The sequence below is a fragment of the Ovis aries genome, chromosome 12 (assembly GCF_016772045.2).
Source record: "Ovis aries strain OAR_USU_Benz2616 breed Rambouillet chromosome 12, ARS-UI_Ramb_v3.0, whole genome shotgun sequence".
Lineage (NCBI taxonomy): Eukaryota > Metazoa > Chordata > Mammalia > Artiodactyla > Bovidae > Ovis > Ovis aries.
In genome coordinates, this window is record NC_056065.1 from 3484525 (window position 1) to 3539798 (window position 55274).

The following is a 55274-nucleotide window of genomic DNA, read 5'->3' on the forward strand; positions in this document are numbered from 1 at the left end:
TGGGATTAGGCTGTGTGCTCCCCCGAACTGGGGATTCAGAAAGCTTTGCTGCGTATTGACAGGATTGGCCCGTTCGGGAGACATCTCATGAGTGCTGAAGTACTAGCGCATGAACCAGTGCAGGTTCGACTTCCCTGATAGCCACAGAAATCACAAATTTGGCTCTGGCAACTGGTCTTGAGTTGGAGGATCCCCTGGACCAGGTGTTTCACCCTATTTCTGTTCTTCAGCTGTATCATGGGAGTTTACTCATTCCCAGGAGTGGAAAACCAGACCCCAGAGAGGAGCTGGGAGACTCAAGGAGAAGTCAGCTTTCTGTTTCTTTCCCCCCAGGGACTGGGCAAAGCAAGGCCACCTCTTTCTGGAGGTGACTTGTTTGTTTCTCTGTAAAACCACCTGAACACATGCATTTGTACACATTTCAAAACCACTTTATTAGCAAAATGAACAAAAGGAGAATGGCATTTAAATTAAATAAATTACACAAATATCTCAAGAGTCCTGGTTCCTGGGAACCACATCAGTATCACTAAGAACATTCAGAAGTTTTGAAATTGTGGATGTTTTCTCTACCTTCCCGCCTTCCCTGCCTCAGTCATGTTCGGTAAGTGGTCTGTGTGAGCTTGTGTTCTCGCTAAGGCATTCCAGCAGTAAGTTCTCTTCCGGTTGTCTCTCTCCACCCCGGGTGTTTCCCACCTTACCTCCGCCGTTGACTCTGGTAGTACTTACACTCTTGAACGTGATGCTGGACCCCTCCCCGAGCCCCTACTCGAGGCCCCTGTGCGCCAGCAATCCCCTTCAGGTCTGGGGCTGGCCTGGGGGTTTGTGGTCACTTCAGCAAGTCCTCAAGGGTTCTAGACACTTGGTTCCCAAAGCACTTGTGACTTGGGATGTCCTGGGAGTCTGTGATCTTTCCCCCACCTCTTGGGCCTGAGCTGGACTTTGCAGGAGGTGGAGCAGGGGAGGTTGAGTTTTCATTGGCTACGGTTCTTGTCCTCCCGAAATTTGGCACTTCGGGTGCTGGGCACGGTGAATTCCAGATAACACTGTCCTCTGCCTTCCAAGTTTTGAGTTCCACTGGCAGCCAGATGGCATAATGAATTCACAGAGGAGCAGTGCTTGTAGGCCAAGAATCTGCTGGCTCTTCACCAGCAACCCCCCCTTTAACTCTGTGAAGACTTGCTAGCTGACCAGCTCACGCTAAACAGACACACAGTGCAGCTCAGGCTGAGAGTAGGAACTCCGGCATTTTTCCAGGCTGGGCCAGCCCAACCCTTCAGGCAGGGATCACTCACGAAGGAGCTCGGGAGATGCAGCGCGGAGAGGCCAGAGTGTTTTCTGTGCACTTCCGTGGAAAGTTTCCCCAAACACCTGCACATGGAACCTATTTATTTTCAAGTCAATTGTGGGTTTCTTCTACATTTTTCTATAAATTTGGAGCACTTAACCCCTCTTCTCATCTTTCCTAGAAGGAGATGGCCTCAGATCCTGAATTTGTTACGGGATGCCTGTGGAGGAAGACTCAGTCTGCGTCAGCCCTTCTCCGCGCCGGGCACCCAGCTGGGATATGCCCTTGGAGGCATCTTCCCTCACCTGCCTGCACCGCTCAGGCCCGAGCTGATGAGGGAGAGTTAAAGCCATTGGCTCTTTGCCAGAGAAGAGGACAAGGCAGACTTCTCCAGTGGGGGAGGTCGGGGGGCTTTCAGGGCTCGGGCCCCACCAGCTGGCCCTGGACTGATGGAGCGTCCCTTCAACTCCATGTCTCCAGTACAGGGACCGCCCAGAGCTTTTGTGCGGAATAACTGGTATCTGTTGCTAGGCTGCCAGAGCATTCTGCCAGCGACCCTCTCTTCCTCCTGGATTTCTACCTGGTCTCAAGTAGAGGGGAGCAGCCCTCGAGGGCAGTGGGGCTGATAATGTTTCAGGAGGCTGCCCCTGGGAAGGTAGTTCTGGTGGCCGCTCCCCAGGCTAGAGTCTGATGTGCCAAAGAGCAGTGGGGGTCTCAGCAGCCTTGAGAGGAGGAGGAATGGGGCACAGTCGCCAAGACGGAGATTCCTGGGTGGTTGGAGCCCATGGGCCCAGGGGTACAGAGCTGCCGCGGATGGACCTGGGGCAGCGGGAGGGGATGAGCCACAGAGTCATGGGCTGGTTTGTCCCTGTGTCCTGTGACAGCGTGACACCACCTGACGCCGAGGTGTGCGGGTCTCAGGGCACTCTTGGAGCTTGCACGCTACATCAGCTCGAGCTTTCCCTCCGTTCCCGAGTCACTCTTGAAGCCTGGCAGTCAAGGGTCCCCTCAGCGGCCACAGGCAGGGTGTGGGCGGGTGCAGAGCAGCCAGCAGGAGGCGTGCTCGTTGTGAGTTGGGGCCCCGCGGGTCAGCAGGAGGGCGGAGAGGTGTCTCTTCCTGTTGCTGAGATCGGCTAGCTCTAGAGGTGCCTGGGGGGGCGCAAGAGTGAGAGACGAGGAGGACGGAGAGGCACCGGGGTTCCAGTGGAGGTGTTCTCCTCGACGCTCCACTCCCTGGGGTCCCAGGCTCGTCCTTCAGGGGCGCCCGAGGTGCTCTGGAGGCGGCCTGGGCCTTCACAGGGCAGTCAGGGTCTCTGCGTGAAACATGCTTCCGAACATCTCCTGCAGCGGCCACAGGAAGGGGGTGGGGGAGAGAGATGAGATCCGAGCAGTCACAACTGCCAGGTGACCCTACGACACGCTGGCCAGTAAGAGGCGTTATGAGGAAGTGAGGGTGAGTGTGTGCATGTGTGTGTGTCAACAGTAGAGGGGCAGGGTCAGCCCAAGAGGTGAACTGGGAAAGAGGTGACGGGAGAGGAAGCTTGAAATCTAGCTTTGAATCACCCCTGCTGTGCTGTGTGGCCGTCACAGGTCCCTCCCTCCGTTTTTGCTCTCCTTTCTTCATTAGGTCAGGTGAGGATTGAGATCAGACAAGCTCTAAAGTTGTTTCTTGTTCCGACAAGCTATTTTGTCCTAGCCAGGTGTTTGCAAAGTGCTGGAGATTCTGCGGGAGCCCAGAAATCAGTGTGCCAAGTCTTTGCGGCCTGGCTCTATTCCCTGATGCCTGCTGCATGCCACCAGCCCTCCCGGCGATGGGCTCAGAGGACCGTCAGAACTCACGCCCAAAGAGAAAGGGAAGAGGCACAGAGTGAGCTGTTCTTTCTAATAGACCCAGAGCTGGATTTCTCTAAAGCTTTGGTTTCTTTGATTCAGGGCATTGGGGTGGGGCTACTTCTCATGTCGGGACCATACAGTTCTATATGAAGTACGAGCCACATCCGCATGGCTCGGAAGGGCTGCCCACCTGCAGTAGTATTTGTACCCCTGGAATTCATCTGATTGGATATGCGCCCACCCTGGGACAGTGTCAGGCTGGTAGTAGGCACACCATCAATACCGGTTGAATTAACAAAAGAACAAAAGCGTCCCTCACTAATCTTGTTAGGTAGATGGGACAGGTATTCCTCGTATTTCCCTTATTTTACAGTGATAAACACTGGGGGCCTGGTGGTGTCACGTGGCTTGCCCAAGATCGTGTGGCCAGTGCGTGGGAGAGTTAAGAATAGATGTTGTTTCTCTAGGACTTGATCCAGTGACTCTCCTGTCCCCCATGATGCCTTTCAGGGAGTGAGAAGAATTAAGATCTGCTATTAACAGAAAGGCGAGAAAGAAACATTATTGCCTTCAAGGTGACTGCTCTGGCTTCTGGTGGGAGAGCCCAGCCAACACTTTGGGTGGGAGAGGCTCACCTTCCTTCCCCTTCTGACCCCCGCTAGTCAGCTTACCTGCTCTAAATCCCAGTAGCTGGGGCTGTCCTCCTCCGGCTCGTACAGAGAAAGCTCAGGGTCCACGGGCGCCTGGGTGGGGGAAACCAGTGCGGAGTGAGCTGCAGCGACCGAATGGTGGTCTGGCACAAATGGCGGGGTGGGGGAGGGCGTCATGTGTTCTGATGCGTAACTTGGCCTCTTGTCCTTTCCCTCCCCTCCCTCATTTGCCTCTCAAAATACAGCACAGCCGCAGTTTCCCTCTTCCCTGTAGACAGATGTGCATCAGAGTCGGCTCCCTTGGCGGGCACTTCAGAAGCAGGAAAGCTTTACCTAGCTTACCCAGCTGCCCTACCTGGGGAATCCATCTCCTTTCTCTGTAAAAGTAGGATGATCAACTCACTTTGCTGACTCTCTGCCTTACCACGCTGTTGAAAACAGTGTCTGTGTGTATAATTTACAGATATGAATAGAGTCTGTAATATGAAAATATACAATTGGTATCATATACATCTTTAAGAATTTAAACTGTAAAAACTGGGCATTATTTGTGCAGTTATGATGATGAGGGTTTCCCCAGAATCTCCCTCTCTTTGCTCTGCTGGCAAAGAGCATGAGGCCAAGAAGGCCACTGCTCTCACGGTTTGCCTGTGTGTGTGGTGGGCGGGCACCGGGCCCTGTGTTTCCCTGGACAGGCTTTCTGCACCCAGAACAGATGGCTCCAGCTTCATGAGTCTCAAAAAGCAAAGAGTAAATGGTTGCTCTAGGGCCAGAAAAGCCTTTCTTATGATCCCCGGAGGGTAGAAGGGGTTTGCATCATGGACTAGGGCACAGAGGCTTGGCAGGCCGAGGGCCGAAGATGAGCTGGCAGGGCAGCTTGGAAGATGGAGCTGTCTGGGGAGGCCTGGGCAGGGACCCCGACTGGATGGGCTTTTTCTGCCTCCCCAGCTTTCTGGAGTGTTATTTGTAGACACTGTTATTGGTAGCTCATTGGCATACCACTGACTGAGCTAGTAAATTAAATGTCAAGAAAATGAGACAAAACTCTGATCCACACTCTTCATCCATCACCAGCCTGAAATCTCTAAGCTCGGTTAAATTAAAACAGGCAGGCTTACTCCCCTTCCTTCTCCAAAACGTCTTGTAGAAAGAGGGAAGGAACAGGATGGTTGAGCCATGTCAGGATACAGGGCATAACCTACTGTGCTTTGGGTGTTTGATCTCAAAACTGATACTAATAAAGAATTTGTAATGTACAAAGCTTTTTCAAGTGACACAAAAGATATAATTATCAGTTAATCCTAAAACCAAAACAAAAGATCCTGTGAGAGAGATAATGTTATCTTAAGGCACCCATTCCACACATAAGAAAACAGAGATTAAGGAAAGTTAATTGATTGTCTGTTATTTTAATGCCCTGGGGCCTAGGATTCCCCAGGCGCAGAGAGCTTACCCCTTGGAAGTCGTGTCCTGGGGCCACTTCCCTGGCCTGTGCCTGGGCAAAGAGGACCGCATCATGTATGCTGGGAAAGATGTGACTGCGTTCTAGACACCCGCCTTCAAAGAGGCCTCCATGGCTGATGTCATCGTACACCTGGGCTGCAAGGAGGAAAAGGTCACCTTCAAAAGCTGACGCCACTGTGGCCTGGAGCTGGGGGTGGGGGAGATGGAGAGAGAGCGGCCTGGGGGTCGTGCCCTTGCTGCGTCACAGGGCCTGGGCCTTGGCCTTGCAGTATCAGTTCTGGACAGCAGAGGGCAACATGAGCTTGAGGATGCTGAACCTTCAACCCTGGGCAGAAGGAAATAGCTTGATTCAGGGTGTCGGTACTTGGCCGTGAGGGAAAGCCGAAATCACGGGCCAGTTCTGTCTCTTGAGGGTCCGTTCTTCCTCCTGTTCACCCAGACCTTTCCTGCAGAGTCCGGTGTGTGGCAGAGCCCTTACTCTGCCGTAGTCCTGGGGATGATTTCCTGAGGCGTGTCCAGTGAGGGTGGGCAGGGAGCCTCTGAGTCCAGCTCCAGAGCACACACAGAGCAGTGCACAGCTCACACGCACAGAGCAGAGCCAGTGCAGACTCTCCCCAGGCGGAGCTTGCACAGAGTCTGTGCCACGCTCAGGCTGGCACCCAGGCTGACTGGTCCTGCTGGAAGGAGCTGACCCTCCGAGGCAGTGGGGTGTGCAAACGTGGGCCTTTCCCTCTCTCCTGCGCGTCTGGGGAGTTATGGCATATCTGTGCTTTCTGCCTGTTTATGGGCTTTTGGATTTGGAGAAGATTCCCCGGTTCATCTAGTCAACCTCTTCATGTTACACAGGTGGCAATCGATCCCCAGGCAGATGAAGTGACATGGCAAATTGAAAGGGAAAGTCACTCAGTCATGTCTGACTCTTTGCAATTCTCCAGGCCAGAATACTGGAGTGGATGGTCTTTCTCTTCTCCAGGGGATCTTCCCAACCCAGGGATCGAGCCCAGTCCTCCCGCATTGCAGGCAGATTCTTTACCAGCTGAGCCACAAGGGAAGCCCAAGAATACTGGAGTGGGTAGGCTATCCGTTCTCCAGGAGATCTGCCTGACCCGGGAATCGAACGGGGTTCTCCTGCATTGCAGGCAGATTCTCCACCAACTGAGCTAAACATGGCAAATTGCTGCTGCTGCTCCTGCTAAGTCGCTTCAGTCGTGTCCGACTCTGTGCGACCCCAGAGACGGCAGCCCACCAGGCTCCCGCGTCCCTGGGATTCTCCAGGCAAGAACACTGGAGTGGGTGGCCATTTCCTTCTCCAATGCACGAAAGTGAAAAGTGAAAGTGAAGTCGCTCAGTCATGTCTGACTCCTAGCGACCCCATGGACTGCAGCCTACCAGGTTCCTCCATCCATGGGATTTGCCAGGCAGGAGTACTGGAGTGGGTTGCCATTGCCTTCTCCAAACATGGCAAATTAGTGGTGGGCAAATCAGAATCTTAGTTGCCTCTCCTTAACTTTACAGTCCCCTCCTCCAACACTTTTATTGGGACCCCTAGTGATAAAGAACCTGCTTGCCAGTGCTGTAGGCGTGGGTTTGATTCCTGGGCTGGGAAGATACCTTGGAGGAGGCCATGGTGACCCGCTCCAGTGTTCTTGCCTAGAGAGAATCCCATGGTCAGAGGAGCCCGGCAGACTACAGTCCATTAGGTCACACAGTCAGACATGACTGAAGCGACTTAGCACAGCACAGCGTATAGGATGTTACGTAACCCAGCTGCAGTCCCTTCTGACTGGTGCCTGAGTTCTTGTGAGCAGGCAGTAGTTTAGGGGAACAGGTGCTGTTCTAGTTGCTACCCCCTCACTATTCGGCCTCCCACCTGCCTAGTCCCACCCTAGCCCCTCGTCAGCCTTCTGGTCCCCGAAACATCCTTCTTCTCTTACCATGAATGTTCGCCAAGAAGACCTTCACCCCGATCTTCTCATAGGTGGAGCTCAGCTGAAGGGGCCGGGAGCGAGTTGGGTAGGGAGACAGAAGGAAAGGAATGTTCTGAGTGGGCCTCCAGAGTGATTCACAAAACGCAGTTGAGAGGGAAGCCAAACAAATAAGCAATCAAGAGAGCTCTGGCAGCCCAAGATAAAAATAGCAGCAAAGCACACCACTCCTCCCTGGAGTGTTGGCTGGCCACTCCTCTGCAAAGTGGGGCAGACTTGGGGCTTTGCCAACAAGGCAGCCACTTGGTGTCCCGGTGGCCCCTTCTTGTGGGGCCAGATCTTTTCTTTCGATAGCTTAGAATCCCAGACCCCACCTCGTGCCTGCCTTCGAGGCTTAGGCAGAAGCCGCAGGAGAGGACCATGGCCTGGAAAGGCTAATGCCTCAGCCACCTGGATCCTAGTAGACCCAGCCTGCGGGAGCAGGCCGAGCCCTTGTCTGGGGATGGAGCCGGCTGTGCGCCGGTTGACGAGGCCATCAGCCTGCGTGTTCTCTCTCTTCCTCGGTTCCACTGTGCTGCCTCTCTGGGCCAGTCTGAGATGACTCTGCCATCAGAAGTGGCTGCTGAAAAGCTATCAGACGGATGCATTTATTCAAGCGGCCCTGTGAGCTGTCTGTCTGGCCTGAAGGTGAGGGCCGCTGATATTATTTCTTCTTCTTCCCTCTGTTGGCCAGACCCGGCTGATGCTAGAGTGTCTGGGTGAGTGTGGGAAGGAGCAGTAGATCATGAACCTGGGCCAAAACGAGCTCTACTCAGAGGACCCTGGGCCAGGTTCCCGCATCTGCTAGAGAGGGGTGCTAGGACGGGGTGGACCAGTGGGGCCCAGACACGCATTGTTCTGTGCTGTCTGGGCCTGCTCTGCAGGCAGCGTCCTGTCCTGGTGGAATCTGGGAAAAGGGATTTTAGGAGATGGTAGGCTCCCTGGTGAGCTTCCTCACTCAGTCGTTTGAGATGAAGGCTCCAGGGAAAGGGAGTGTGGGAGGGTAGGGGTGAGGGAGTCGGGGTGGGGTTGGGCTGGGGCTCCCTCCTCCTTGGGGCTCCCTCACCTTGGCCAGGGCTTTGATGCCCATCAGGTCCACAAAGCTGACCCCACTCATGTCGAGGATGAGGGTGTGGAAGGTGACAAAGGGTGGGACGCTGGCCAGCATGTCATTGGGCTTAGCAGAGGCTGGGGGCTCGCAGCGGGCAGCGGTGGAGTCGTCAGGGCTGAAGGTGATGTAGGACACGCTGGCGCCGTTAGCAGGCGTCTGGTTGTTGTTGGGGTCGGTCGGGGAGCCGTTCTCAAAGTCCTGCTGCAGCTCCTGCAGGGAGACAGTCTGGAGGGGGAGTGGGAGGGCGCAGTTAGGGTCATCAGGCTCAATCAGATTTCACTGTGGCTGAAGGTGGGGCAAGATGCATGCAGGTGGAGGTGAATAACCGGACTTTGTGGTGGGGAATCCAAGCTACTGTATTCCCTGAGGACTGGCACCTCCCAAAGCCTCCTCCTTCAGCAGGTCTGCACTTTTGGTCTCCATAACGCAGGCAAAGTTAGAGGACCCTTCTAAGAGAGGCACTGAAGCTTCAGCCCACTCTGTTCTGGGAGGAAGCCCTTTTGGAAACAACGGAGACTCTTTTTGCATTTAGCTGTGTTTACCTTTTTCTCTGCAGAATTCCCACATCCACACCCACCTTGCTAGTGCTAGGTTGGCTGGGGACCCCAGGAAATTCACTGCAACTCTCGATCTGGGGTTGCTCATAAGTCCATGGACATATTCCATCTTAGCCAGAAAATGAGGAGGGGGCCATGGGAGTTAAGTGGTTACCCCGGGAGCTGATGGCTCTTCATCCAAGGAGAAGATGCCCACCAGACAGCGTCCACCAGGCAGTGGCCACAGAGGCTTGCTGTCCTTGCCTCCGAGGGTGCTGGGAGGTGGGGCACCAGGTGGCAAGGTCAGAGAGGGCAAGGGAGAGGGTGTGGGCTGTTTCTAGTCTCAGTTCACCTTGGTTTTCATGAACAGAGACTTCCTCTGTTGGGTGGGCATTGTTCTCCCCTTCTCCTGCTTCTTGAGGTGCTTTTGCTTGGCCAGCAACACTTTCTGGGGGTCCACACCTGTCTGGAGGAAGAGGGCCGAGAGCAGTCTTCACCTTTGCCCTCTCTGGAGGTGGCCGGATCTTGGCTCCCAGCTCCCTTTCTTGTCTCTGCCAGGCATACTCTGTCCACCCCTCTGGTCACCAGGGGACTGAGCCTTACCTTGGCAATGACTTTTTGCCTGAAGATCTCTGAGTTGGCGAAGTAGAGAGGAGAGCAGTAAGTGATGATCTTTACACCTTGGATTTCTTGGACCTGTGGCAGGGAGAGTCAGCTCAGTCAGCAGCAATATCTTTTATCGGTTTTTCACAAAACCCTTTTATGTGGGGTGATGTAGGGAGAAAGAGGGCGGTCATAAGCTTGGATTACCCACCCTATTGTAGGTCTTGGGATTCACGTAAATGTCAGTGTCCATGACTTGGGCCAAAGCATAGCCATTACGGCTGGATGAAGAAGGGAAAGACAAACACAAGAGAATGTTATTAGCAGACAGGCCTGGAGGGACGCTTGGGCTGGGGGCTGGGCAGAGGTAGGGGAGGAGAGGGTCCCGTCCTGATCCTGGGCTTTTTCTGTTTGTCTTTCTGCGCTGGAGACACACGCCTGGTGGCCTGTGGCTGGGCTATAATTAGAGAGATGGCAGGCAGCTCCCTGACATAGCTGCCAGGCGGGGGCTCAGTGGGCAGGAAGGTGGAGAACACAAGCGGAAGCGGCCCCAAAGTCACCGCTTCTTGGTTCTGAGTTCTCAAGAGGAGAAGTCAGGTCGCTGACATTCAGGACCCTTCCTGCCCTGGACTGGACCCCCTGTCTGCTTCACTTAACATTTTATGGGAGAGACTTAGCTGTCCTCTGGCCCACGGCTCCCTCGGGGTGGGATCCCATCTGATCTGGGGTCTGGCACACTTTTGGAAGGACACCGAGTCTCACCCGCCTGCCCGACCCCGCTTCCTCGGCCCCTAGCCCTCTACAACCGTGATGGGTTCCCCTGGCTTTTCAGGACATGGGAGTCAGACAGCCCCGCCTGTGCCAGCAGTCCTAGCTGGGCTGGGCTCTCCTCGGGCCTGGCAGCCCCTCCAGAGCCAGATCCCTCGGGCAGCGGGGCCCAGGAGCTGTGCCAGGCCACCCACGGCAGTCCCTGAAGACCGGCTGGGGCCTGAAGGCCATGCCCTGAGGGAGGGGCCATTACTTACAACTGGGTCTGGAAGACCACAACCAGGGCGGAGAAGGTGACCCCCACCGCCACACCGTAGGGCAGGCTCAGGAAGAAGGCAGAGAGGAAGCTCACCACCCAGACGCACTGTGAGGAGAGAGACGTCAGAGTAGGCCTAGGGGTACTTCCCCGCTTCTGGGGTCAGCCGAGGCCCTTCTCTGCTAGCCCAACCTCAGACCACCCTTCCCTCTTCATGACAGTTTTTCAGCATTTCACGTAGGCAAGCTTCGGTGATACCCGCCCACTTCCAGAGGACTGAGGGTGGCTCCCTGGTCCTGTCTGGCTGTTAGTAGTCAACCCCCGAGCCCACTGGGAGCTGGCGTGGCACAGTCAAAGACTGTGAGTCTTGGGACAGATACGCCTGGGCTCCAAGTTTCATTGTCCTACTTGTGAATATTCACTTACTAGCTATGTGAATCCTGGAGAAGGTCACTGCAGCCCACTCCAGGATTCTTGCCTGGAGAATCCCATGGACAGAGGAGCCTGGTGGGCTACAGTCCATGGTGTTGCAAAGAGTCAGACAGGACGGAAGCGAGTTAGCGCGCGCACACAGCTATGTGAATAATAATACCAGCTTCATGAAAGGACTGAAGGATTAATGAAGATAGGGTCCTGCCAAGCCTAGTGATGGGTGCAATAACGTGAGTTCCATTCCTCCATCTGATGGAAAGTGTGCACTCGACCGGCCCTCAGCTTCCTGACCTGATGGCCTGGGGCTGGGTTGTTTGTGCAAGCCAGGAGGGTGGGGGATGGCGAGAGGGAGGGTGCAGGGCAGAGGGAGGGAGGGTAAGATGTGAACCCAAAGCACGATGTGAATACCAGGACTATTGCTGTTGTGGGGTGATGGTTGGGATACGGCAAAGCAGACCTTTGGGGTGGTTGCTGGGGCCTCATCTTTCTCCCCATCCTCGTCCTTCACTTGAGGGGGACTCCAGATGGACCACTCACTTCTCAGACTTTAAGGATTTCCTTCCTTACCATGTAAGTGTGCCTCCTCCCCCAGAGACAGTACAGCTCAGAGGCTTGGAGGCTGAGACTCCAAGTACAGACTCCAGAGGCTCCAGCCTCTGCCGCTAACCAGTTTTGCGGCCTTTGATGGGTTACTTAACCTCTCTGAGGCTTGGTGTCCTCATCTTGAAAGGAGGCTAGGAAATCCTCTCTCACAGCTTACGCTGGGCTCAAGTGTGGTAAGCAGTGTGGTCCGTACACAGTAGCCTCATTTCTACTGCCCAGTGGGAGATGTGTTGGGAATGTGACTATCAAAGCAATAAGTCATGTTTGCTAAGTGTTCACAGTTACATGCTGCTTTCCAATTCTGATCTCATTTAATCCTCAGAACCAGTGTATGGTGCAGCCGTGAATATCACCCCCATTGCGCACAGATGGGGAGATAGAATTCCACAGAAGTCTTAGCTTGCCCAAGATCCTGGTCCACTGGCTTTGTGTTCTAGGTTTTTTGTTTTTTAAAATGACTTCATTTTGCTTTTTGGAACTATAAAAATAATAATAGCTAAGTTTTATTGAACACAAGATACAGTTCAGACAATGTGTTCCTTACTTGCTTTATCTCGTTTCATAAGCATCCCTGGGGGTCGGGGTCGGGGGTTGGAGGGTATAAAATACCTGTGACCACAGATGAGGAAGCCGAGACTCAGAGAGGTTAAGGGTCTTGCCATTGGTCACAGAGTCAGTGAACAGTTGAGTTAGGATTTGAACATAAGCTGTCTTACTCCAAAAGCTGAGCTGTTAACACTCGGTTATGCTAATTAGGGCTTCCCAGGTGGCCCAGTGGTAAAGAATCTGCCTGCCAATGCAGGAGACACAGGAGATGCCGGTTCAATCCCTGAGTCGGGAAGATCCCGTGGAGGAGGAAATGGCAACCCACTCCGGTATTCTTGCCTGGAGAATCCCATGGACAGAGGAGCCTGTTAAGCTACGGTCCATAGGGCCACAAAGAGTCTGATACAGCTTAGCGACTGCGTGCACGCTAAGCAGGGAGCCACTGATAGGATGCCAGGCCTGGGGGCTGCAGTGCCTGGGGTACCAGGCATGACAGGCACCCGGGGCCGCCTGCTACTCACACAGTCCAGCTTGCTCTTCTTCCACAGGTAGTAGGGGTCGGCGAGCTGCTTGAGCGAATTCTTGAGGTTGACAGCAATCAGGGCTCCTAGCACAGACTGGGGAAGGAGAACACTGTTCGCCGTCACCTGCTGTGTGGCCCCTTCTCCCTGCCCTTCCTACGGACACCTGGCGCTGGAGCCTGGCAGGACGGAGTTGCAGTTCTAGAACGGGCAGAGCCCCCAGATCTTTGCACTCAACCTTAGGGCTGGAAAGCGCAGGTGCTGGAGCCAGAGGGCCCTTGGGCCTGAATTTTGCCATCCCCCCCTTCCTTCATCCCCAGCCTGTGTCTAGGGCCCTCTGAGCCAGGGGCCCACAGATGCTGTAAACACTGACTCGGGTGTGGACCCTGAGGTCAGAAGGCTGGAGTTTGAGGCCAGCCCTGCGCTTCTGAGCCTTGTCGCTGCTTCTTAGCCTCACTTTCCCTCACCTGTCAAATGGCGAGAGTAAAACCTACGTTAACTACTTCGCAGGTTGTGGCTAGGACAGAGGGTAACAGTGATGGTACTTTGCAGCCTGTGAGGCATCACACAGCTCCTAAGGCCTGCTCTTCCTGGAGTATCTCGCTGGCTTCTGCTCTCATGCTGTGCTCTTACCTTGGGGAGAGCGTAGAGATAGGATCCCAGGACCAGCATGGTGATCATCACCACCAGGGACACGCACAGGCTTGACACCTATCCAGAGAAAGAGATGGAAACAGGGCGCAGGTGTGAAATTCTTGCTCTTGATTTTTTTCCCCAATAAATGCCTTTGGCGGAGTGGAGCCAGAGGAGGGCAGAGGGAGGCTGGAGACCAGCTGACCTGGCTTCTCTGGGGCAGCCGTGCTGCCCTGCCCAATCCCTTTCCCACTGCCCTGACCCAGTGCTCACCTGGGATTTTCCTCCAGCTCCGTCCACGGCCAGAGTGACAGAGAGAGCACAGCAAATGACGTGGATCTTGAAGAAGGAGCCAAAGAAGTTGCTGCAACCCAGGGCGATCATCTCCTATGGGCACAGGGCAGGATTGGAAGCTGGGGGGTGGGGCACATGGTATAGACCAAACATGGTCGTTCAAGCTAGCTGGATCTGGGACTTGAGCGTGACCCAGCTGCTCTAAAGCCGTACACTCCCAACCAAGTAGAAGTCAGCCAAAGAGGCCTGACATCCCTCGTCAGGCCTCTGTGGGCCCTGGCCCGTCCTGCTCAGCCCTGCTGGGGGTGGCCGGACCTACCTGGTTAGCATCCACATCATAGCCGTGCTTGTTGGCCAGGGTCCGGCCCATAGCCAGGTTGATGACATAGCCCACGATGGCCAGGGAGAAGGCCGTGCCAAGCATGTCCTTCCACTGCGAAACCACAGGCGACACGGGAGCAGGGAAACTGTCAAGGAGCCAGAAAGAGGGCAGGGCCCAAGGGTGTGAGGAGGGCACCTCGAGTCCTTCAGCACCCACAGGGGGCCAGGGCCTCTGTGCGAACCACCACTGCCAAACTGGATGCTCAGTGTCACGCTGCAGGGCAGCCACCACCACTCCCCTTGAAACCGCAAAAATTCGAGGCGTAGAGAACACAGCTTGTCTGAGGTCACCATGCTAGTAAGTGGTAGGGCCTCATTCGTTCACGTCCAGAATTTGGACTCCTTACTCTCCCTGGTCCCAGAGCCACAGCCCCCAGCGCTCTGAGGCCTTTTCTCCATTGTCTGCTCCCGCTCTGCCGTATGAACACTGGTCCTCTCCTCCTAGGGCCCAGCACAGTCCCTGGCACAGAGTAGATAGCTGGTGAATTCTGTTGATCCTAATAGCTTTTTTCCCATGTGGATAAGAGAGCCCGTGCATTAAAGCGAGGCAAAGAACCAGAGGAGGGCTGATCAGAGAGGCTTCACCTGTCAGATGAAACTTTTGGGGGGAGTTAAGGGGGCTTCTCAGGTGGTGCTAGTGGCAAAGAGCCAGCCCGCCAATGCAGGAGACGTAAGAGATGAGGGTTCGATCCCTGGGTTGGGAAGATCCCCTGGAGGAGGCCATGGCAACCCAGTCCACTGTTCTTGCCTGGAGGATCCCATGGACAGAGGAGCCTGGTGGGCTACAGTCCGTGGGGTCGCAGAGAGCTGGACACGACTAAAGTGATTTAGCATGCACACATGTGGCTGTTAAGACCCACTGTTCGTGAAACAGCTAGCATCGTGCGGCTCTTCATAATAAGTGATAGTAACAATTCATAGCTGGTCAGTGTCATAGACTTTATAACACACTTTATAGAGTTCATCTCATTTCTGACTCTGAACCTAGGTGGGGAGGAGAGTGGGAGTGGGGCCAGGCTTCCCAGCCCCCTGGACTCACCCAGGTTGGATCTCTCCCACGATCTGCATGTGGTACTTTTTGGGCATCTTGTAGCTCCCGGAGATAGCTGTTGCCACCACTACCTGCAAAACCCAGAACAGAGAACAAGGATTGGCTCTAAATTGGGGCCAGGGTAAGGGTCCCTCTCAAGTCTCCCTTTTGTCTGGGGACCCCAAATCCCACTCCCCTGACTCCTTGAGAGGGAACGACCTGAGGATCGGGAAGAGTGGCAGCCGCACACGGGGGTGGAGTGGATTCTCCCCAGACCTTCTGTCCTACCAGCTCACAGAGGGCAAGCGGGTGGGGGAGGGATGGGGAGAGGGGCTCTCCTGGTTCCAGCTGGAGCTAGATTCCTTTCCAACAGCCTCTTGCTTGGGCCCCAACACCCCAGCCCTGGGCACGGCCCTTACCACAATCATCTCTGTTGGGATGGGGAAGCGGATCTTGTGCATGTAGCGGGCGTTGAGCTCCTTTACCAGCACCAGGACCACACCGCTGATGAGAGCGAAGATGAGCGAGGCGATGTTGGTGTGAGCGAGGTTTTTGCAAATGTCAATGAAGGTCTGGGGGAGAGAGCATCACGCCCGTGGGCTCCCACCCTTTCCTCCTGTACCGCCACCACCCAGCATCTGAGCTAGCGAGAGGTGTCGTCAGTGCTCTGAGAGGCACAGCAAAGCAGAATCTGGACCCTACTCATGGTCCCGCTTCCCACCCCGGTCTCCATGCTGGGACGGGAAGGCTGATTCCCTTCCTTTTCCTCTAGGGAGAGTTCAAGCCAATGGAGGAGGGATGGAGATTAGACATAAGGAAAGACTTTCCAGGTAGGGAGGGGTTGAGGCATTGGAATGGGGAACTGATGGAGAGTGCACCTCTTCTTTTCTGCAGGAATTAACCACAGAGATTTAACCATACTTCGGCTTCCTGATACGAAGCGCTGACTCATTGAAAAAGATCCTGATGCGGGGAAAGATTGAAGGCAGGAGGGGAAAGGGGCGACAGAGGATGAGATGATTGGATGACATCACGGACTCAGTGGACATGAGTTTGAGCAAGCTCCGGGAGTTGGTGATGGACAGGGAGGCCTGGCGTGCTGCAGTCCATGGGGTTGCAAAGAGTCAGACGCGACTGAGCAACTGAACAACAACCACAGAGAACCTCAGCCAGCCTTCAAGGTCATGTGTTTGATCCTCCCTCCCCAAATGGGAACCTCTTGAAATCCACTCTAAACAATGGGTCAGACAGCCTTTGCTTGAGAACATGTCATGGTGAGGTGCTCACAACTTCTTAAGACAGTGAGCTCGGCTCACGTGTCTGCTCAAGACCCTCTCGCAGGGGTGCACTCATGGACTCACAAAGACGATGGACCCCGGGCCTGCGTAGGAGGGGACGGTCAGTCCGAAGATGTACTTGAGCACGGAGATCAGGATCTGCAGCCCAGCGGCCGTCATGAAGCCCCGGATGAAGGACTCAGAGAGGTAGATGGCCACAAAGCCAAACTGCATGAAGCCCAGGCCCATCTGAGAGGAGAGGGGTGGTGGGGTCAGGCTGCGGCAGGCCAGCCGCTCTCACACCTGCCTGGCCCAAGCCCAGGACTGGAGCCCACGCAGCCCCGAGATAGTGGTAGCTCTAGGAAAACGAGTCCCTTGTGACCTTGTCCTGCCTTGTGCTGACAGAGAAAGTTAGTCCCTCGGGGCACAGGCCTCTGACACTTGACCTCATTGGCTCCAGTTTCCTCCACTGTGGAATGAAGCTAGTACTCACCAGTGTTTGCCCTCTCAGCAATTGACACCCCCGTCTGCCCAACTGGCCAACCCAGAACTTGGAAGTCATCCCCCCTCACCCTTCGTTTCTAATATCCCAAGCCCTGTTTATCCTGGCAAAGCATTCTTCCAGTCTGGTCTAGGCCCTTATCATTCTTGTGTGGGCCTCTTCATAGTCTCCCAACTGGTCCCGTGCTTTGATTCTAATCTACTTCCCATCCATCGTCTTCTCCAGAGTCTGAGTGATCCAATCTGACTGCCAAATAGGAACCGAATTTGCTGCTTAAGGGACAGACCTCAGACTTCACTGACTGGTCCTGCCTGCTTCTCCGGCCTCTTCTCCGGCTCATTCTCCCAAGGCCTCCTGCCCCTCAGCCACACCAAATGCCTTGTTTTTCCATTCCCTGGTCAGTTCACGCTCTGTTAGGCCTCAGTGCTTTGGGGTGCTGTTTTCTCTGACTGGACTGGCCTTCTGTACCTCTTTCCTGTGGTTACCGGTCAACTTCTACTCATCCTTTGGAACTGAGGTCAAATGTCACTTCCTCTCTGACTTTCTCTTTGATGTTCCCTAAGCTGCTCATATATAGCTCGATTCTGCTGCTTATCTTACCGCTTACACATTTATTTGTTGATATGGCTACTTCCTCCGCTGGGCTATGAGTCTGGAGAACTGGGCCTCTTTCTTACTTATCTTTTATCCCCAGAGCCTAGCCCAGTTCCTGGCATGGTGAAACAACCAAAAAACCCTTAACTGAATGAATCAATGAATGAAACTTCTGAGGCCCCTTCCTGCTCTTACATTCTGTCCTGCTGTATTTGCCTGTTTAAAATCTAGCAGAGTCCTTTGCATGTGGCGGAAATGCAATTTATCTCATGCGGGAGGTGCTGTGGCTTGGAGCAGAGGCGGCTGGAGGGGGATAAGGAATGTTACAGAAATGGAAAACTGCTGGCAGAGAGCTGGGCACTGGAAAGGATATCGGAGAGAGGCCATGAGCCCTTTAGACAGTCATTAGCTCAGGACAGTTTTATTAGGTGTGGATGCTGGTCTTAGACATCTGCTGAGGACAGGTGAGATACTCTGTTTTAGGGTCATTTGTGGCCTCCAAATGGGGAAGAGGGAGGATGGAGAGGCCTCAATCAGCTTTAAGGTCAAGGCTGGGCCTCTGTGGAAGGGGCGATGTGAGCTGATGCTGTCCTAAGGGGGGGCCCTGGCAGAGACGGAAGCCGAGCTCCTCACCTGGATGACAGCCGTCAGGCAGGCTAGCGTTGCCGACACGTGCAGCCTGTCGGCCTCCATGGCCCCCGTGTCCACATAGCTTTCATTGGTGGCATTGTTGAAGACCCGGAATTTCGACTCTGGGGCCAGCTGCAGACAGATGTTACCCACCAGGATGCTGATAACGGCAAAGGTACCTGTGGTGCCCCACCCAGCCAGCAAAAGTCAGAGGTTTGGACGGCACCCATGGGAACCAGAAGAGGGCCCGGAACGCTCCCTAGCCCCACAGGGATGGCGCTCAGGGCCTCCAGGGTCCTCTCCGGCATCACAGTCACCGTTCGTATCTGACCATGATCTACACTCTTCCAGGTGCTTTCACCCCAACTGTTAATATTACTTTACTGGAAACGAGAGGAAACAGGCTTGGAAATATAAGCAGAGCCTGCTTTGGAAACAGGCTTTGTGACCAGGCCTTTTTCCTCTGTCTCATTTCACACCAGAGAACTCCGAATGTCCCTGAATTGGCCTGATGGATGATGGCTGTTGGACGGCCATTTCTCGCATCTGTTCAACCCCTTATGGCCTTTCTTGTTCTGCCAAGTCTTCCCCACATTCCAGGGAGGGAGACTCAACGGGTCATGCTAACTGAGCTCACGGAAGCTGTGCAGCTTCTCCAAGGTCACAGAAGACCTGGGATGGACACTCATGGTGACGGTCCCTCTGGGACCAAGCAGCGCCAGCAGGGGGAGAATGCAGATGGGAAAGCACCCGAATCCCCTTTGCCACCCACCACCCATCCTCGCGGTCCAGGTCACCCGCCTGCTAAGAGGGGAGGGGCCTTACCTGGCACCATCTGGTGGATACCCCCCAGGAAGAAGTAGGTCAGGAGGGGGAAGAAAGAGGAGTAGAGGCCGTTGACGGCAGGAAGGTTGGCCAGCAGCGCGAATGCCATGCCTGCACAGGACACAGAGAGTCAAGGCCCTGGGGCACAGCTGGGTGATGCCGGGCACAGAAGGCGGAGTGGGAAGGGGAAGAGGCTTGGCGTAGGGGACCCCCTGACCTTGTGGGACCTGGATGCATCCACCGCTGAGGCCGCCAAGAATGTCGGGGACGATGTAGTCTTTGATCTTGTACTTGGGGAGCCAAGAGAGAATGGGGAGCAGCCCAAACACTGTGGTTTTGATCTTGGCTGAGGAACATCTGGAGGGGAAGAGGGCAGGTTTTCAGTTAGCACTGCATTCAGAGTTGGGAATTGTCATAATATCCTGTTCTTGGTCATGCATTCATGCAAAATTCAGTGAGCACGCACTCTATATGGCAGAGACTTTTCTCTTGAGAGCCATTACCTTGCTCCAGACACTGCTTGGAGGTCTTCTGATTGCCTTCTGCTAACCTGGGAAGTCTACAAGACTTCTCTTAAAGGCATGGATTTGGTGGATGCCTAGCATTCCGAGGTGTCAAGTCCAGCTCAGACCACCGTTCTCTGATCTGACTGAAAACAGGCTTGGTTACCCTCCCCTGGGCTCCTGTAGCAATACCTCGGGCTGTAATTTCTCGCTTTCCATCTCTCTCCCCCACTACACAGTGAAACTAGCATGGAAAGAAGCCTGGTCTCTTGTCCAGCTTTGTACACCTCATGCATCACACTGGGATGCTTAGTGAATATCTGTTGAAAAAATGAGTGGATGAACAATGAAAGAATGGGCCTGAATCAGAACTCAGTCTGAATGGGGGCGGCTGCTGTATTTTTTGGAACCTCCCCCTACAGGAAGGCTTCTTTGTCCCCGCAGGGTACGCCTCTGCTGACCCACCATCCTTTGTGGGTGATTCCAATGCTGGAATTCTTTCCCCTGTTAATTCATCAAAAGAGGGAAGAATGGGGAAACTATTTGTTGGTCAGCACAGGGTGGGGAGCATTGATCCCTCCCCTGTTTGCTGAACACCTTGAGGTCCTTTCATCAGAAACTCAGAAGCGGTAAAAACAAGGGCCTTCAATCTCAAGGATGACAGCTGGTGGATTGATGCCCGGAAGAGGTGGGGAGGCCTTCGCTTTTCTTCTCCCAGCTGAGGGAATTCAAATGCTCAGGGCCCACCTGGTGACTCACTGGCTTGCTGTGATTAGGCCTCCTTTCCTGCCCAGCACCGATTCCTGTTCTTTACTGTTGCTCAACAATAGTTTCCCTGACCCTGGGTCCCCTGGATGTCACCACAAACTGAAATCAACACAGACAATGCTTTGTACCCTTTAAAATCTGGGTAGATTTTCTGTCCCAACCAGCACTTCATGGAAGAGCATCACCATCGCCTGTGGACTCCCCCGGCCCCTCTGCAGTGGGTAGGGCCTCTCCCATCCCCGGGATGATGGGCAGGGAGTTGGACTGGTAGTAAATGGCTTAAAGCATTTCTATAGGCTTGTCCTAAGAGAGAAGCAGGCCCCTAGGTTTGTTCTCAGGCTTGTTCATGGCAGGGAAAACTGGACTCACGAATGGAGAGCTGGCTGGGGGAGTGAAACAGCCCACTCAAGGGCTTGTACATGTCCAGCCTTACTTGCAAGCCTGCCATAGTTGAGCAAAGCAATCTGACTTCTCTGAAGTCTGAGATAAGATCTGGAAACAGATGCTAAACACCTATAGAGAGGTTCTAGGAGCCAAGTGGGAAGAGGATAGTGGGAAGTGGGTTAGTTTTCTTGACATTCATTCATTCATTAAACAAAAATTTGTTGGAGTACCTTCTGTGTGCCAGGCACTGTTCAAGGCCCCCCTGCCAGCCACATGGGAATTGTTAGCTCCCTACATCTTTTTATGGTTTCCATCATCCTCTTTTAGGACAACAGCAGATATCCTCATCCCTCCAGTACAGAAACAACACAGACTTAAACTCCTTGGCACAAATGCTGACAAGGTCTTTATATAACCAGGCAGAGACGGAGCCTCCCAGGAGAGATAGGGCTGGGCTGGTGCTTTTAGTGAAGACTCAAGTGGGTGATCCCCCAGCCTGAACCAGTTCCACCTGCATCTCCACTTCAGCCATTGACAGTGACCTCAATTCAGGTAAGTGAATCAGCTGTTTCCCCAGGGGAGTGGGGAAGTGACTTCTACCACGGACCACAGTGAGGCCTGAGGGAGGTCTACCAGCTGTCTGCAAAGGGGGGAAGGTAAAGTTCATAGCCTCAGGTTCCTGAAGTGTAGGTATTGGTCACCTCGCGGGGTATGGGTGTGATTTCACTACCCACCAGCCCAGTTCCAGGGATCTGAGAGTGGAGCAAGCTGGTGAGACCACATCCTGGTAAGTATCCTTTAGGGGAGCCCAGGAAATTAGGTGCTATCTTTAAGCGTTGTCTGGACCTCGGAAGGGAAAGAGCATCCAGGAGAGAAAGAGGACAAAGGCCATGGGGTGGGAGAGGCTTCAGATTTTCCTTGGTGAGGAAAGGACCGGAGAAGGCACAGCAGAAGTAAGGGCTCTGACCTGCTGTGGCGACGCACCCTTTCCCAGCACCCTTGAGAACCAGGAGGGACTCGCGTGGGCTGAGAGCATGGTGAGACCCCATGCAGGGGTCGGGACACCTGCCAGCCTCTCTGGGCCTGTGAGTGGTCCTTGTCCCGGTTCCCCATTTCCTCGAGGGTCTCAGTAAAGATGAGGTGTAGGATCTCAAATTCAGGGTTCCCAAGTACCGTCTGAGGGACAGCGGTATAGGAGCTGTGCCCTGGTGCAGGGAGGGTTTGGTGGGGAGCAGAGGGGAGAGGAATCTGGGCTTCCAGCCATGTTACCTGAAAGTGTTGCAAAGTTTCTCTCCCAGTGGGTATGTCCGGTCCTTCTTCTCAAACTCGTCATCAAAGAGGGTGAGTGAGTATGCGGCTCTGTCTACCACGTAGCGGGGCCTGGGCTGGCTCATGTTCAGGGCATTTACAAGCTTTGGGAGAAACAGAGTCGGGAGGATGAGGGGCATCCCTTCTCAGCGCCGGCCTGGGCCATCTCTCTCTGGTCCTAGCTCAGCAGGGTTTTATGCTGTCTTCCCCGCCCCCAGCCAGCAAGGTGCCTCCCTTCCCTCTTTCAAGTCTTTCCACCAGACTCACTTCTCCTGGTGGCCTTCCTTCCCAGGCACAGGTGATGCATACACTTGCCCTGGCTGTTTTGCTTGGCACTCAGCACGTGGCTGGCACTCCACGTCTATGACATCACTGTCACCCCCGCTGAACACCAGGCAACAAGGAGGCGGGAGTGCAAGGGCAGGAGTCACGGCTGGGATTCAGTGGGTTGATCCTCTCCCTCCTTCCCTTGTCATGCTCCCCGCGACCCACGCTGGCCCCTGGTATCCTCGCAAGCCCCTTTGCCCTGCCCTCCCACCTCAGTTTCCCGGGCAGAAAGGCTCATACCTTCCTGTCAGTCAGCTTGGAAGAAAGAGAGCAGGCTGCTTGGAGGCAGGGGGATGGCCAGGGTGACCTTGGGAGGACTCTTCTTAAAGGAGCCGCCTAGGACTTCACCAACAGGTTTTCCCAGGGGGACAGTGGTGTTTGGGGAAACCAAGATGGTCTGCGCTGGCTGGCCCTCCCACGGCTTCCTGTGTCTAACCTTTCCCCCACCCTGTATACTGATGTTTCTCTCCTTGCTTTTTGCGCAACCTTGCTGACGTTCCAGGAGCTGAGCAGAGCAGAGCTAAGTGCCAGGCCCCCGAGGCCCAGAGGAGCTCCCGGTAGAGATCTTCCCTCCTCCATCCTCCAACTGCTGGCTCCCCCTCCTGTCCCCTGCCCCCCAGCGCTGGGAGAAGCCTGCCTGGACGACCTCAGAGGAAGAAGGAGGGGGAGAAAAGAGATGGCATACGCTTAGAAGGAGATGATGTCTCCCAGGGGGAGAGTGTGGGATGGCTGTAACCAGTTTGGCAAAAGGTTTGAGAGAGAGTTACAAGTGAGAAACCACACGGGGGACTCAAGATGCTCCTCCGCAGGCTTCCCAGGGGAGAAGCTGGGTGAGTGTCAGGTTGTCAGAGGGGAGCAGGCTGGTTGATGCTTTTTGTGGAAGAGCACCCTGGGGGAGAGGAGGGAAATGCATTAACTAAGGGCCCAGAGACTTGGGTTCTAGTGCTGGCTTTACGGGTGAAGTGGAAGGAGCAGCATTCCTTTCTGAACCTCAGATTCCTCATCAGCAAAACTGCGGGACCATAACCTCACAAGGTTGTTTGAGGGTCAGATGAGTAAATGGACAAGAAAGGCTTGTGTAAAATGTAAGAGTGATATAAATGTAAATTGCTATTGTGGATAAGACTGTGTCCAGGTAGATGAAGGTCAGGCTGGTGCGTCCCATTCACTGGGTCACAGGACCCTGAGTTCCACCAGGACCTGTAAGCACGGTGCCCCGCAGAAGCCCCCAGATGCTACTCAGCTGGCAGGGCAGGTGTGGGTGAGTCTGCCCACAGCGCCTGGACCCGCCCAGCCCTTTGCCTGGTGCTTAGTGTGCACCCAACAATTGCTTGTTGAGTGAATCAATAAATGTTCTTTTTGGAGAACACATGGGTTGAACTGAATAAGAGTAAAGGCCTGTAAGACATTTCAGTGGGACAAGTAGACAGACTGCATGACATAAGGAAAACAGCACAGGTTTTGGAGCCAGGATGACCTGGGTTCAGAGTTGGTTTCTTCATCTGTAAATGGGGATAATAACAGTCCCAGGCATTTGCCATGAGGACTAAATGAGATCATGAGTGTGAAGTCTGGTCTTCCAAGGCCACCAAGTGAATGGTAACGGCGATGATTACTATGATTAAGATGGGAGGGTGCTCCCTTCCTCTTGGGAGAGACTGTTCAGAGGCTTCCAGCCCTTCACCTCCAATGAGGCAGGGTGGTCTCGCTCCCCGTTTCCCGCCCCACCCTCTCAGTGGGTCTGGAAGGGTCCGACCTTCCCAGTGCTTTGCCTGGTGGGCTCTGTGGGAGAAATGAGTGGGGATCATGACCCTCTGGAGGGACCCGGAGCTCCAGCCTGGCTTCAGAGGAAGACTCATAGACTTGGGGAGTCTATGCCTGGCCACCAAACGGATCACTTATAAAGGAATAGCCAGGATTTTCAAGGGGGCTGCACCAGGAGAGGGAAGAGGAGGCAATGGAAGATCTTGTTTCCATGCCAAGCAGCACACAGCGATACCAGGGGCTCTGCGTTCTAGGGCTGTGCGTGTTTGGGGGAGAGGGTGGTCAGATCTGATCCTACAGAACCCACTCACCCGGCTCCCCTGCTTGGCTCCCTCAGGTCCTCAGTGGCACCTTTCGCTACCCGGCATACTTGTCCCTGCCCTTTCCCTCCTGCAGCCTCCACATTCAGCAGCCCATCCAACCCCATTGCCATTTCCTTCCGGTGTCACTCCCAGGTCTTATCTCACACCTGGACTATTGCATTAGCCTTCTGACCAATTCCCCAGCCCACACCCCCAGCTCAGAAACTCTCAGCTTCTTTGTGTCCAGGAGGGGATCAAGTCCAGACTCCTTATTTTGGCATGCTTGTCCATGCATCAGCTGACCCTGTTTTGGTGGACTCAGTAGATCTGTGGGTTGCATCTGCCCTCTGTATCCGGGCTGTCCACTCACCCCACCTGAGCAAGCTTCTTCAGTTTTCCCTCTGGGGCTCCCTCCATACTTTCCACCTTACCTGAGATGCCCTGACTCATTCTGCCCTCACTCAGCCCTGCCCAGTCTTAAGACCTGCTAGGTTCCTCCTCCTCCCTCTCTTCCTTCTGCCTGCCCTCCTCCTCCTTTTCTCTGATGCCTTTCCTGAACACCCTCACCTGGGATCTCTTTCTCCTCAAAACTCCTTTCTTTGGACCCCTCCAGCCTGCACACCACTATTGGCTTCCAGCAAAGGGAGGCAGGAAAGAGGGCATTGGTGCTGGAAATCCTTTCGAGAGCACAGATGAATTTGGATGACATGGGACTGTTGCTGCCCTTGTGGGCAGACTTTTTACAGATGGGGCTTAGATGTTGAGGGAGTTCCCATTGACAGAGGAGAAAAGATCCCTCCCTTCTGTGGAATGTAAAATCTGTCTCTCTCCCCTTAGGTTGCTTGTCTTCATCTAGACATGGGTGCTGAAGGGAAGAAGGCCCTGGGAGCTTTCCCAAACCTGAGTGGGCACTATGTATAAAAATGAGAGCCCAGCAGCCCAGCAGCCTCAGAAAGCTTTGTTCAGAAGGGGACCTGAGGACCAGGCAGGTCCAAATCTCTCATTTTGTGGACGAGGAAACTGAGTCTCAGAGATGAGACTTTGAGCCAGGCCTTTGACTCCAATTCAAGTGCTCCTGTTGAAAAGGCCCCAGACTTTCCAGAGACGACCCTGATTCTGCTCTGTGGCATCCCTGAGTGGTATCGGACACCCCGTGACCTTCTACCCCAGCCAGTGATACAGGATGTCCAGGTTCTGCTTTTCCTCCTGAGGGCCCTGCGGGAGGTTCTGGCTCCTCCCCGGGCCTGGACTTTCCCAGGACAGGGACGGACAGAGTGGCAAGCCTGCAAACCCCCGAGCTTCCCCAGCTCCTGGTGAGGAGGTGCCCCAGTCATACTTCCTAATTCCAAGACTAGGGGTTGAGGTTGGGTGGGGCTTCGGAGGGGAGGTTACTTCATCCCCAGCCAGCCCTTCTGGCCTGGAGGAGAGGGGGATGGGAGGGAGAGGCGGAAAATGGCTAGCTGGCAGCGTGGTGGGAGGCACCTCTCCTAGGTGGCTCCCCGGGTTCTCAGAGAGTCCAGGGCCTCCCAGTCCCCCAGAAAGGGCTCCTACAATGCCTGGCTAGGGGCACGAAGGTGAAAGAGGGAGCAAGAAGGGAGGGGGTGTAGGGAACACGAAGACTTGATTCCTGGTTAAACAAACACACAGCCCTGCCAAATGATGTCAGCATGGCTGAAAAAAGTCAAGTGCTCCATTGCCATAGGTGTGTATCACCCAGCCTGCCTCCCGTCAAACGGTGTGGGCCCCTCCAGAGCCCCCCATCCCCCACTGGATCGGGGACAAACAGCAGGTGCCATGTGACAATATGGAGGAACAAAAGGGTGCCCCGCCCCTCCCCAGTGTGGAGGCAAGGAGAGCAGGTCCTGAGTCACCGGAGAGACCTAGAGGGGGGCGTGGGGCTTAAGGGCAGCAGAAGGTGAGAAGAGAAGAGAGAGGGCAGGAGAAGTGGGTGTCTGGATAGTCCCCAAGGCTTGGCAGGGGACTGGGGTCACATCTGGGGCAAGGGGGGATGGGGGTTTTGCAGAGCTGGGGGTGGGGACAGGGGGAAATGGACTCTGTTGGGAGGGCACAGACAGAGCAGACACTCCTCTTGGGTTCTTCCTCAGAATCTTAATCCCCCTGCAGTGAGCTCATTCGAAAGAAAGCCCACTGCAATCTCCTCCCAGTTGTATTTCTGACAAGGTCTGTCTACAATGCCCACGAGAATACTGTGGGCAAAGATGGGCTTGGGCATCGTGCCTGAGTGAATGCATAGAAAGGCTTGGAACGGTGCCCAGCCATGGTATGTGAGCAACAAATCTGCACTGTGATCATTATTACTCCGATTACCCTGGAGGGGTCTCTTCATTGCGCCTCTGTAACCTCAGGCAGGTCTTTCTGCTTTTCTTGGGCTTCTTTTTCCACTCTGCTCTTACTTGCCTCCCATGTGCCCTTCCCCATGCCCTTGTTCCTCTGAAAGCTTCCAGGACTGGTGAGAGGAGGACCGAGAAGTCATTTCAGAAGGGGCAGGACACCTGGGAAACAGAGAGCTGCAGAGCCCGTCTGTGGGGTCTCAGTGGCCTGGGGGTGATCCCGTCACTGTGGCCCAGGCTGACTTCCTCCTCAGCCCTGTGGGGTGTGTGTGTGTGACTGGAGGGGAGTCCTTTGATGTGCGCACGTGCCAGGCACAGGGACAAGGCCAGCTTGGCTAACCCACCTTGGTCTTCTTATCACTGGTCCCTACTCGAGCAATCACTGTGTCCTGGGCAGAGGAAAGGTCACTTTCAGGCTTCCCCTTTGCTCTAGCTGCTGGTTCCTCCCCGTCTCATCCAGGGTGGGAGCCAGAGGGAAAGGGTGGGTGCTGGGGTGTGTTGGGTGGGAGCTAATGATGGGAGAGGAGGGCTGGGGTCTCCACTGGCGACCACGTCTCTGGCATGAAGGAGTGTGGGCGGAGAGGCCTGTGAGTTTCCAAGACCTTTCTATCAACATTCCTCTTATCTCTACCGCCTCCATGTTTCTTGGGCAAATTTCCCACCCCCAAACCCCAGGCCGATTCCCTCACCGGTAATGCCAGGGGAGAGCGTGAAATCTCCCTGAATTGCCTTCTTGCTCTCTGGCTGTTCTAGGGCCTGGTTTCCCTGCTGGGGGGAATCCCTGCCACCCACCCCATCCCACTGTTCGTCTCTAAGCCTGCAAGCCCCCTCTCTGCTTTCTCTGCTGGAGACAGCTGCTGGGCTGAGGAATCAGCTCCAGCAGAAAGGCACTTCCCAGCAGTGAGACCTGGCCAAGGTCATGGGTGCCTGAAACACTTCAGGTCAGGCTCCTGAAGGTCTGTATGGAGACCAGGGTTAGTCTTGTGTACCTCTTGGAAGCAGCTGGGTGTCCAAGGACTCCAGTGAGGGGCCCGCTGCTCTGGTTTAAGAAATCTGGAGCTTCCTCAGTGCTGACCTGGTCACTCATTCCCTCAGGGACTTCCCTGGGATCAGATGTGGGTTGGTTGATTTAGCTCAACACGCATTCACTAAATACCTGCTTTGTGACCATCCCTTGAAAGACTGGACACCAAGAGATAGAAATGAATCCTCCTCTGTCCCCCAAGCTTTCATAGAAATGAGGCTTCAGGTTAGTCGACCAGGCTCTGGGAGGCGCCCACAGAGACCATCCTGGTGCTGAAAGAGCTGTGTGTGCCAGTCTTGGTGTTGCCCAGGGAGGGTCTTGCCAGACCCTGAATGCCAGGGCCGAGGGAGGCTGGGAGGGCCGTGCCAGAGGGGTGGCAGTGGGAGTGATGCCGCTGGGAGGAAGGCCTCTCTTGGTTTGCCCTACTTGGCATGCTGCGCCTCTCCAAGGGGCACGACCTTAAAGCTGGTCTTTCTCTGGTCCTCAGGCTCAGTGCGATCAAGTGTAAGTGGGGGAGCTTGTGCTCGAATGTCAGATCGGCTTGGCCAAGCCTGGGGACCGTGTGGGCTCGTTGGGAGGAGGGGGTTCCTGCCTGAGGATGATGTGGGCCCCCTCTGAGCTGTCGGATGAGGAGTTAGGAGCTGGTCCAACCCTCCTAAGCGAAACACTCACCAAGGAGTCAGGTTGCCGGATCCTGCTGCTGCCTGCCTGCCTGATGGAGCCCTGCTTGCTGTCTCTAAGCGCCCCTTTGCCCTCCAACCTCCTCCAACCTCTCAGGACTCAGGGGGCACAGCGGACAGGGGCAGGTGCCTTGAGTAGTTGGAGAAGCAAACAAGTGAGAGAGAACACCTTGGGGCAGAAGGACAGGGAGACAGTTGCACAGAGACTGGAGAGCCAAGCATTAAGAACCTGCTGCTTCCAAGACCTGCAAAGAAGGAGAGGTGCAGCCAGCAGCCTAGAAGGCTGGCGCCCCAGGGAAGGTCCAATATTTTTGTTCTTTCCTCTGCAAAGGGAAGAAGCCCTGGGGGTCTGGCGGGTCTCTCCGCTGGAGCTTCTGTCCTGCTCGCTCCCTTGGCCCCTGGCCCTGCAGCTGAGACCTTCACATGGAAGTGAGAGCCCCAGGGGCTTCTCAGGGCTGAAGGGCTGGGCACTGTTCTCAGACCCTGGGGCCCCAGAGCCTGCTCCCTACAGGTGCTCAGGTTGGCAAACAGCTGCCGCCGTGGCCAGCTGGTCCCTGTCATCCCTCCCCTCACGGACCCCCACCCCTGCCCTCCTCCAGGGATGACCCCAGTCCAAGGGGCACCTGGCTGGTGCTTACCGGTGGGTGAGCAGGGCCGTCTGGGCAGGGCTGCAGGCGTGTCTGGGGAGCGGGCAGCCGAAAGGTGTGTGAGAGGTGTGCGAAAGGGCTCTGCTCAAATAATCCAGGGAGGCGTTTATAAATAACTTTACCTCAGGGCCACGGGGTGAGCCCCGGCTTCCGATTGGCTCGGAGGGGAAGTGGTTTTGAACACTACACCATAGCTAAGCCTGGGGAGATAGGAAAAGGAGATAAGGGAAGAAAGGTCCCAAATGAACAGCCCTTTTTTTGTTTTGCCCAAGGAGCAGGGCTGTTTGATGGGAGCTTGGCACTTCCTAAATCCACCCCGGAGACAATAGGTCACATTCAGCGGCCCCGGCCCCACGGGCTCCCCCTGGCCAGCCAGCCGTGGCTGAGGAGGGGTCGAAGCAGACCCCTCTCCGAGCTGGCTGTCCTGCTGCTTCTGGGGTCAAGCCACATGGCCTCTTGGACAAGGGGACGCATTGAGGCCACCCAAGGGGAGGGGGCCTGGGGCTTCTTGCTTTGAAGGTTGGAGACTTGGGGTGTTACAGGGGGACAGTAGAGCTCTGAGAACCCCCGAGGAAGGCTGCAGGCCACTTTTGGGGAGGGCTGAGGGCCCTTGAGAGGCTTGGGGCAGTGGTAGAGACCTGGTTCCCAGGTCTGTCCCCAACCTAAGGCACTCGTAAGTTCTGTGTCTGGACCGATGCCCTCCTAACTTCCCAGGTAGGGTGTGCAGGGCGCATGGGGGTTTGGGATATGGTAAAGGCACTCAAGAAACTGGAGGGCCAGCAGTTATCTGTAAGGTGGCCTGAAGGCTTGCACATCTCTGTCTCAGGCCTCTGTCACTTCAATCAATGAGTGAACGCCCATCGGTTGTGGCTCACCTCACGTTGCCACGTGCCTTCTGGGTTACAGCTGCCCACCCACTCCGTGCCCACTGAGCATTGTTGAGAACCTCAGACAGGGCAGAGGGGTGGGTTAGGGGAGTTTCTTGACATATTTCCTGAGAGAGGGAGACCCCAGCTGGTGCCAGAAGCCCCTTCCTTCTCGTATCTGGGGCGGTACTGTGTTAGTCTGAATTGTCCTCTCATCTCTCCAGAAGACAACATAGGCTCTGAGATGGGTTGGAATCAGTACAGAGGGTTTCAGTAAGTCCCCCTGGAAGCTAAGGAGAAAGTCCCACTGAGAAGGTGAAATGAGCTAGCTTCAGCACATAATAAGGATTCAATTAAAAAATGTGGGTTTATTTATTTATTTGTTTATTTTGCTGTGCAGCATGTGGGATCTTAGTTCCTTGACCGGGGATCGAACCCATGCCCCCTGCATTGGAAGCACAGAGTCTTAACCACTGGACTGCCACGGAAGTCCCACAATAAATATTTGTTGAATGAATGAAAGAATGAATTGTCTGCAAGCCCAGCCCAAGGGAGAGTTTGCAGACGCATTGCTCCTGGGGCCGAGGGTAACACCCAAGGTCACTCAGAGTTGTCAGGGTGTAGCCAGGGGCCTGAACGAAGCTGGCCCAAGAATGCCCTGCCACTTGCCGAAGGCAGGGTATGTGCGTGGATGCTTCCTCCAGCAGCCCTTCCGCAGGCCCCGCACAGGCCTAGCTGTTGTGTTCCACGGCTCCCTCTGCTTCAGGTCACAATGGATGGAAGTTATGTGTTCAGTCACTGACTTTCTCCAAGAACCGTGAACTCCACGAGGAGGGTAGGGCAGTGCCTGTTTCATTCACTCCTGCATCCCTATCGTGTAACGCAGTGCCTGCCACTTAGTAAAAGTTCAGTATAGATCTGTGCAATGGGTGAATGACTGTGTGATGAAATCTTCAAACAAAGTAGAGCCAGAGGTCCAGAGCTGGCACATCCATCTCCAGTATTGCCCAGGGGCATGGGTAGCATGACCTGGCCTAAACTTTGCACAGATGAGTTATCAGTGTTAGCCACTCAGTTGTGTCCAACTGAGACCCCATGGACTATAACCCAACAGGCTCCTCTGTCCATGGCATTCTCCAGGCAAGAATACTGAAGTGGGTAGCCGTTCCCCTGGGATTTTCCCGGCCCAGAGATTGAGCTCAGTCTCCTGCACTGCAGGCGGATTCTTTACAGTCTGAGCTTCCTTATCAGACTCTCCCTATAGCCAGGTGACCATGAATACCGAGAACAGACAGCTAAGTTCCCTTGCTGGGATACCATGCCTGCAAGGGAAATCTTTCAGTTGTACTTTGGTTCTTTTAGTGCAGAGAATGTACTGCCCAGCTGTCTGGAGCATCTAGGACTGCCTGCAGGTACATTTCTCTCTTTTAAATGACCCATGGACATTTTCGTCTATCGATTGATCTAGTGTGAGTTTTGTTAATGTGAGTCAGTCTCTCCTGAATCTGATTGACTTTCGACAGTGACACTAGGCTTTCAGACAGGTTATCTGGTTTAATTCTCACAGCAACCATGTGACGCAGCCATGTTACTGTCGTCTTTAGGAGGAGTAAACTGAAGTCGACTAAAGCGAAATAACTTGCTCAAAGTCACAAAGGCCTGGATTTAAGAGGCAGAAATCCAATTTGGATATTATGGCTTCAAATTCTATGCTTAGTCCATTTTATCACTTTAACCTTTGACCTACAAAGCAAAGGATGACACCCACCTTTAAAGACTCCACCTTTTATATACTTTCAGCCTCCCCATCAGGTATACCTTCCAAGATAACTTGGATAAACATGGCTGAGGCCTACAGAATGGGGCTGGCAACTTGTTAAGGCTCCTCCCTAATCCTTCTCCAACCGTCTTAGCAAAATTCTGGGGAGGTTGATCTTTTATAATAGTGACAGGAAACATGGAGCCTAAGAGGGTTCTCTGAAGTCACCAAGGGAGCTAGACGGAGCCCTCAGAATCTGGGGAAAGCCAGATCAGAAGCTGGAGAAGCAGAGGACAGGAGGGAGAGGCAGAGGGCTCAACAGGACATCTTAGGGCTATCTTGGATAGAGTTAAATTATGGAACAGAGGGCAGGTGGGGAGAAAACAAAGGTGGGGAGAGACAGATGGCAGAAATGACAGCGCAGAGAAGAGGCAGACTCAGAAACCAAGAGCAAGCGGCAGAGAGCAAGCACAGCAGCATCCCAGCAGCTCACAGTCCTGATGCTTGTTAAATCATTGTCTATTTTTTATGGTAAAAACATTTCAGCATCAACCCTGTACTTTCCCGGAGTATAGATTCTTCTTTGGTGACAACCTTACCCCTAGAGTTGAAGACTGTATTCATCCATCCATCCATCCATCCATCCATTCATTCACTTAACTTAATCATTGCCCCCATGCCAGGATGCTGCACTGGGGATACTGAGATCCACAAGGCCCATCCCCTGCCCTAAGAAGATCTCACTCTGGGGGGAGGACAGCGAGGTGAAGAGACCCTTGTCGCATGCAATCACAGTACCAGGGCCATGCGGAGGAGAGGCTGTGGGGATGGTGGTGGTGGTCAGGAAAGGCTTTCCCCAGGAGGGGACACAGAAGGGCCGATCGTGGCCAGAGCCTGGGACTTGAGGTTTAAACCCCAGGTGGCCACTCCCAGGGGGAAGGGGGATGGGGACTGTTCTAGAAGCACTGTTTTTATAGAGGGAGGGTCCCAGCGTGTCTCCAAGACTCTGACCCCTGACTCCATCCCAGGTTCTCCCTTTAAAGCCTATCCCTGAGTTTCCATCTGACCAGAGCTCCACCCTATTCTTCAGCAGATCTTAGAGCAGTGTGTGTACAGACACACATAAGCTCACACCAAACAGATTTGGGGGATTTACTGAGTTATGTAGGTAAAGCCAAAGTAGTCACAAAGTACCCTTCTGACTATGTCACCTTGGAGCTGGTCCAGCTAAGGAGCAGCTAGTTTCCACACTAGTAAACTGAGGCTAGACCTCAAGAAGGAGACGAATCCTGCCACCTCTAGCCTTATCTGCACCTGCTGGCTTCTTGTACCTGTGCCCTGCGTGGGGCCTGGGCCAAGCGTGCGGGCAGGATCATGTTTTGGGCAGAGCAGCCCAGCAACTTAAGCAAACACCTCAAGGCTGGAGTCAGAAAAATCTTCAGCACCTTGCCCTGCGGTGGCAGGATCTGACCTGGCCCTGTGGGTGCCAGTTTCCTGAGTTCCTGGGAGCTGGCAGGGCTGCAGGGGTACCCACGGAGAAGCCAGCTTGCACCTCTCTCCTCAGGGAAGCCAGAGCACAGAGCGGTGAGCATCTGAGATGGGTCAGGGGACAGGGGAGGCAAGGCTAGCCCCAGGGATGCCAAACTGTGTCCAGTCTTAACTCAGGGAACCGGAGCTTCTGCCGTGTGCCTGGCACTGTGCTAGGTGCTGGCGACCGAGGCTGAAGACTGCCAGGCCCCGTGAGGCCGTGATCCTGAAGAGCAGGCAGAGGGAGGCTTCCGAGAGCACACATGGCCACAAGGCTGGTGGGCAGTAAGTCGGAAGGAAGCTAAGGGGGGCTCTGAAGGCTGTACAGTGAGGACAGGATCTGTCTGGAAAGAGTCGGATCAGCGCTGGCCAAGACCCCACAGCATCTGGGACCAGAGGAAGGGGAAGGTTGCTGAACCCTTGGATGAGGAGTGGAAGAAGGGGTCTCAGGGTTCTGAGTCCTCTCTCTCAGTTTACAGGTGAGAGAGAGATGGGAGAGACCTGCCTAAGGTCACCCAGGGAGGCTGTGTCAGAGCCCAGGCTGGGCGCCACCCAGGACCCCAACCTGGCCCTCCAGCCTGGCCTCTCTCTCCACACAGCAGGTGGGAGGTGGCTTTGTGACCCTCCCTCCCTTGTCTGTGTCACCCAGGGGCTCCCCAGAGACACCGGGTACCCAGAGTGCTGCCTGCAGAGGTCTTCCCTGCTTGTGGGGCCTGAGCACTTTGCCCTGAGGTTTGGGACAAGCAGGTCCGCAGCGTCGGGCCTGGGAGCCCCCGTGTGCTGGTCTTGCAGCTGCCAGACAGAGGAGAAGACTCTGCTCAGGACTGGACCTTGGCGGGCTGGGTGAGGGTGTCCAAGGCACTTCACACTGCCCTGGGAACCCCGTGAATAAGGCTGGAGGTGAGGCGGGGGTGAGTTCCAAGTCTAGCCACGTTGACTGCAATTCTGGCTTTGGGCCCTTAAGCCAAGCATGTATTAGCCTGATATAAGGGCTGCCTCCAAGAGGGGTATAGAGGCTGGGGTATAAGACGACCTAGACCCCCTCCCAATTCCAGGAGAACTGAGATAGCTGGAGAAAGAAGGCATTGACAACCTTGGTTCCAGGGTCTCGCCCTAGCTCCAGGGTCTAGCTTGGGCAGCGAGAGAAGTTGATCACAAGAGGGACTTGACCTCGCAAAGAGATTGGAAAAGATGCCTCCGCATCTCCCCTTTCTTATCCCACATTTTCCTGGAAAGAATAAAACGGGAAGGTACCTATCACTCACCAGCCAGTCCAGTCCTCCCAGCTCTTCTCCCCATCACCGCTGACCACACAGGCCTCTCTCCTCTGCGTGCTGACAGCTGTGTTCGCTGAACCCTGACTGGCCAAAGGTGAGGCGGTTTGGGTCTTCTAGTTACTGTCTCCCCAAGAGCTCTTTGAAGCCAGTGACTATGTCACAGGTACGTGAGAGGCATCAGGGTGTAGTGGGAAGAATAAAGACTTCGGGCTGAGACTCTGGCTCTGGGTTTGCTGGTCATGTGATCTTGGGTTTGTTCATTTCTGGGGCTCAGTTTGTCCACCTGTGAAAGGGTACACACGACGAAAAGGAAATGCTTTTGTAAGCAAGTTCCTTCCCTTGGGGCATGACTGCTTGGCCTTTCGCCCATACCCATTACCTCTCCAATACCTGCTACCCTCAGCCCTTTGGCCCCACCCCAGCCAGTGACACCCTTTGCCACCCTGCACCTCAATGACCCTGCTCCCTCGTCTCAGGAGTCAGGAGTGTTGGGCTCCCACTTGCAGGCCTTGCCCTCCTGGCCTCCCAGGGATGCAGCCAAGTGGCAGACTGGGTTCAAGAAGGCTCTCCTCCCGAGTTGCTGCAACAAAACATCAGGGCATTAGTCACGCCTGGGCCTTGGAACCCCCACCCCCCTTCCCCTCCTGCCTCTGGGAGGTGCCAAGCAGATAGGGTGTGAGCGTGAACGTCGGTGTGCGTGTGCACGATGTGGGCGCTGAACGAGTTGCTTTTCTGAAAGGGAGTGGGGCTCGGGGCATGTATGTACCCCTACTTTTGCCCCCCCACCTCACAAGCTCCCCAATTACTTTCTGCCTATGGTCTTTGCCTCACCCTGCCGCCCGTGGGCTGGTGGGCTGGGGTGAGTCCCCTCACCCTCTGGGTCCTGGTGCCCTCCTGCCTGAGGAATATGCCAGACTCTCAAGAGCTGAACCCGCACTAGCTGTGGGCAGCCCTTGCAGGAACAGAGCGTTGCAGCTGGGACTCCCCTCAGTTCATGTTGGAGAGAGGGACAGTGGAGGGGAAGGTGTCTTCCCAAGTTTTCCCCCAGGGGCTGTGTTTGGGCGCTACGTCCAGAAAGTTACTCCCCAGATAAGCCTTCCTTGCTGTGTTTTCTCAGCCCTCCAAGGTCAGGCCACCTAGCATCCTGATTCTGCCCTCTTCTTGCCCAGAACCAGCCATCATAGGCTCAGGCAGAGGAGGGAGCATGCTGGGGTAGGTTTTCAGCCCCAGAGAAGAGGTTGTCCACTCTTGGTAGGGGACTGGGGCTGGCTCAAGGCTTCAGCCAGGGACACACTCAGAGCTCCTCAGTCCTGAGCAGTCTGAACACCATTCTTCCTCTGGGAGTCTGGGGGTGGGGGTGTAAGATATGCATGGAATTCCCTGAGAATGTGGGAGAATGTGGTCCCAGCTTGACGGATGGTGCAGGAGGGGGCCTAGGCCAGTGTGCTGGGACCTCAGCTGGGGCCGCTTCGCTGGGTCTCCCAGCACAGCAGGCAGAGGCGGGTATGACGGAGGCTGGCTGTGAGGCTCTGAGGTCCAAGGCTCCAGAAGCTCATGTCCCAACTCCAGATTTCAGGGAGCAGGCCGCAGCACAGATGGCTTTGGAGGAGTCCTTAGGACAACTTGGTTGCTGGGGCTAGTTTCTGTCAGCTGTCCAGGGCTGAGCTCCGGCCCGGGCCGCTCACAGAGCCGCATTGTTCCCGGGGAACCTCTCGAGCTCGTCTTGTCCTGCTGGTACATTCGTTGGCTGTGATTCCCACTGAGGACATCTTCAGAGGCAGGCAGGGCGCCAGGCTTGCGGGCAGGCCCCGGACTGCTCCGTCGAGCAGGGAGCTGGGAGAAGGGGCGCTCACCAGCCTTCAATGTGACCCTTGGGGCTGTTTGCCAAGGGTAGTGGCAAGTCTGCCTGGGAAGTTCTGATGCCGCTGCTGGCCCTGCCAGGAGGCTGAGAGCAGACCCCACTGCCAGCGTGTCCCGGGACTGGCTCTGGCTCCTGGGGAGAAAGCTGTGTGATTAGGGGCAAGCTGCTGAGCCTCTCTGAGCTCCCGGCTTCCTCATCTCCAAAGTGAGAGAGATAGCAGCACCTGCCGCAGAGTGATACTGGGAGGACTGAACAAGGTAACTCATGAAGCCCTTGGGCAGCAAGGAGGTCCAACCAGTCCATCCTCAAGGGAATCAGCCCTGAATATTTACTGGAAGGACTGATGCTGAAGCTGAAACTCCAGTACTGTGGCCACCTGATGTGAAGAGCTGACTCACTGAAAAAGTCCCTGATGCTGGGGAAGATTGATGGCGGGAGGAGCAGGGGACGACAGAGGATGAGACGGTTGGATGGCATCACTAACTCAGCGGATGTGAGTTTGAGCAAACTCAGGGAGATAGTGAAGGACAGAGAAGCCTGGCGTGCTGCAGTTGTAGTCAGCTCAGATATACCTTAGCAACTGAACAACAATTCAGGAAAAACATTTATCGCAAGATCTGGCAATTTTCAGAGGGCCCACCCTACCCACTTGGTCCTTTCTCTTCTCCCCTGTCCCTGTCCCTTGAAATGCTTTCCCTTCCTTCTCAGCTCTCCACGTCCTTCAGCTCAAGCCGCCTGTCCCACGTGCAGCCAGCCTGTTTGCTCCGACCACGTTCAGACTCCTGCAGCTCTCTCAGGGGATAACCGCAACTAGACACTCGATCATGTGCTCTTAGGGATTTGGCTTTAATGGTTTACAAGGGATCCCTTCCTGGATCATAGGATTTGGGTGTTTTGCTTCTACTGTGTCCTTCACGGACCAAAATGTCCTGAGCTTATTAATACGAGTGCTTACCTACGGACTGAGAGCCCATCCTGAGTCCTGCCTCTGGGCAATTATAGAAGGACCATCGTTCACTGTGGTTTCAACCTTGCTCAGTGAGGGTCCAAGCTTTCCAGAAGGTGCGTCATTTGCAGCCGTGTCCCAGCAGCTGACGAGACCCAGTCAAGGGTCACGACTGACCCCCATTTTGCCTGCTTGTGCCGCATCCCTCTGACTGAAGACCCACTTCCCCTCCAGGGCTGAGGCTCCTGTGGGCAGGCTTGGGAGTCTCTGGGCAACCCTGGGTAGGTTTTTCTGCTCTTAGCTCATTCTTGCTCTCTGTTGCCCACGGGCCATGGAGAGAGGGCCCCTCTGGGGAGTTCTGCTCTGCTGCCTCCTGGGGCTCCTGCCCTCGAGGCCCAGTGTCTCAGTGAGCCCTGTGACCAGCGGCACTCCGTGTGTCCCTCAGGAGTACGGCGGGAGCTCCCCTCCAGGCTGTGAAGCCACGGCGCAGACTGCTCTCTACCACCAGTGACAGCATTGCTGTGGGCGTGTGATGACATGCTGGGGTCCATCTTCCAGCCTCCCTGACTGTGTGACTGAGTGTGCCCTAAGGCAACGCAGAGCCAGAGGAGCCCCTTCCAGGTCTGGGCCTTGAGGTGCTGGGCGAGTCTCCAGGCTCTTTCCTCCTCCCGCCATGCTGATGACCCAGCATCAACCGTGCACAATGACAGTGGCCTGGCAAACGGGAAGCAACAGATGGAAAGCCTCTGAGCTCATGAATGACCTTATGACGTCAAGGGCTCCGGCAGCCTTGAGACTGCGGTAGGAAAAAAGAGCGACTTTATTCTGCAGGCCACTGTGCTGGGGTCCTCTCCATTGCATTGTAGTCTGGTCTTTAACCCACACATGGGCCCCGAGTATGATGAGAACACTGCCCTTCAGCTTTTGCTTGTAATCACCGTGGCTTGGCTCAGGAGAGAGAATGTAGACGCCCATTTCCTGGGTTCTCCTCCTCTGCCCCGGAGACTTGACCACAGGAACTCTTCCTCTCCTGTAAACAGAGGTCTGGAGGACCTCTGATTCACCGGCTTATAAGACACACCCAGTCTCTGGATCCCAATTTGGGTCGGCTGAGACTCCCAGCCCTGTGCTTCCCAACAACAGAATCATTTTTTTCCCCTTTCCCTTTCTCTCTTTTTTAAAAAAAGATTTTATTGAATTATTGATTTATAATCTTGTGTTAATTTCTGCTGTACAGCAAAGTGATTCAGTTCTATCTCTCTCTCTCTCTGTATATATATATATAGATATTTTTCATTTTTTTCCATTATGGTTTATCGCAAGATATTGAATGTAATTCTCTGTGCTATACAGTAAGAATTTGTTGTTTATCAATTTCATATGAAGTAGCTTCTATTTGCTAATCTCAAACTCCCAATCCTTGCTTCCCTGACCCTGACTCCTTGGCAACCGGAAGTCTGTTCTCTGTCTGCAACAGCAAAATCTGTATAGTTGATGCCCGCGGTTAAGGCGAGCCTTCCTGGATGAGGGCTTTACCCTCCTGCTTAGTTCATCTCTGTCTTCTGCTTAGAATGAGAAGATATGGGAAGGGTTGGGGGTCTCAGGGTTGGGAAGGAACCCCATGGATTGGTAGTTTCTAGTCTGCTAGGATCTCCCTGGGATTAGTAAGTAGATGAAAAACGGAGCTGTGTTACTAACTAAGGTTAAGGAAAAATGGGGCATTGTATTTATAGCGCACTTACAATTTATAGGATGCTTTCCACTTGCACCATCTCATCTAATTGTTGGCCACAGCCCTGTGGCAGGGACAGGGGCTATTCATCACTGTTTTGCATATGTGGAAACCAAGGATAAGTTACCCACGCCTGGGAAATGCCCAAGCTTGCATCAGACCATCAGGGTTCCCGACTTTCTAGCTTTGTGCTCTTATGTCTCCACCCTGCCAGGCTGAAAAAATGCGATGTTTTGACTTATGCTCAGGAAGTACCAGACCTGCATTTCTTCTGAAAAGGGAAGGACTTCCTTGATGTGCGGGTAGGGGCAAGGGAAACACTTAAACTGTACTTGTCTAGAGACAAACAGTTGAATGGGATGTACAGTCCCTACTGGTGAACACCTTGAAGCCCCAGGACTTCCCTGAAGTTCCCAGACCAAATAAAGGGTTTGTTGTTTTTCCCTCACATCCTGTCCCCAACCAATTCCTGCCCTTACTCCAAGACTGCAAGGCAAACAGGTCTGGAGGCTTGTATGGGGAAGGTGGGGTCTGGGCAGCGGGGAGAGACGTCCCAGTGGGGTGAACCCCACTAACACTGCTCCTGGAAAGTGTTAACTGAGAGAGTCCTCAGCCTAGGAAGACTCAAGTGGAGGGGGCAGGGATCGCTTTCACCTCCAGTGGCTCAGCCACACCAGGTACTTGGGCGGAGTGCAGGATAAAGTCCAGTGGAGAAGAAAGGTTGGTTTGACCCCAGTGTTCCTGATTTTGCTGCCCCACCAATTACACAAACAGTCCTGAGCACCCAACATGAGCACACCTACACGTCTAGAACCACAGACCCCAGGTTCAGGCCCCGCTGGCTTCTTTAGTAAAGCAGCATGCAGGATTTAAGTTAGACACAAAGGAGAACTTCCTGGGGTGAGGGTATTAGATAAGAGACTGGGCAGTGTGGAATCTTCTGAAGGAAGCTTGAGAGTCCCTATAAATGTGGAAAAAATGTTTATCTCTCTGATTGTTGGGGTGAGGGTAGGGCCGAGGGACTTGTCCAGAGACAACCAGATGAATAAGATGTGCAGTCCCTACTGGTGAACACCCTGAAGCCCAGGCAGAAGGAGAGGCAATAAAGGAACAAAGGAGAGAGGCGCATAGGACTCTCCCCCTTGCTGATTTCTGTACCTGGAAATGGGAGAGGGAGGAAATTTGGGGCTCGGAGTATTACAGTGGGGGCACTGCTTGATTGCTGGACAGAAAGTGTTCAAAGAAGAAGGACTCTTTGATCCTTAGAACAGGGAAATGGTGAGGAGTCTGTGAGAAGGAACATTTCCCTGTATTCAGGAGGCCAGGGACATCTAGAGTTGTCATCAGATCGGCCTGGGCATGTGAATTCAGTGGGCAGAACAAGTGGGAAAGGGCTGAGGGGGGCTAGAGAAGGGTTGCTGGGCTCTCCGCTCACTTAGCCAGACTCTGCTGAGCCAAACCAACCAAGACCTGTGAGAGGGGATCAGAAGGTCCTAAGGAGGCAGGATGATTCCTGGATACTCTAATTACTTTTATTTCCGCATTTTATTATGAAATATTTTAAACATACAGAAAGGCCAAAAGACTTCTCCATTGAACACCAGATACCCACCACCTAGATTCTACAGTTAACATTTGCTGTATGTCCTTTATCACATGTCACATTATCCACCCCTCTATCCATCTAATTTCTGGATGCATTTTAAGGTGAGGAGCAGGCCCTGAAAAAAATGCTGATTATTCAGTTCAGTTCAGTTCAGTCGCTCAGTCGTGTCCGACTCCATGCGACCCCATGAATCGCAGCACACCAGGCCTCCCTGTCCATCACCAACTCCCGGAGTTCACTCAGACTCACGTCCATCGAGTGGGTGATGCCATCCAGCCTCTGTCGTCCCCTTCTCCTCCTGCCCTCAATCCCTCCCAGCATCAGAGACTTTTCCAATGAGTCAACTCTTCGCATGAGGTGGCCAAAGGACTGGAGTTTCAGCTTTAGCATCATTCCTTCCAAAGAAATCCCAGGGCTGATCTCCTTCAGAATGGACTGGTTGGATCTCCTTGCAGTCCAAGGGACTCTCAAGAGTGTTCTCCAACAACACCGTTCAAAAGCATCAATTCTTCGGTGCTCAGCCTTCTTCACAGTCCAACTCTCACATACATACATGACTACTGGAAAAACCATAGCCTTGACTAGATGGACCTTAGTCGGCAAAGTAATGACTTTGCTTTTGAATATGCTATCTAGGTTGATCATAGCTTTCCTTCCAAGGAAAATTGAAACTACAATCAGCTCACACCGGTCAGAACTACCACCATCAAAATATCTACAAATAATAGATGCTGGAGATAGTGTGCAGAAAAGGGAACACTCCTACACTGCGGGAGGGAATAGAAATTGGTCCAACAGCTATGGAAAACAGTCTGAAGTTTCCTTAAAAAAACTAAAAATAGAGTTACCATATGATACAGCAATCCCACTCCTGAGCAAATATCTGAAAAAGATAAAAATTCAAATTCGAAAAGATACATTCACCCCAATGTTCACAGCAGCACTATTCATAATAGCCAAGACATGGAAGCGACCTAAGTGTCCATCAGCAGATGAAGAGTAAAGGAGGTGTGATATACGTACATACATCATATACATGATATATGTAATGAAATATCACTCAGTCATTAAAAAGAATGAAATATTGACATTTGCAATGACATGGATGGACCTAGAGATTAACGTACTAAGAGAAGTAAGTCATGCATAGAAAGGCAAATACTATATGTGGAATCTAAAAAAAAATAATACAACTCTATTACAAAACAGACTAACACACAGAGAAAACAAATACATGGTTAGTGAAGGGGGAAGGGGAGGGGGAGGGATAAATTAGGAATCTGAGATTAATAGATGCACAGGGAACTATATTATAAATCTTGTAACAACCTATAATGGAAAAGAATCTGAAGCTGCACTCTTGAAACTAACACAATATTGGAAATCAACCATAGTTTAATATCACACAGAATTTTAAAAAGTGAGGTGCAGACATCAGTACCCATTTAGGCCAGTACGTCAGCATCATATCATGAGCAAGAGGTCAATACTTGTTGCAGTTATTTTGTGTGTGTGTGTGTGTGTGTGATAAGGTTTGCACACAATGAAACACACAGATCTCGTGTGCCAGGGATGAGTTCTGACAAGCGCATACACCTGTGCAACTCAACCCCCATCAAGCTGCAGAGCACGGTGATGACTTCAGAAAGTCCCCTCAGACCCGTTCCTAAGAAGTCCCACCCCCCAAAAAAAAACCTCTTCTGATTTCTTTCTCCCGTAGATTAGTTTGGCCTTGCTGTAACTTTATTCACACAAATGAAATCATACAATTGGATTTCTTGGGAGGGCTTCTTTCCCTTCACAGAGTGGATCCTGCCTTCTTTGGAAAAGAGCCTGTTTTATATAGAGTCAGACTTTTTTTTAAACCAGCAGGAAACACGTCCCCAAATCTAATCTTCGTTACAAGCCGGGACACTGTGTTTACAAAGGCATGATCGACACCTCAGTGCCCACTCTGTGTGTCCTTGACCAGCTAAAAGTAAACAGGGCTGCTCCCACTGGCTCCAGAGAGCTGTGAGCGGGTGCGGGGAGGCTGGCAAGACTTCTGAACCCCCAGCCTACTCCTGCTGCTGTGAACTGAGCTGGCCTTTCGGGGTCCCCGGCCCTTATATCCTTCCCCCACTCCGGCGCTGAGGATCGGGCAGTCTCGCCCTCCCCTCCTCCCGAACCCCCACCAGGAGGATCTGATAACCAGTCATTTACACTAGATAACTGATAGTCCGGTTACACTGTAACTGGACCGCCTTCCACCGAGGTGCTGCCTCTACCGGTATTGACTTGTCCCCTCTTTTATCTCCGATCGTGGCCGACAGGCTCCCGGCTCTGGGCCTCTCTGACTCCCACTGAGGCTCCCTAAGGACAGGCAGCCCCGCGGCCCCCACAGAGCTGCTGTGCTCTGACGTCATGGATTTTTAGTCATTCTTGGAATCAGTCACAGGTCCAGCCCAGGAGGCTCAACTCTGTGATGACATGTGGGCAACGCTGTGCAGGAGACGGAGGAGGGGCCGAATGCTCTGTTGGGGGGCCAGTTCCGCGTCCTCCCCTGGGGGGAGATGGGTCACCATCCAGAGATGGCAGCGCAAAAATGATCATCATAAATAAAGGTTGAAGCATACTGAGATCCAAAGGTGGCTGCCGGAAGACTCAGGAAAAAACCAAATATAAACTAGGAAAGGGGACTGTGGGGACCCAAACAGTGTCAGAGAAGTGTCGCTGAAGAGGCACCTCCTCACAAGCGCATGTGTGTGAGGCATCCCACTGCCCACTGGGTCTGGATCTGTTTGGAATATGACCCCCACCCTTCCCATCCCCCGCTAACCCCCTGCGGGGTCTCTGCAAGGCTCTAGGATCTGGCAGGTTTCCCCCTCGCCTGGGGGGTTCTCTGACTCCTCCACCCCACCAGCAAGCCCTGGAGATGAGACTTGTGCAAAGGCATTTTAGGCACTGCTGGGAAATGGGATCTGAGGGACCCGGAAAACCATTCTGAGTCCCTTCTGCTGGCCCCTGAAGGGAAACCAAGCTGTCTGTTCAGCAGGACACTGCTTATGGGAGAGGGTGCTGAGTGGGCTGCAGCCCGCCCTGCAAACCCCACTCCCATCCCCACCCCTCCCCGCCAGAGCCTCTGCTTCTGGGGAGACCAAATGAGCTGGGCACGCTTCTTTTCAAAACATTCTTAGGCTTTGTCCCTAGATACCCCAACTCAGTGTTGCCGGGGACCTGGTCATGAGTATTCTGTAAACTATTTAAATACTCAGCTAGGTAAGGGAAGCCCCACCATAACTCAAACCCTGCCTTCTTCCCTCCCTAGACTCCCAAATATGTGTTTTGTCTCCTGGCACAAACGATGCGATTTTGGTCGGTAATTGATGATCTTTCACATCATCACTTTTAAAATGAAAAATTCTCTGAAATGTCCCTCTGTCTCCTGTGCCGTTTCCACCCTGATACTGACACCTGTCATCTCTATCACCAGAGGTATTGCTGAATGAGACATGTCCCTGTCTTCTGGAGGGTTCCTGATCTGCTGAGGCTCTGAAGGCATACCTCCCTCACGGGAGAGAGAGCGGTTCCACCTAGTTCTAACCAAAAGAGAAGTGATCAGACTGGGGATTGGCTCTGAACCAAGCTCCTCCTCTGAAAGCTGACTTCTCCTGTTCTTTTCTTGGGAGACTCTTCACAGTCCTTAGTGGGAGGAGGGCGTGGATAAGGCACACCAAACCCATACCCCTGATTTGTTCCCAGGCACTCTCCACTTTCTGAGCTTTTTAAACAGTGGAACCAATAATACCAAATTGATCTGAAATCTCTGCTGAGAAAAATATGCACCACCCACAAACCTGCATTAACTTTTTGGGCTCTAACCTGATCCTAGCATTTATAGTGTGGGGGTGGGGGGAAGATAGAAGCTTTAGGAAGAGGATGAGCAGTGTCTAACTCTAAAATAAAATTCCAAATATAAGTGAAGGAGATTGGATTGAATTGGGCTCGTTGCAGTCTCTTTGTATAGATTCTGCTGAATGGATGAACAAACTGAGCGTGTATGTGTTTGAATGACTCAGCTGAGTTACAGCTTGCAAGTTATTTCCTCCTTCTCTGGCTAAGGACAAATAGGGAAAGAGCCTACTAATACTGAGGTTGTTAAAAAAAAAAATGATGTCTATAGAAAATCCCTTTGAAAGGTCAATAAGATCAAAATATTTTTTTTGTAAACGACCTTGTTTAAAGAGCTTCAGGCATTTTGTCCTTCACTGGTCTAGCCCAGTTGCAGGCCTGGGAGTGAGGTAGTGGAACAGAGACGGGGGCCAAGAGAAATACCCCAATAGGAGCCTAGAACCCCCTGATGCTGCCAGTGGAATCACCTTTCTGCCTGACCTCAGCACGGTTCCCAGCCTAAAGGAAAGTGGGAGCTTTAACTGGGGGGCACCAGAGCCCCAAGGAGCTCTAGCTGGAAGGGATCGGCTCCAGCTGCCCTGAGCCTCCCCAGGAAAGGACACACCCGACGACTGAGCTCTCCAGCTGCTGCCTGCGGGCTAGATAGAGTCAACCCTCTACTGCTCCAGGGCCTGGGGACAGCTCCCTGCATTTTCTCCTTCAGTTTTACACTCGTCAAACATTATGCTTTTTCACTTCTGTCATACACAAAACATTCTTGCTTTGTGTGTTATTCTTTTTTCTGCTAATGAAAGTAATTCCAGCTCATTGTAAAAATTTCAAGCGAAATAATGTGCAAATAAGAAAGCAAAAGCTTCCGTAATCTAATTTTCTGAGATAGCCAGCCTAGCAGCTGAGGGTACCCCCCTTCCAGATCTTTCTCTAAGCATGCACAAACAGCTTACACACCTTTGCTCATGCTGTCGAACCTGCTTCCTGGAGCGCCGTTTCTTCTCTCTTGCCAGGCTTACCTCTGTACGTACTTCTGAACTCAGCCCACTTTCTGCACCTGTCATCCCCTAGCCTGGACCACGCGCCCCTCCCTGGGCTACCTGAGCCCCTGTGAGCCTTATCAGAGCACCTACCACGGTGAATATACAAGTCCTAGTTGATTCCCCGCCCGCCCCCACCCCCCAACTAGAATATAGGCCATACAGGTTAGTGGCCAAGAGGCGAAGGCCAGGGAGGACCCTAGCCCCACTAGCAGCCCCGTCCCTTCTGGCTCTGCTGACCCTCCTTGTTGCTCGAGCAGCCTCAGTGCCTAGCACCCTGCCTGGTCTGTGGTTGCTGCTCAGTAGCTGTTTGTTGAGTAAGTGAGTGAGTGAGTCAGTGGTTCTGGGTCCCAGAAGCTGTCCCCACCATGGGACTTTTATGCACAGGTGGAAGGCTACAGAAACCAGCCAAGAACAGCAGATCTCCATGTTGCCTGGTTCCAAGAGCTACCACTGGTTTACAGCGGTTGTATAACTTTGGGAACAATCTTCTTGAGATATTGTGAAGGTTAAAAATTCAAGGAATGAGGTTTTCTCCCACCGCCTACAGTGGCCACTCTCCCACTCCCACTTAGGAGGCCAAGGGCCCTTTTCTCTTAAGCCCAATGAGACACAGAGAGCTCGGGTCTCTAACAGAGCTTGGTATGACGGGCTCCGAGGCCAGAGCTCCAGACGTGTCAGCTGTGTGACCTCAGGCAGGTACCCCAACCCCTCTGAGCCTCCCTCCACAATATTAAAATTAGAATGCTACTAATTATACCTACCTCACAGGTTGCATGCGTGTGTACTAAGTCACTTCAGACGTGTCTGACTCTTTGGAACCCCATGTACTGTAGCCCACCAGGCTCCCCTGTCCATGGGGTTCTCCAGGCAAGAATGCTGGGCTGGGTTACCATGCCCTCCTCCAGGGGGTCTTCCCCACCCAGGGATTGAATCTGTATCTCTCACGTCTCCTGCACTGGCAGGCAGGTTCTTTACCACCAGCACCACTGGGAAGCTCTACCTCAAAGGTTAGAGGAGACTAAATGAAATACAAATGGGAGAGGAGGAGACTGAAATACAAATGGGAGAGTGCTTTGCACATTTTGTAGCTCTTTAGCCTACATCCCTCCCAGTGGAGTTCAGAGTGAGATCAGCGTGCTAGGAAATCGAGAGTTTTTGGCTCTGTCCTTGTCTCCTGAGTTGACCTTGGGACTTTCTGTGAAGTGGAGGTGGGAAGGGACATGGGACCACACGGTTCCTAAGACTGCTTCCAACTCTAGAATTCTATATGCTCTGAAAAGTCAAATGCCCTGAGTCCTCATACCACCATTTGGATGTGAGCACAAAGGTCTCTGCCGGTGGCCAGCACAACCAGGGAGGGGCTCTTTCTTTCACCAAAGCCCCTGAATAGGAATTTCGAAGGGCTTCCCTGGTAGCTCACCTGGGAAAAAATCTGCCTGCAATGCAGGAGACCCTGGTTCGATCTGACGAACACTGGTTGGCAGGCCATCACTGGGATGCCCCCAAGCTTGAATTTCTGTGCTGGGCCACCATGATACTAGAAAATCCTCAGCTAGTTTCCAAGTTCCTAGAGAGGGATGGATTTGGGAATGGCATGTGTGATGTGTCTTTTATGATATTTTTGGCTTCTTTCAGTTCAGTTCAGTCGCTCAGTCGTGTCTGACTCTTTGCAACCCCATGAAATGCAGCACACCAGTCCTCCCTGTCCAACACCAACTCCCAGAGTCCACCTAAACCCATATCCATTGAGTCGGTGATGCCATCCAGCCATCTCATCCTCTGTCGTCCCCTTCTCCTCCTGCCCCCAATCCCTCCCAGCATCAGGGTCTTTTCAAATGAAGAGATGTGCTGTGAAGTGGAGGTGGGAAGCTCTTCGCATCAGGTGGCCAAAGTATTAGAGTTTCAGCTTCAACATCAGACCCTCCAATGAACACCCAGGACTGATCTCCTTTAGGATGGACTGATTGGATCTTCTTGCACTCCAAGGGACTCTCAAGAGTCTTCTCCAACACCAAAGTTCAAAAGCATCAATTCTTTGGTGCTCAGCTTTCTTTATAGTCCAACTCTCACATCCATACATGACCACTGGAAAAACCATAGTCTTGACTAGACGGACCTTTGTCGGCAAAGTAATGTCTCTGCTTGTTAATATGCTGTCTAGGTTGGTCATAACTTTTCTTCCAAGGAGTAAGTGCCTTTTAATTTCATGGCTGCAATCACCATCTGCAGTGATTCTGGAGCCCCCAAAATTAAAGTCAGTCACTCTTTCCACTGTTTCCCCATCTATCTGCCATGAGGTGATGGGACCAGATGCCGTGATCTTAGTTTTCTGAATGTTGAGCTTTAAGCCAACTTTTTCACTCTCCTCTTTCACTTTCATCAAGAGGCTCTTTAGTTCCTCTTCACTCTCTGCCATAAGGGTGGTGTCATCTGCATATCTGAGGTTATTGATATTGGCTGCTTTGGAACCTGATTATTTAAGGCTAGGATCAAACAGGTAAATTGTAGAGCTTGCTCTTGGGGTGCGTGGGGTCTAGGTGATGAGAGAAGACTGACAAGTGACCCTGATGCGGGGAACAGGCTGGAGTGTGCAGGCTTAGAGAGATGATCAGGGTTTGGGTATGTAGAGGGAGCACGTGGGCGTGGTGCAGAGGACAAGCCAGCTGAGACAGGGATATTGAGTCAACCGTACACGCGTTCGACTGATCGAGCACTCATAGCATCCTCAAGGGCACTCTGGAGGTGGGCCCCATTTTACAGATGAAGAAATTGGGGCTCAGAAATGCCTGGAGGCTGCCCTAGCTCGACTCTAAATCACCCAGGATGCCCGGGAGGCAGGCAGCTCCCCTGAGGTGCGGTGGGATTGCACAGAGCCGTACAGAATCAAGGGTGGGTTGGGGCTGTGGGACTGCGGTGGAGGTCCTGAGTTTGATGGGTCCGGGGGTGATGGGGGAGTGTTTGCTGCTTCTCTGTGGGTGGGACCCGACAGGTGGTGTCAGGAAGCTCAGGAACCTTGAGCTGGGCTGTCAGTTTCAGGGGCCAGAATGACTGCAAAGGGCAGGGAGGCAGAGACTGGAGGGACGACTGGACAAGCTCACGGGTCACCAAGGGGCCACTCACTCAGGGGGGAGGTAGACCATTGCTCCGTACCCACCACTCAGCACCCAGCACCCTTCATCAGCTAGGCACCCAGCCTCTGCCTGCTAGTTACCCTGGGTGGAGGAAAGCCTCTTCTCTGCGGCCTTCCTGCTCCTGCCTCCGCTGGCTTCCTGATGCTCTGGGCCCCGGCTGGGGGAAACCTGGGAGAGGGCTTCACTTTCCACCCCCAGGACCAGCTCCAAGGTCCTGGTTGCTATCCGGCCCCCACCTCACCATTTGCCTCATGCCTGGCATGGGTACAAAGACCAGGTCTGTGCTCCTTGTAGGAGCCACCCATCTCTCAGTCAGCCCTTTGGTCTCCTGGGGAGACGGTCCATAAGCAGTATTCCTGGGCCATCAGCATCTGGGGGGCTTGCTAAAAAGGAGCTGGTTGGGTCTCACCCCAGATCCTTGGAATCAAAGCTGTTGAGGACGGGGCTCGGGAATCTGCGTTCTGAATAGGCTCCCTCGAGGAGTTCTGAGGGATGGTAAAGGGAAAGATCCAGGGCCTGAGCTCATCGTACCCTGCTGGGAAGGGGTCGTCTCCCGGGATTCCAGGAAGGAGGCTGGGTTGGTAGTGCTAAGATAAGACTGGTTGAATGAGCAGAGTTTCAGAGACCAGGCAGGGAGGCTGTGCCCTGGCTGCGGGCCCTTGGAGCGGAAGATTGCAGCTCACCTCCGGGTGCCCACCCCCCGCCTCAGGCTTCTTCACACGAGAGCTCTCTCCCCGGCAGAGGAATGCGCGGCTTTGGGTCCAGGCAGGAAATCTGAGGAAGGGCTTGGAGATGGGCCAAGCGGAGAGCCAAGGAAGTGATGAAAGATATTTTTAGGATTACTTATTCCAGAAAAGGCTGAGGGGGCACCTTATCACCATCCAAGAGCTTGGAGAGGCTTATTTATTAGACTCTTGACCCAACAATCGGAGATTCAGTGGCAGCTTCAAGGTCTGGACTGAGATGAGAGGACGGACTCCTGAGGGCCTGACATGGTCCAGGAAGAGGCTGTGCAAGGCTCCATCCCGGTGTTTTTTGAGGACAGTTCATGCAGTCGTCCCTCGGGGATGTTTTCGTGTTTCTTGCGGGGATGGCCCTTGCTCCGCAGAGGGGAAAAAGCGTGAACGAGGCAGCCCTCCCGAGCTGAAGGCTGGGGGGAGAGTCCCGTCTGTCTGGAAAGCCTTTCTCCTCATGAAGCAACCGCATCGATGGCGGACTCCTGAGCGGCAGGCCCCGTCTCCTGACAGCTGCCCCCCTGCTCCTGTAGGGACACAGCCAGAGAGCTGACCGGCCTCCAGCTCTCCAGCATGTCGCCACACTTCCACAGAAGCCTCCTTCCATATGACTAAAGCCTGTCGGCCAGTGAGCAGCCCGGGCTGCCTCCACGCCTGGCAGTCCTGTGTCAGAACCAGTGCCCCTGGCCCTGCTTGCCAGGCCTGTCAGGAACCTTCCTGTAGCTACCAGAGTCACCTGGGCGTTGCTGTCCACCTCTGGACGTCTGGGCTCCCAGATACCCTTGGCCAGCTTCTCTGAGGAGCCCGAGGGGATTAGGGAACCGTTTCTGCTTTGCTGTCCGTCTCTCAGTATGTGAGCCATCGCACTATTTTTTTAGGTTCCTATATAGCTCAGCACTACCAAGAGGGTAAGAGATACAGGAGAAACCTCTGTTTTTGCCTAAAGGGTGGCTGGATTTATACACACGAAGCAATGCAAGAGTGAGTCAAGTTCCAAACCATGAGGAAATGGGAGTAGAAACTGGGACAGCCCAGGCCTTCGTCCAACCTTCCCTGAGTCACTGGTAACTTTTTGTAAGTCCCGGAACTGCTCTGGGATCACCTTGTGTAAAATGGGAGGATGACCTCTGGGCTCCCCTGAAACAAGGGGAGGGTGAGATGGGGACAGGCAGGAACAGCAGCTGTGTTTATGGGGGTGCTTCAAGGTGCTGAGAGGAGGGCTCAGTGCTTGCACATTCATCTCGTCCAGGCTTCTCAGCAGGCCTGTGCGGTGGCACCGTTTCCTCTCTGTGAAACAGAGAGGAGGAAATTAGAGCAAAGAGCAACGAATAACTTGCCCACTAAGGGGCGGTACTCAGCCCCTGCCGTCTGACCAGGTCCCTCACTCACAGGAAGCGGGTGAGCAAAGGGCAGGTGCCAGGGCAGAGCGGGCTGACTTTCAGGCTCTGGGATTGCCTCCTGACGGTCCCAGGCCCAGAGACGCACATGCTGCCCCCTGACCTGCGGGCAGGCTCCTCGTCTCCAGCCCGGCCCCTAGTCCAGAGTGACCTCTGGGTGCCTCCGCTCATGAGGCGTCCCCACCAGGCCCCTCCCCGGCCCCAAGCCAGGGTCTCACATCCCCTCCCTCCCCCAGGTAATGCTCACACTTCAGTTCCGTTGCTGTGTTTGGTGTCTCCTCCAGCTTCACCTTCCCAGTGTTATTTTTCCCATTTGCCAGACAAGGGGACGGAGGCTCTGAGATCAGAGACTCCCCCAGTGTCTCCTGGTAGGTAGACTCAGTCCCGTACTCTTCAGTAAACAGAGGCGTCTCCACAGAAGGCAGCAAGAGATTCTTGGTCCTTTCCTCCCCAGGCCCCTTCGTGGTGCTAAAGCAGAATTCTGAGGACTCAGGACCAGGCATAGCCCACACCTGATTAAATTCATTCAGTCATTCATTTGCTCAGAAGTATTCACTCGCCACACTCTAAGGGCTGTGTGATGTGAGGTGCAATGATGAGCTGCCTTGGGGACCTCAGAGGCCTGGGTGTCGGAGGGACGAGGGAAGCAGAGGGTGAGCAAACAGCTATAATACTCGGTGTGAGCACTGAGGAAGGACACCTAAATTTGGGAAGCAGGGAAGGCTTCCTGGAGGAGGTGATGAGGCAAAGTCTAGGGTGAGACCAGAGGGATAAGTAAAACCAGCCCCTGAAAGTGAGGCTGAGGAGAGGAAAGGAGGAACGTTCCAGGCCGCGGTGAAGGAGGCCTGATAGCAAGTGAGCGTTTAGTGCCCCTGCTGCTGTGTCCCCGGCTCCATCCGTTTCCCTCGCCCTAGATCCTTCCATCTCCCAACTACCTGGGACTCCTGTTCACCCCCAGAATGCCCAGCCCTGCTCTTCCCTTCAGATGGGCAAGCCTGGAAGAGGGCATCACGGCCTCTGCCTGCCCACCGCCTCGGAGCAGAGATGGCTGGTGTGAACATGGGTCATTTCCCTTCAGGGGTAACTGGAAAAGAAGCGGCAGGTGAGGCAGCAGGTATGGTATTGAGGAGCATCCTGCTGCTGGCTCTGTCCTGGAGACCTGTGGAAAGCCTTTGTCCTGATGGCCTGTAATGAGTTTCAGGAGAGAGCTTCAATATTTGCAGCAAACAGAGGCACAAAGGATGTGGAGGGCTATTGTGGACTCTCCAAAGAGGAGCTAATCCTCAGGCAAGCCGCCTGGCCAGAAGGGGTTCAAGTGCTGGGCGGGCCGCTGTGGGGGGTGTTGTCATTTACGAGCAAATGTAGGAGACAATAGCAGAGAGAGACAGTCTCACCACAGGTGGAGGGAGGTGGTGAGAGGCACTCCCTGTGGGGAGGAAGGGGAAGCACCTGTCCTGGAAGCTCAGAGCCCAGGTGATACTCCCCCACCCCTGGAGGCCTGGGCAGCCTTGTCTGCGTTCTTTGCCCAGGGCTCAGAAGAGTCTAGGCTGGGCAGGGAGGTGGTGGTGGTGGGGAGGGTGTGTGTGTGTGTGTGTGTGTGTGTGTGTGTGAGTGGCATGTCAGCCAGGGTTCTCAGGCCACTCTTTCTTACTTTCCTGCTCTCTAGCTCTCTCGCTGTGCCTCTTTTTGGTCCACTGCACATAGACAAGTCATTTCTTGGCTCCACGGGGTCAAGAAAAGAAAACCAATGGTATTTACATATCATTAGCATAAAGGAGTTCTATTTGCATGAATCTATTTTAAGCCCTTCCCTCCTTCAAACTTGCCCCATCGTCTCTATACATGGTACATAAATATTCTGTCCAGGCACTAGGACGAAGGGTGTTTTGGGGAGGTAGGCACGGGCAAAGGCTTTCCCCAGGTCCCTTTGGGAGATGCCTTGTGGCCAGAGTGGAGTAAAGCTGAACTGAAGGAGGAAAGCCGAACTGAAGGAGGAAATCTGCAGTTCTGGGAGTGGGAAACTCAACTCTGCCAGCTTTGCACCAGCACAGAGGGTTCTGCCAGGATCCCCTTAGTTCAGACACCTCTAGGGTACAAAAAGCTGAGGTTGGAAATAGCAGAGGAAATGTGACAGTGTACTGAGCTACACCACAATGAGCATAATCAGATGTAATTTGCATGGGTGCAATTACTCAGTTGTCCAGAAATGTTCAAATTCGATCTTTTCTGCTTCTGGACAAGTTTTTCTTTCTTGGCGTTTTCTTTCTTTTGCTTCTTCTTTTTTTAAAAATTTCAATTTATTTACTTTTTAATAGAAGGATAATTGCTTTACAGAACTTTGCTGCTATCTGTCAAACCTCAGCATGAATTTTCTTTTGCTTCTTGGAGAAGACTGGCTAGGAGCATGGTAAAGGGGATGGGGAGCAGAAGACAGGCAGTGTAGCCATCTGAACCAGAGAAGGGGTGGTGTAGACATCTGAGGCCTCTGCTTTCCGTCTCCCCTTTCTGTTGTTCCTACTCTGTGGGATTGTCTTTCTATTCACAAATTCATGGCGGTAGAGTAGGGATGAGGCTGGGCTGTCTGCCTGTTTCCCAGAGGACAACCAAGGCTGTACAATAAGAACCGCGACTCCCAGGCCACAGTCTGGCCAAGACTGAACTGTGCCTAGAACTTAAGAGTCTTGCTCCTGGGGAGAAGGGAATGGTCTTAAGAAGCATTCTCCAGACTGCTCCCGGGTCTCCTGCATTGCAGGCAGATTCTTTATCATCTGAGCCGCCAGGGAAGCCGTTGCTCAGCCTTGTCTGACTCTTTGTGACCCCATGGACTGTGGCCTGCCAGGCTTCTCTGTCCATGGGATTCTCCAGGCAAGAACACTGGATCTGGGTCTCCTCAGCTCCTCAACCTCAGCTTTTTTTTTTTTTTTTTCCTGCCTTACAGGCAGATTCCTTATCATCTGAGCCACCAGAGAAGCTGCTAAACAGACAACCCTGCTCCAGACAGCAGCAGATAACATCCCCTCAGCCCTGGGGTGCTGAGCCACCTCTCTCCTTGAGAGTGGGAAGAGAAAGGGGAAGAAATCTGATCCCTGTCACAGCAGAGCTCTGGAAATCTATTTAGTTTTTTCCATTTACAGTCCATTATTGTTATATATAAAATAAATGAGGCTTAATTCTGCTGAAGTTCAGATGCCGGGAAACACCTGCAAAAATCATTTGCTGAACTATCGTCCCTACTCCCTACTCTTTTTGCCCCCATCTCTTGTCTTCTAAACATGTTTTTTAAAACGTTGTTATAATTAGTATTAGCAAACCCCAGTTGTATTTAAACTACTACTACTAATAATGTCTTTTCTGAAACATACATCAGATCACATCACTCTTCCACTGGGAAACCTCGGAAGGTCCCCACGCTCCTCTGCACAGTCTCTGAGGTCCTGCTCCAGTGCAGATCCAGACTTCCTTTCCTACCTCACCTCTTACTTTCTCACGACTCTTCAGGCCGACTCATTGCCCTGCTGCTTGGAGAACGTTTCCCGCTCATCCACACCTCAGATTATTTTCTTTGTTGGCCCTTCCTCCAAGATCTTCTGAAAGTCAGCTTCTTTTCATTTCTCAGGGCTCAGCTCTGTAGCCCCTGCCTCAGGTAAGCCTTCCTTCTCTCAGCCTGGATAGGACTCCCAGCATGTCCAAGCAGGCCTCTCTTAGTTCTTGGTTAATGTATCAGTTCTGTCTTCTGTGTGTACAAGCACACACCTGCCTTATCCATCTCCATGCCTCCAGCTCCTAGTAAAGCACCTGGAACATAGCAGGTGCTCATGAAATATTTTGTTGTGTGATGGATAATCAGGTGATAGCTTGGGGTTGCTGACAGACCACGGGTTTTGGAGTCAGGGAGATGAAAGCTCCCACCCTGGTTTTGTCACTCTGGGGAAGGGCTGTGGGCAGGGTGCTCACCTCTCTGAGTCCCTTCTGGCAATAGAAATAATATGAAGGTGAAGTCTGTGGCACTCGTAGGGGTTCACTGAATAGAGATTATTCATGTGGATAATGACACCCTTATTTCACACTGACTCTGAACGTAAATCTGTTGCTGCCCTCAAAAATTCGGTCTATTGAGAGACACAGAGACCTCCATGGCCAACCATGAAACAGTGGTGAGCATACAGAGATATGAACCAAGTACGGCAGGAACAGAGGCATGAACAAGGTCTCAAATGCCTGCACTGGAATAGCATTTCACAGCTCGTGTACCATGGGCACTTCCGTGGTTTATTTGACTGACCCCTAAACCTTTGGAGTAGGCAAGGACTCAGTAGCTCCATTTTACAATAAGAGATTTGAGGCTCAAAGAGATAACATTACTGACCCGTCAGCTCAGTTCAGTTCAGTCGCTCAGTCATGTCCGACTCTTTGTGACCCCATGAACAACAGGCTTACCTGTCCATCACCAACTTCCAGAGCTTGCTCAAACTCATGTCCATCGAATTGGTGATGCCATCCAACCATCTCATCCTCTGTCATCCACTTCTACTTTCAATCTTTCCCAGCGTCAGGGTCTTTTCCCAGGAGTCAGTTCTTCGCATCAGGTGGCCAAAGTATTGGAGTTTCAGCTTCAGCCTCAAGCCTTCCAATGAATATTCAGGACTGATTTCCTTTAGGATTGACTGGTTTGATCTCCTTGCAGTGCAAGGGACTCTCAAATGTCTTCTCCAAC

General features: G+C 53.4%; 1 protein-coding gene and 1 long non-coding RNA gene across 4 annotated transcripts; one reads left to right on the plus strand and one right to left on the minus strand.

Moving 5' to 3' along the window:
• Positions 1–409: 409 nt before the first annotated feature.
• On the minus strand, positions 410–28882 carry SLC26A9 (solute carrier family 26 member 9). Of its 3 annotated transcripts, none has more exons than XM_042256997.1 (21): positions 28791–28882; positions 21666–21808; positions 18959–19098; positions 18742–18852; positions 17920–18095; positions 16275–16439; positions 15333–15485; positions 14923–15005; positions 13822–13969; positions 13482–13595; positions 13209–13286; positions 12576–12671; positions 10475–10581; positions 9661–9730; positions 9450–9542; positions 9199–9312; positions 8266–8535; positions 7170–7224; positions 5225–5370; positions 3793–3864; positions 410–2629 (listed from the first exon to the last, which is right to left on the minus strand). In XM_042256997.1, the coding sequence occupies exons 2-21, from the start codon at positions 21788–21790 to the stop codon at positions 2582–2584; spliced, it is 2364 nt and encodes a 787-aa protein (XP_042112931.1). In that variant the 5' UTR covers positions 21791–21808; positions 28791–28882; the 3' UTR covers positions 410–2581. The 3 variants fall into 3 exon arrangements, with proteins under 3 accessions (XP_042112931.1, XP_042112932.1, XP_027832025.1); XM_042256998.2 differs by lacking the exon at positions 28791–28882 and adding an exon at positions 22272–22382; XM_027976224.2 differs by lacking the exon at positions 28791–28882 and having other exon boundaries at positions 21666–21875.
• On the plus strand, positions 7433–17480 carry LOC121820756 (uncharacterized). The gene is made up of 2 exons (XR_006061437.1): positions 7433–7847; positions 15808–17480. It is a non-coding gene; the product is annotated as an uncharacterized LOC121820756 (long non-coding RNA).
• Positions 28883–55274: the final 26392 nt, after the last annotated feature.

Coding starts and splice junctions, on each gene's coding strand:
- SLC26A9 (XM_027976224.2), bottom strand. CDS start 21,844: ATGCCCCTCATCCTCCCGACTCTGTTTCTCCCAAAGCTTGTAAATGCC. Junction 18,853..18,958: donor ATGCATCCAGGTCCCACAAG/GTCAGGGGGTCC, acceptor TGTCCTGTGCAG/GCATGGCATTCGCGCTGCTG. Junction 8,536..9,198: donor CTCTGTTCATGAAAACCAAG/GTGAACTGAGAC, acceptor CTCCCCCTCCAG/ACTGTCTCCCTGCAGGAGCT.